This window comes from Homalodisca vitripennis, chromosome 1 (assembly GCF_021130785.1).
Source record: "Homalodisca vitripennis isolate AUS2020 chromosome 1, UT_GWSS_2.1, whole genome shotgun sequence".
Classification (NCBI taxonomy): Eukaryota; Metazoa; Arthropoda; class Insecta; order Hemiptera; family Cicadellidae; genus Homalodisca; species Homalodisca vitripennis.
In genome coordinates, this window is record NC_060207.1 from 120,168,446 (window position 1) to 120,240,534 (window position 72,089).

Sequence of the window (72,089 nt, forward strand, 5' to 3'; positions counted from 1 at the left end):
ATGAAATATCCTTGTATTCATATGTAACACATTAAGTTTATCATTGTATGCCATAAAACAGATTTATTTTGATAAAAATTATTACAAAACAATAAATATAAACCATTTGGTAATTGTGAGATTAATAAATCTACTGTTTGTAGGGAATAAAACATCCAAGATCCACACTAAGATCAAAGTCGATTTAAAGAGTTGTGTATTGAAACTTCTACATAAACGTAATGTTGAGGGATAATATAAAAAGAGCCAGAGCTATGGGAATACCAGTTCTTACAGATACAGTATCATCTAAACCGTTGTGTAACATTTGATCCTGTTCATGATATTAATAATTGTAAGAAACCTACGATGCCCCCCTAAATGCGTACTAGGAGGTGGTGACCACCCTGAAACTTACAAAGGATGCTCTGTGTATTAGAAATTAATCTCTTTCACCTCTAGAAACTGCTGTATTTTATTCTATAAGTCTTAACTTTAGTAATATTTTTTTATAAATTACTATAATATTGTAGAATAAATTACCCCATTAATATATTTTAAAATATACATTTTTTTAACCTACGGCACTTTTTTCACTGATGGTCCCACGAAGTTTCTGTAACTTTTCCATAATAATTAAAAAGTTACAGAAACTTTTGGCTGTATTACCTGTAACTTACTTACATATACTTCGCTCACAATAATCAAATTAATATCTGGAAATAAGGATCATCTCCATTTCTGAATATATTTTGATCCTTGATAGCTAATAATATGCAGATAACATTTTATCACTAACTCAAGTTCCACTTACACTAAGAAATCATTTCCTAGTTACTTATTGGAAAACTTATAAACTCAGTTACAAACGGATTTTTTCCTTTATCAGTAGTGGCTCAAGGGGCCCAATTTTTAGTCAGGCTGGAAAGTTTTCACCATTTTTCTCACATTAATTTTCTCACAACACAGGCTAAACATTATAAGTGATTTTATATATGGTGTACTGGTTTGTTTATTTAAAAAACCTTTTGTGTTTAACATTAATACCAAATTAGATGCATTGTCCTAAATATGCCTCAAAGGTTATCTAAATATTTTTAATGAAATTACAAATGTATTATTTAATTTTTACTACCTATTAAGTTCCATGTATATATTTTGTATTTTTATATTTAAAACAGGTTTGTTTTGGGTAAAGTTTTCATTAACTTTTTTACGGCGATTCAGTAATCCAGCACATACGTTCTCACATTGTCCCCGACCAACAACAACCAGCAGCTTTAGATATTTAATATTTATTTATAATATCACAGTTTCGATGTAAACAAATATTTACATTATCAGGTACCTTACACCTTCCTGTACCTATATAGTTTTTGTTATCTCTATGACTTGGCCACGCTAGATTGAACAATAAACGGCTCGTCATAAAATTAATATGTAAATAACTTTTGTAATATTTTACTGGGTTACTTTCAGGTGTTAGTTGACTCAAACCCTACAATCCAATAACAGAGAACACTCCACTTAAAGAACTACCTTAACTATATTATCTTGTTTAAACAACAAAGACACACACATACTACCATAGATCTATACCATACTATTTTAAAGATTTCAAAATACCTATATCTTTGTATTTTCGTCAGGTATATAAACCAAACACTCTTTGTTTTTTTTTTTTTCAGGTAAAAGCAAAAGGTCACACTATCACTACTTTTGGAAACAATATTTCTCTGTTTGCTAACTGATCGGTTTTCGTTATACTAACTTATGTCCATCTACGAGGAAACTGCATTGAAAAACAAAAACTATAAAATCAGAAAAAGAAGGCAGAATGAACACTATTGTTCGTAACATCTGGGAAATCCTGTATCTTTGAGGGAAGAAATCGCTTGTTCTAGGAAAGGTTGAATTGGCAGTGTGTTAATAATAATAACAGTAATTTCTAACAGTCAGATAAATCATAATAGTTCCATAACGCCAACAAGTTAAAGAGACAGAAAGTAACCACGCTTAGCCAAATATTTGGTAGGTCCAAAAGTTTTAATTTCCAACTGAATATCAATTACCTGTAACGATTGAAATATGTCATTGGAAATAAATACTGATATCAAAATAAAATTATGAATTGTTCTTTCAGTTACATCAATTTATGAATTGTTTTTATCAATTATTAAATCAATATATTTTATTGTTGATATAAAGTAAAACATGCATTGAAAGTTTAGGTATGTTGCAAAATTAGTAACCTAATCAAAGATTCCGTATGTACCTTTGATGCTAGGTAATAGTGACTGATCAGTAGTCCACTATAGTGATGAAAGGTACGTTCATACTCTAATATTGTTTTTGTATTTCTTTAGTTTCAACTATAAAATAAAATTCTTCTTTCGATGCATTTGTTGCCTCCAAATAGATCAAGTGTATGGCCAAGATGTGCGTTAATTTTCATATAACTCATTCATAATCCTTTTCTAAACAAGTAGTGCTATTCATAATATTTGACGAATGTAATGTTGCACTAATAAATTTGTATATGTACTTAGTGTATATAGTTAAATTTAATCTAGTCATACTATTTATAACCACAAATTCTTTACATACTAGTAATTTTATTTTTATATATGACTTTATCATAAAACAATAAGGGTTGAAAGTTCCTGAACGACCTTAATGTGTAAGCTTATCCGTCACGTGACAAGTGTATCTTATTTTCTAGTCTCGCGGTTAATAAAGCGTCAACACATTGATAGTACAAATTCAATGTTAATAAAGAGTATTACTGAAAAAGTTTTGTCAGACAGGCTCATAGCTAATGAAGAAGACGCATTGAAGAAAGAACTAGACGAGCTTAATCTCATACCGGATAACATATCATAAGCTATAAACACATTGATGGTCTCAGTTCAACTCTTCTGAATCTGTTGGATATTTCTACTCTATAACCCTATTACTTGTGAATTTTATCTTCATCTCCTCATTGTACTCGCATGTTCTACACATACAGTACATCCAATTACTGTAATCATATAACTATATTGTAAATTTATCTATATGATATCAGCAACGATGACAACAATTGGACATTAATCTATCCACTTAAAACTAAAATATATTTCATTTTTAACATTAATAGTTAACACTGACCTGAATAACCAATTTTTGTATTCTAAATTTTTTTACAGTCTAATAATAATGAATTAAACATTTTATTCAGTGGAGATTATTTGATATCCTTATAAACTTCGCATAATAAACATTAATATTTAAAGCCTAAGAAAGAGAGATGGGTAGTGAGAATCGAAATAGGTCTAACTGCCAGGAATGGAGCGGACAGCGCGTTGTGCATGGTACTCTCATATGGGAGCCTGTATTTGGATTATTACTGATTTAAGTAAAGAAACATCTAAATAGAAATAGAGATTTAAAAAAAAAAAAAAAAAAAAACAATACCACACTACGACTTTTGATTGCAGATAACATTTATTTAAACGTGTATATGACACAGCTTATATTATTACAGTCTTGAAATATTGCAGGTTCCCTGTGGAGATCCATCTCCAGTCAACAAACGGTACACCGAAACGCGGTTAACATCTGTTGGCTTCCACAGTGAAGTCAAAATATTTCGAGAGTGTAATTTTGTAAGCAATGTTTCTATATGGTGTGAACCAGAATACGTGGATGTTTGTTCAGAAAGCCTATAAAATAAGTATTCGGAGTATTTTAGGGAACTTTTAGGACACTTTATCTCCAAGTAAGCATAAATGTGGTAAATAAATTAAACACGTAACAAACTTCTGTCTACATTGGTTTAAACTTACTGGGTTTTTACGACATTATCTCTCTTGGCTCGAGCACAGAAGACAATGTATCTTCGAGTGTCTGGCAACTTGACCAACACTCTTTCGAGTTCTAGTTTCCCTAACTTGTATCTTGTTATGTGACATGTTCTGTCTCCTCCTAGGTTTATCTGACATGTAATGAATTATCTCATTTGCTTACCATATAAATCCTAATAATATTACAAATGCTAAACTGTCTTTGTTTGTTTGTTTTTTCTTTCACGCGTAAACTGTGCAAAACATTTGTACTGAAAATTTACATGGACATTCTTACGATCCCTGGGGTGAATATAGGCCTATTCATATTTCGAAAGTCTCTCCTGGCTTTGCCCCACTGGTTTTTAAATTAGTGAAGAATCCTTCATGGTCCCTAAAATTATGATTTATTAAATGAAAGAGCCTGTCAAATGTAATCAATTGTTATGTTTAAATATTGTTTTGTGACAGCACAACCGTATGTTTAATTAATTTAACCGCTATTTTAAATTTGTTTATATTTTAAAATTCAAATTCAAATATTTTTACTCACATAGACAAAACAATAACATATTCAGTACACTTCTATAATTTCAATGAATAATTCCCCATATAGACAATAGGTCAGTGTAAGGGGAAGAGTCCATAAATCAGTCTTTTCTTGGATTTACATTTGTGTAGTATAGTTTTACATTCAAATTTACAAAATATTGGCTTAATATTGTACAAAATACATTATTTTAAAAACTATATAAACATACATACATACATATATGATACTCATACATATGTATACATACATACATACACACATATATACATATACCCAACCAACTCTATACTTTTTAGGCACCGCTCAACCACCATATTACTATTAGATGGATGAAAACAATCCAATAGCACCACCAAACCATATCTCACAATAATAATTCTTACTTTCACAATATTCCCAAATAATTTGCTGTTAACAGGCTTCTACATAATTTATTGCTAACGCGAACGAACCAGTGCTTCTGCAGCAGCATCACCCAGGTTGAGCAACCATCGACCCACGCTACTCTTGTACTCGCTACACTTCCACCCTCTGCCTCCAATATGTGCTCTGGTAGATTTATATAAAGCACATGAGCTATGTAAAAAGAGTTAAATTTTTCTATGGAACGATTTGGTCTTGGTGTCTGATATCCAATCTGTATTCTATTTCTGGTAGTGTAGTTGTGGTGAAGCGCTATGAAGATCAAATCTTTGTATTTTTGTATATGCAGTAAAAGAGATTTTATATATAATTGCCTTACACTTAAAACTGGAAACTCATTATATAACAGATTAAAAGGATATCTGCGGCTTCTCCTCAAAATGATCCTTATTATTCTTCTCTGTGTGACCGCAAGTGGTTTCAGTACAGCAGACGACACTCCTCCCCACGCGAGAATACCATACTGCGGAACCAACTGCACGTAGGCAAAATAAACTGACCTAAAGCGATCCCCACTCAATACCCCACTGAGCTAATTAAATGCAAATAACAATTTTCTAACTTTTTTCTTGACGTACTGGATATGAGGTACCCAATTCAATTTACTGTCAAAAATTACTCCCAAATAGTTGTATTGGTCCACACGACCAATGATACCACAACCGCAGGACTCAGAATAAGGATCACCGCAGGAGTGCAGTCTGAGGCATCTCTGACCCGGATTAAAATGTATTCTAGAAAAAAATGGTAAATAAATATTTCGTTTTTGTTAAGTGAATTTAACAAATTTTGTAACTTTAATTTAAAGAGTGTGTAAAATCTCTAATGAGGATCCATTAAGTTTTTTTTTTTATGCCAACGATTAGGTATGTACTCTGTCCACTTGATAAAACGTAGTATGGTAAGAATTTGACTCCGAGGCCTCTCTTTGAAGCAGTCGGCGAGGACAAAGCTACATGAAAGTTCACTGGACTGTGCTTTTGAAGTAATGTACCAACTCCAGCTGAAAATGTTATAAAATATAAAAAATATTTTCCAGTTTATAAAGCAACAAAAAATTAAATAGTGTAATCTTTATTGTACTTTTAACTGTATATTTTTAGCAAATATTAGGTATATATCAAAGACAAAGTTACTAACTAAATATTACTGTAAATATTTGTTAGTAACTTAGTTGTCTTTTGAAAGAAGTAGGCTTCATATATATATATTTTTTTATTTTTATTTTTTTTATTTTATTTTTAGGTTTATTTTATTCTGTGTTATTATTGTGTACTTGAAAAAGTTGTTAATACAACGAAATATTGTACAAGATAATTGTAGTTTTCTTTTGAACTGCTTAAGAGACTATATATATATATATATATATATATATATATATATATATATATATATATATATATATATATATATAAAGTACTCGTACAGGTTGCACTACGAAATTGCTTGCGAAGCCACGGGTAACTGCTAGTAAAAATTATTATTTTCACAACTATGTACCACAAATCAATCCAATTCTTTATCTCTACTTTCAATCTTCCACCGTTTTTCAATTTCACTGATCTATCATTACCTTTACACTTTGAACAATTTATATTATCTTGAATCGTTTGTAATTTTCATCTTATTCACCTTTTCCAGTCACATCTACACAAAATAAGTACTACAGTACGTACAAAAGGAGCTGTGTATAACAATATTGCTAAACTGGTGACCTCAGAGAGCGCTTCTAGTGCTAGCACAGCTGCAGGAGGATATATGTGTATATCCTTGTACTTAGTAACGACTATAACACTTTTGTATAATTATTTATAAATTTTGTAGTAAGTCATAACTTTTAGATAAACCAAGAATCTTTTTAAAATGTATACAATAACAGTGCTTACAAATACGTATTGTACTAATGACGATCAGAAAGTTGCTGATGCCATTGTTGTTTTTAATGAAAAGAAGTTTTATGACTTCATAAGACACAAAATATGACTTACAGATATGCAAAATATGAAAGATCCAGACCCTCATGGGATTTGCTAACGCTCTGCCAATAAAGAGGAGGGATTTAAAATAATTTATTACATAGTTACATATATCAATTCATATGTAAATTAATATTGATATTGATACATATAAGTGAAACGTAATAATTACCTTTGCAAATTGATTAAAAAATAATATTTTATTAGGTACTAGCTGTTACCCACGGTTTTGCTATAAATTTCCTGTTAATAACAAAGATGTCTAAGTTGTATTTTTTCTAAATGGCATAACAAGACCATCTGAGATAGCTGAAGATATTCCTATCTCCTAATCCACTTTATAATAATTATACTTCAAGATTATATTGCAGTAATCGGAGTCTTGAAGGAGAATGAATTAGGTATATAGCATCAATGAAATAACTTGAACTGCTATGTAATAATCAATGTTATTTTATTGAATACCACCAAAAATGTAGTAGCATTTAGCCACTGGTGAATACCATTATCTGAGAGTCCGTAGCTTTCCTAGTGAGAGCACTTATGATTTATTATGATGAAACATGAACGTTACGATTACTTAGAAAGCTTGTAATGAGCATTTAAATTACATATTTCAGTGTATAAACACAATCACATTTAGTGGTTGAGAATTATTTAATTATGTTGATTCATATCCTAAACTGTGTTTTAAGCTGATATTTTTGAACAGTTAGAAATAGACAAAAATTACTAAAATTACAAACAATTTGTTTAGAGGAGATATTTAATGAAATGTCATTTATTATAAGTTTCTAGTTACAACAGTTCTAGTTTTATACTTCAAAGTATTTCTTAGGATCGTGTATTTTTCAAATTTTAAAACAAAATTAAAATTTCACATTCTACTTCCTGAAAGAATACCTCTGAGAAAGCTCAGAAAAATTGATGTGTCTCCCATATTATAGCAAGAGCAACAGAATACTTAATTGAAAAGGTCTTAAGTGTTGCATCACACAATTGATGATTACATTTTAAAATGTTTCAAAATTTTCAGCCAGTTTAAGGCATTATGTAATTTTGAAACTAATGTTATTGAGTTCCCAGGGTCGTATTATCGATATAAAGAAAAGAGTATTACAGTTATTTATTTTGGCATGATCCAAGTAGCTGGGAGCTTGCAGATACCAAATCACAGATCCTGGGATCTTTTGACCACAAGTTTGAAGTTCCAATAAAGTGAAGGCTAGCGAGGGTGGCTTAAAGAGGTTTAATGGTATCAGATCTATATTATAAGTGAGATTGTCCAGAGCAGAGATCAAGGATAGAAGTAAACAATATATGAGGTTAACAGGTTTCCGTAAAATTACCATCCTTATGTTATTAATCCTGAGCCCAGTGGTTTTGTATTACTCACTTAATTTTTTTGGTTCAACAAAGTTGAATTATAAAGGTAACAGGTTTTTCAAACATTTACCATCATTCGGCTGTACACAAAATCAGTAAAACTACGTTTCACTGATACATGTAGCAATCTATATTAAAATAATATTAACCGTACCATAGCGTTGTGATACGAATTGCCACGGACCACAATAAATGTGTTGTTTGTTCTTTACTCTATTATTATTATTATTATTATTTTACTCTATTTTATAATAATATGTTTAATAATTACTTACTTTAAAAAACAAGGCAAATTAATATCAGAAAAATACATTATTCTATACGATGGGAAGAAAGTACTGATGAGTGTGATACAATAAAGCAATTTTCACTATAATTTTCCGTGACTTTTCATTTCTATTTGGTTATTTGTTATTCGTGTGTTGAAAATTACTATCAGCCATCTTCATGAAGTCCAGACACTTTATACTGAGTGTGGTAGTTGTGAATGTGTTTACATAGCTCTTATGTAGATAAGCAAATAAATAAAGAAAATAATAGAAAATGCATGAAAGGAACCGGCCAACGCACACTCATTCACCTAAATACACACTTACGTAGCGTATAGACTACGGTATAATACTCCGTAATTACCAGAGACCTATGTCAAAAGGGGTGTTTGTGATACATGTGCAAACTTGGTGACCCAAATGCCTTTTAATGTGTGAAATGCTTTGTCCACTTCGCTACTCGTGCTTTGTACTGCACCTTAAAACTCGGCCACAACATAGTCTGTGTATATTAGAACATTGCCGGTAACCGATATAGCTTTCACTGTTGATTAATACAGTACATAGGCGTATTGTGTTGTACAACAATATTGTAAACAATACAATATTTGTATATATTTACCAAAGCCTGGAATGGTATAATTACACTACTAAAGAAACTTATATTAACGAAATGAGTCCGAGTAACTGTAATTACATAAACTATTATTGTGTGTATAGATTTATTCTAAAGGCTGTTACTGATCCTATGTACTGTTTGTATCTATTTGTATCTGATATGCCAACCAGATGTTAAATGATTATACTAGTAGTAATGTATTCTTCACGTAGATCTCAAACACGTGTAGAAGAATTACAGTGAGAGTGCGATCCGTCTTCAACCCTCCGCCAACAAAAACCCATGTTCTCGAGGGAGTGACTGTCCTTTAAGAAGTAGATAATCGTCCATGAGGTGAGAGCTAAATGTCATTGAATAAGTACACCATTGGGTTTTTATTCAGATCGATAAAGAAATTTTCCCTAAGTAAGAAATCTACTGTCAGCCACGCTAATCTTGGTGAAAACCGAATTGAGAGTGTATAAAAATTGTTAAAATCACTAAATGATATTTTCACAGATCATATTTTTTATCTCGACTCAAGACCAACCGCTAGAGTCCAAATAAATGTTAAATCAGCTTCAGATAACTGTATTACACGGACTTGTAAAATGGTGACATTCAGTCTATTAATCTGGTTTTCTGAAGATAATACTTTTATTTTTGTGTTTAACGTTACATTTTAAGTTAATGTGGTAAAAAATATATAATCTGAGAATATACTTCTCAGCCTTTTGTACACTCCAATTTTGGCTCCTACCAAAATAGACGTGGCTGACGATCGTTTCCTTTCTTTGAAAAATTCCACTAAGAAAACCCAGGTAATGTGCTTATTGGCTCTCGACTCCCAGGACTGCAGATGTCCCATTTCTCACTTGCAGTCTATTTACCAATAAATTTTCCAGATAAAGGAAATCTTTAGGGTCATAAAGAAACAGTCTGTAACTAAGATCGGTGAAATCTATTCAAGAAATGAGATATTTAATCAAAGCCTTTGATTAATTTTTTATGGCATGCACTTTTTTTCAAACAAAAATGATTATGTAATAAATATTTGTTGTTTTAGGGTAGGAATTTTTGAATTTTAACTCTTACTTGAATAACCTATAAAAAAGATTGTTTTAATAAGAAAAAGTTATAAGAATACATGCTTCATATAACGGAGCTATGGTAGGAAGAATTGATTCAATCTGAATGTTGAGTTTAGCTCTAGTTCATCTTCCTTGTATTGCAGCCTCTGTTATATGACGCTGTCTCAGACTTGATTCCTGGAATCTGGAGACATGTTCGTCTGAAATGAAAGTCGGCGGCGAAGAAGCTCAAAACGAACATTTACATCGTTTCAACCTTAGAGACACCTATACATATAAGTATATATATATATATATATATATATATATATATATATATATATAAGTGTATAAATGCATATATAAGTCTCAGACAAAGTCAAATACCAGACCCTGCAATAGAAGAGAGGTGAACTGGAGCTAAACTCTATATCCAGAATGATATGTGCTTATTAACTTTATTAAATTACACAAACAATGCTTAATGTGTATTACATGAGTCGCGAGTATTAACTAAAATACTAAACTAATTTTAGTTTGCTATCTCATTGACTTGTGTTTAGATACGACGTAATGTGCACAATATTGCATTGACAATGACGTTTCGAAGCATCGAAGGAAAAAAACACATAATTACAGTATGTAAAAAATTATGTCACTTTATTCATAAATAAATATATAATTCATTTTATACAGTGCAAAATACATATTACACGTAAGCAGTCAATATGCAGTTAAACTAAGAATTGTGTTACAGATTAAAAAATACTTAATAAAATATTGCAAAAATGTATATAAATGTAACAGATCTTCTGTAATCCACTAAATGGTTATTTTACGAAATGGCAATTACACGAAATATTAAAGTGTATTTTTGAAGGTAATGGGGGAAAAATTAAGTAAGGAAGTAATATACAATAAAATTCTAATTTCATAATAACATAGTTATAAGATAAATGATGGCCATGAATACAAATTTTAAAAAATACAACAAATTTATAGTATAAAAGGAAACATGACAGATTAAATGGCAAGTATAATTAATTTCGTGTCCATTTATACAGTTACAAAAATCGTAAATGAGACAGTAAACTTAGTAAACCTATCCATAGGTCGATAGGCGTATGTCACGCTTAGAATATTAAATACTATATTCGAACAACTAATAATTGTATCCATTTTGTTAAACAATAAAACACCTACATCACAGCCAACACTAAAAACGCAAAGGAAACTTATAAAACTTTAAAACATTACTACAATCGAATATCGATATTTACATATAAAACAGCAGTATCGAAATTTATCTTGACAAGTTAAACTTGCTGAATGTGATTCTGGCATCACTTATGATCAAAAACATTTAATGCCATAGGTCCAATAACTTCCCAAATACGAAGTACCACAGCTTTAAAAAATATCACCGAATATATATGCAATATAATCGACTTATAGATATGGAATATAACCACTACGTAAATATGACATGTCAACGAAGAAACACATAATTATACTTTATATGTTTACAAACAAAATTGCAAAATTCCACAACGTAGAACTGGCCATTAGTATCCAAGATCCCTAAATAGAGAATAATGACCAACATTTAGGCAGTAACTACTCGTATATCGTTCTGTGGTAGGAATTTTTGAAGGGTTCAACCGAGGGCCAGGGCTCAGATGTGGTCAGCAAAGCCGCAGTAGAAGGCTAAAATAATTACTATTAGCCTTGTTATATTGTGGCAGGCTGAATCTCAGGTAAATGAGGGTTCTCAGCTGAGTGCTTGTGGTTCGAGGATGATGGCTGCGGAAAACGAAACATCACCGAGGTGGGCTGTGACTAGACAGCCGTTTCAAACTGTGGCAGGCCGACTTACAGGGAGTAAAGGATTACCAGCTGAGTGCCTGTGGTGTAAGGATGGTGGACGATAACTACATAACATCGCCGATGTGGTATGTGAGTAGTCAGCTGTATAAAACTGTGGCAGGCCGACTTACAGGGAGTTAAGGATTATCAGCTGAGTGCCTGTGGTGTAAGGATGGTGGACGATAACATCGCCGATGTGGTATGTGGGTAGTCAGCTGTATCAGACTGTGGCAGGCCGACATACAGGGAGTTAAGGATTATCAGCTGAGTGCCTGTGATGTAAGGATGGTGGACGATAACATCGCCGATGTGGTATGTGGGTATTCAGCTGTATCAGACTGTGGCAGGCCGACATACAGGGAGTTAAGGATTATCAGCTGAGTGCCTGTGATGTAAGGATGGTGGACGATAACTACATAACATCGCCGATGTGGTATGTGAGTAGTCAGCTGTATCAAACTGTGGCAGGCCGACTCACAGGTAGTTGAGTGTTCTCAGCTGAGTGCCTGTGGTGTAAGGATGGTGGACGATAACTACATAACGTCGCCAGATGTGATATGTGAGTAGTCAGCTGTATAAAACTGTGGCAGGCCGACTTACAGGGAGTTAAGGATTATCAGCTGAGTGCCTGTGGTGTAAGGATGGTGGACGATAACTACATAACATCGCCGATGTGGTATGTGGGTATTCAGCCGTATCAGACTGTGGCAGGCCGACATACAGGGAGTTAAGGATTATCAGCTGAGTGCCTGTGATGTAAGGATGGTGGACGATAACTACATAACATCGCCGATGTGGTATGTGAGTAGTCAGCTGTATAAAACTGTGGCAGGCCGACTTACAGGGAGTTAAGGATTACCAGCTGAGTGCCTGTGGTGTAAGGATGGTGGACGATAACATCGCCGATGTGGTATGTGGGTATTCAGCTGTATCAGACTGTGGCAGGCCGACATACAGGGAGTTAAGGATTATCAGCTGAGTGCCTGTGATGTAAGGATGGTGGACGATAACTACATAACATCGCCGATGTGGTATGTGGGTATTCAGCTGTATCAGACTGTGGCAGGCCGACATACAGGGAGTTAAGGATTATCAGCTGAGTGCCTGTGATGTAAGGATGGTGGACGATAACTACATAACATCGCCGATGTGGTATGTGAGTAGTCAGCTGTATAAAACTGTGGCAGGCCGACTTACAGGGAGTTAAGGATTATCAGCTGAGTGCCTGTGGTGTAAGGATGGTGGACGATAACATCGCCGATGTGGTATGTGGGTATTCAGCTGTATCAGACTGTGGCAGGCCGACATACAGGGAGTTAAGGATTATCAGCTGAGTGCCTGTGATGTAAGGATGGTGGACGATAACTACATAACATCGCCGATGTGGTATGTGGGTATTCAGCTGTATCAGACTGTGGCAGGCCGACATACAGGGAGTTAAGGATTATCAGCTGAGTGCCTGTGATGTAAGGATGGTGGACGATAACATCGCCGATGTGGTATGTGGGTATTCAGCTGTATCAGACTGTGGCAGGCCGACATACAGGGAGTTAAGGATTATCAGCTGAGTGCCTGTGATGTAAGGATGGTGGACGATAACTACATAACATCGCCGATGTGGTATGTGGGTATTCAGCTGTATCAGACTGTGGCAGGCCGACTTACAGGGAGTTAAGGATTATCAGCTGAGTGCCTGTGGTGTAAGGATGGTGGACGATAACTACATAACATCGCCGATGTGGTATGTGGGTATTCAGCTGTATCAGACTGTGGCAGGCCGACATTCAGGGAGTTAAGGATTATCAGCTGAGTGCCTGTGATGTAAGGATGGTGGACGATAACTACATAACATCGCCGATGTGGTATGTGAGTAGTCAGCTGTATCAAACTGTGGCAGGCCGACTCACAGGTAGTTGAGGGTTCTCAGCTGAGTGCCTGTGGTGCGAGGATGGTGGCTGCTGACTACGTAACATCGCCGATGTGGGCTGTGGTAAGAAGCGTATCCACTCGACGACGTGGCGCTGCGAATCTGAAACCGGAACAAACAAAAAGAGGAACAGAAAGATATAAGATGGGTTATAAATCACTTACTTTTCCTACAAGTCACTCTAGATTTTCTTTATCATCCTTGTTTTCACTTTTCATACAATTTGCTTCTATAATTTATATTTAGTACCGGTAGTAATTGAAATTTAGGGTAATATTCGTCATTGCCTAAACGTCCTTCGTAGTAATATAAATTATTAATAGTTGGTGGGTTCACGTAGGTTTGCATTGTCTTGGCTCACCTAAATCATCCAGTGAAAATTTGGCCTTTAATTGACCGCTTGGAAATTTCAGTTTTTAGTACAGTCCATTAAGAATTCTAAAAAAAATTATTTTGTATTAATAAATCATAATTTCAGTGTAGTTAGAAAATAACTTACGCTAGAGAAATGCTGCATGCTTATTTAGCTTATGAGACAAACTAAAAAATAAAATAATTAAATTCAGGTATATAATATTTAAGTTTTTCTATTGCTAGACAACATTGGAGGCAACACACACTTTTTTGTACTATCCACTTTGTTATGAATTTATTATGAATTTAAAACTACCCTTCCGACTTTCACCTACACAGCCTTAACTGAAAAGAATTTATTGTTAATTATATTTTGTTTTTCTGTACTACAGATATTTTATTTTGCGAAGTGAACAGCTTTAACGCAAGTGATGTGTCATGGCCTGTAGCAAATAGTTGGATAAATGGTGTAATTCGTATTATGGTTGAAATATTTTCTAATTATTGATGCCCAATAAATACACTAACCTATTCTACATGGTGAGGTATTCACATATACTAGCTCGCCTATAGCACAAATGCTAACAGCATCCATTCGTCAGATATATTTTTTTGATATCAGATAATATTTATTTGTCAGACACGCAGAAACAACGTGTTAACCAATTCCGTTGTATGTCATATATCATTATCTGAATTAATAAGGTAAAAATCAAGTTTGAATGCTATCACACGTAACTGTATAGTAATAAATACCATCTGTCTTGATCAGTTTACTGTACAAGAAAATGTATTTAGAGATTGGATTGTCTAAGCTTCTCAGATTGTTCTCAGAATAGCTGGATTTAATGACGTCACTGGTAGTGAATAATGGAAGCCAAGGTATGACCGGAAGTAGGTCGCGAACAATACACGAAGTGGTTAGATTCCGGAGCCATTAGTGACTGATTATTCCACTGGAGAGCTCTGATGCTTGAATATAACGATCAGGCGTTCACGATCTTTACCTGATCGGTGGAACAGGCAAATATTTGAAGTTTAAAGCGCGCAATTTAAATATGTTTGGTTAAATATTTTTTTTCATCAAGCGGGGAAACCCTTCATTTAGTAATAACCCCATACAACAAAAACATATTATGTTATTTTTCAGAAAACCAATTAGAGCCTTTTTAGCGTTTAACGTTGAATTGGTGTAGAAATACCTCCAGTAAAAAAGTTATCTCACCTTCACTTTTCTCTAAGTATTAAATTATAAAAAAAACTTCTAGGGCCTTTTTTAACTCCAAAAAATACTAGTTAATACTTAATAAAGATTTTTTTTATCACACCCTTACAAACCTTATTTAGCGACATGTCTAAATAGTTTTATCTTAAAAATCCCTGTGAACGTCAAAGAAATGTGTGCCTGATAATGGATTTCTCCATAATAAATGTTTTGAGTTAAAATATACGTAATGCAACAAGGCACTTTGAAAAAATCATTTGTTGCACTTTACTGACATTTAATAAAGTTATTTTTATAATACTCCAAGTATACAACAGTATAGCGTAGTTACTCAACTTTAATTTTGTTCAAATATATAAAGTAAAAAATTAAAGCTCATTTTTTCGATAACTTTATAACTAATACTCTATATAGCAATAACATTGTTCTTAAAATTTTAAATATTAAGAAACTATGATTGGGCATTATTTTTTGTGAAACTAATCAAAACTGCCTTTTTTAGAAGATTATTTCTGTATAATTCACCACTTAAGCCATAAATACAATTGTAGTTTTGCAGATACAATAGAAATAAAAGTTTTGATAAGTATGGTGAAATTCAAACTGAGTATCGTATATAACAGAGTCTTCAATGTTGTAGGCCTCGTCGTTTTTTTATGAATTTACTATGCTTTAACAATCATTTAAGCGATAAAATTTGAAACAATAACAAAAATAAGTAATTATAATAACTTATTAAATAATGAATTTATATAATTAGTTTATTGAACAACAAAATAATGCACATCTCAAGACTCTGATATACCATATCTCATAATAAAATAGTTCCAATAAACTAAATAAAACACTAATAGAACGTTCGCACTTGGCAACCACAGAACCAATAAATCAGGACCCGCAGGAAAGGTACGGACAGTTTACAACGTTCCGCTAAACATTTTGTACGGCACGTAAACAGTTTTATGTGCGTGTCTGTTCAATATCTTGGTTATTGGTCTGTAAAGCGTTTATTGCTTAGTTACACCATTAGCCTAGCCTCGTCATTGTACCCGCCTTCTCAGTAGTGGGTGTAAAGAGACTATAAAAATGTAGTTGCTATGTATACTGATTCTTTTGTTAGTTAACTAACAGAAATGCTTAAGTTTTTAACTTAAGAAGTGTATCATTATCCTCTTAACTTTTTTAACCACCACTGTAACTAAAATTCTCTAATCATAATTCTTATTCCCCATTTATATAGTACAATAAATGTGAAAAACTTTCCGTACACGTAACGAATACTCAAGCTATACCCAAGCAAAGAATTTCCCAGCCATGCCTTCGTTATTGGAATAGATATAGAGGAGACGCTGAACCCTAGACGGTAAAAGACCGGTGTTGGGGCTTACTTTGACTCGCTGTCGCAGCCGGGGACGAGCGATGCCCGTGTGGCAGACGAAGCTCCGGACTGACCGCCTGAAGTTACGGGTCATGAAGCAGTAGAGGAGAGGGTTGATGGCAGAGTTGGCATGGCCCAGAAGCAGGGTGAAAGGAAACAGCGTCATCAGCATCTCCTGCAACATCACCTAACCGTAGTCACTCTCTTCGACATTAGTGCGTAATCTTTGCTTTAATTAAATCTATAGTCCTAAACTTTTATTTTTCAAAGAATGGAATATTTACGTTATGTCACTTATAATTAGCTTTTTGTGCTATATTCCTTCTAAGGCAATTATGACAGCATTATATTCCACGAAAATTTATAGTGTTTATGCTAACTGATTTGTAAGGTTATTATATCCAATCACAAACTAGCATCTTTACGTATGCTTTCTTCTCTTTGAGAAACCGGCATTATACACCATCTAAGATTAGTGTTTCCACGCTATTCCCTCTGAAATTAGTATAATTCCGACAATATTACGTCCTTCCTAATATCAACAATGAACTCTATTTTTTTATTATTTTTTTTATAGTTCAAACATTTTGGTAATACAAAAGAACTGCCACATATGATTTGCGGATCTGGAAGTTGAGTAAACTCTGAAATGTAATTATTTTTTCTTTTTAGTCCCATAATTGTAAAAATTGCTTTAAAGCAGAAACTGTATAGAGCCCATTAACTGAGTTAAGCTCCAAACTCAATGATTCGTTGCTACAGCAACGGAAATACTGTTAGTGCTAGTACAACTGAACAAAGTTAAATTCTTATGACTCAATTTCGTGATAAGATGGTTTATATTGTGTCATATAATTTTAAGGTTAATTACCTTGAGGTTAAAATTTAAGGTTAATTTTAAGGTAATTTAGTAAAGGTTTTCAAAGCCTATACCAAATTTATAAATTCTACAAATTTATAATGATTATTTTAATTCAAATTCTTGTGTATCCCGTACAACTTTTAATATAAAACAGTTTCAAACGTGAGGAATTCGTCATTAAACATATACTAAGACAATATAATTATTTAACTTAGTTTAAAATATTCTACTTTAATCTATTATATAATTATTTTATTCTATAAAAACTAACTCTATGATTATTAACAACAGCAGTTACACGTTTGAAAGTGTAATTGAAATCTTTAGTATTTATAATATTATCGTTCACTGTGTAAATAAATTTTATCAACCAACATATTTTATACATCTCCTGTTTAGGCATCCAAGATGTCTACGATTGTGTAACTTACAGACTAAATAAAAAACTACCAACGTTACAGTACTGAACTTTACAAAGCTCTACGACTTATTAATATACGCAGTTACGTTCAGCTGTACAGAAAGATTTATTTGCAGAACAAATAACGTACCAAACGGCGTGGCACATAATAACAAATTTTAATATATACAAGCAATATTAACTATGCAAATTATAATATATGCCTCCTGTGTTAGATTTAAGGACTTAATCTACCTGATGCATGCCGATGTTAGGCAGTGACACGTCCAGATCTAGTAGCAAGGAGAGGACATTGTATGGTAGCCAGCAGAGGGCAAACAGGACTGCCAACAGCAGGAGTATCCTGGCTATCCTTCGCCTTTCTCTCACCAACCTCACCTGCAACATTAGTAAATTGATTAAATTGACTTCCGTTTGCAATAACCAATTTGAAGTATACGTGTCAAAAATATTAGTTTCATGGTCCTCCCTAACTCTTTTATTTTTTCAAAATTTGTAATGTATACACCATATACACGATAGATTAACTAATGTTTAGGAAAGCTTATAAATGAAAGAGCTGGTAAAATCTCTCCTCTTTCTTTCTGTCTATCTGAATGCACAATATCTAGATAACGACATGAACTATAGAATTAACATGTAATTGAATATTTTGCTTAAAAATTCATTTCTGAAACATCCCATTGGTTGAAGGTTCATAAAAAAACATCGAGTTTAATGGTGCGTGCCCCTCAATGGAATTGTTAGCTAAACCAGACTTTACAAAAACTATGATAGTTTATTGTACGTATGATGGTTTATTGTACGTTTATTGTACATAGCTCAATTAACTACAAGAGTAAATTGAGCTATGGATATTTGGTTTTGCATATTTTACTATCACTTATGGATGGTATCAAAATAAACTTTTGTCTGTTTGTCTGTCTGTCTGTCCTTATGACAACATAACTCGAGATCTAATTGAAATTTGGCATTTAACTTCAACATAGGCAATTAGTAGTTTGATTATGGTGCATGTATCTTCATGGGACTTGGCTGTAAATTACTAAAGCTTATAGTTTAAGAGAATATCTCCACATTAAACTGAGTTTTTAAATTGAAATTTTATATGATTTTGCCAATACTTAGGGGGTTCATAAAATTCTGTTTTAGCCTGTCTATCTGCCAGTTTTTACAGGACTTTCCTAGAAGAATATGAGTTATAGTCTCAAAATGTTTCAGTTTTTCATAACTGAATATAGTTGAAACATTTTTTAACTATTTCAACATAGACATATTTATAGCTTTATTAGTAGTTCTCGAAATATTTGTAGCTGGTAAATTGACATTTAGGTCTTCTTACATAGCAGGTTGTGAGTACGGTTGTTAGTTTTAAAATGTGATGTTATCGACATTTGAGGATTGATTAAATTAAATTCTGGACATCTATTTCAGTTACATATTGCAACTTAACTTTGTGGTTAATATATTTGTGTATTAATTTACATAATGTCAGCGTTAAATACAAAATGAAAAGTTTCTAGATACAATGGCTTAATTTTATATAAAGGATAAATATAATATTTTTAATTAGGGCAAACATCAGTTGTACTGTGACAACACCTGTTTCTACTGCAGTATACCTGTTGAGTGCTGGCACTTCCTTCGTCCTTGTCGAAGGGTGGTCTCACGACCCAAAGGCGACGGCCCATTAGAGAGTACGCCAGGATCACCACACAGCCCGGAGTAAAATACACCAGCACAAAACACAGCACTCCTGCAATCCGAGGATTTAATTAGAGTTGTCAGTTTCTTATCAGAGTATATTTATTGCGCTCTCGGTCTTGTCTAATTGTAAAGGTCATGTGCAGACCAGAGTACCATATTTAATTTGCACAAGCTATATTGGCTATTACTTTTTTGATCCTTTTTCCAATATTTTTCCAAAAACACAACAAATCTGCTATTACTTAAACGTTTAAGACCAGTATACTCTCTTATAAGTAGTTTTAATCGACAACACACACAAAAGCACAAACTTAGGTACACTTCCAATAAACATCTCAGAAACGTATGTATCTGGTAACTTTGATAATAAATGGTCGAGTATTGCGATATGTCCTTATAGAAATTTATCGTGTATGACCATGCATTGTGATATTGATACATTCCTACATTTTAACATCACTTCCAAATATCTTGTTCATCGCATTGAACTCTCTCACGTCGGCAGTTTGAAGAGGGAGTGCTAAACGCATGGTCCGGTGAAGCTAAATTGGATAATGCTCATTTTATGATACAGTGTAAACGTGCTTTGCAATCAGGATTTACCATATTTTATTTTGAAATTAGTAGTACACAATTTCTAATTATTTACTGGCACAAAACTAATGAAAACTATGTCAAAACATCATGCATATTTGCAAAATATTAATCCACAATATAATATAGTCTACATCTTTTTTACTATTTCTAAATCTTTAATTTAATATCCATAACATCTGCGATTAATGTAATAAGCAAAATATAGTTATTACAGCCATGCAGTCAAGTTATTCAGACACCGCTCTATTGTTAATAATTAATACAATAATGTATTCTGTTAAATATTCATTCAATTTAATTTACTTCTCACGTCATTCAAAAGTGATGTTTTTTAAGGAGTAAGTAAACAATATACGAGTGCAGTCTTTAATCACTAAATGCTATTTTACAAATAAGAAATTTATTTGCATTCAAATAAAGTATTCAAAATAACCCGATATGACTACATACATATATTTTATATATTAAAATTTGTAAAGCAAAATGTATCAATTATTATACTTTCAAGCATACATCTTTTCAATTGTTCTTATTTAACTGGTTTAACACCAACTTTTTAAACTTCGGTGTAAGATTTGAAAGAGTAAATACGTCAAAACGGAGGAAGCTAGTTCATTCCTTTCAGTGGTGACTGCCGATGCTGGAAGTGCCTGCTATTACTATAGATAATGAGAATCTTACCGTAGATGTGTCGAGAGCGATGAGGCCAGTCCTCGATGCACCATGTGAGGCCGTACCTCTGCACGGCCGCTGAGAGCAGAGGATCATCTCCCAGGTCCACCAGCTCCGTCTGCCTGACCCACAACACTGGCGCGAAGATGGTCAGGGAAACTAGCCACAAGAACAGGATAACCTGCGACATTAACATTCGCTTGGTTATATTCAAAAAGCGGTTGAGGGATTTACAAGGTTAATATATCGTGGCGCGTAAAGGTTAAAGGTAAACAGTAAATAAGCGCGACCTATCATCAGTAACACATCTGAAGTAGACAAAAAACTTAAACACGAAGTAAAAAACTTAATTTAAGAAACATAACCGTGATCTCTAAAATTTGCTTAAAGAAATAATATTTAAATTCACCCACAATAATTACAATGTTTTAATACAAGAATTGTAATTATATTGTACAGAATATAATTGTATATTAAAATTAAACATTAGTGAAAATATAATAATTAAATATTTTCATTGTGTAAAAGTAAAATTTTATTATTGCAAAACACATATTATATATATATATATATATATATATATATATATATATTTGTGTTGATTGTGATAATGAACGACTTGTTAGCCATATTGTTGAAAATATTATATATGAATCCATAAATAAGAACATATCGCAAAAAATGTTTGTTAAATTATAATAGAACGGATGCAATGAAAGCTTCAATGCAAAGGGTGATATGCACAGTAAATAGAACCATTAATTATTTTACGCAGAACAGTAGAATAGTTCGTTAAGCTCCCATACCAGGTACTTCAAGCTCTCTGCTGGACTTGGTAATTTCAACCGATAAACTTGTTGATGGGTTTTTCGTCAGAAGTGTGTTCCATCAGCATACTGAATGAAAATGAACTGTTTATTTATAAACTTTGTTACCGATACGTTACCAAGAATTTATCTATAAAACTGTTATGAATAAATCTATTTTGGGAATTTAATTTTACTTAATCTACCTAATTTAACACTTGTTACTTAACAGTAATAATATGATTTGATACAGGATTTACTAAGTTTTAAACTCCATTTATTGGAAAGTTGATTATATTTACACTTAACAATCTATAACATACTTTGAAAATTGCTACAATATATTTTTTCTCCCCGCCCTTACTTTTAGGACGGATCAGTATGAGTTTTATCCAAAAACATTTTTATGGTAATTTTATGAAATTTTTAAAGAGCAAATTTACTTTAGTCTGTATGTTTTACATACGCTTTAAAACTAAAAAAAATCATGATACTTACGAATATCGTAGACTTCCGGTTAAAGACCTTCCGGAAAGCCATGGAGTGGCGGATAGCGAGATAGCGGTCTATGCTCATGGCTGTTATAGTGAACACACTTGCTCCCACACTCACCCCTGTGAAAATTAGAATGTGTAGGGGAACATACTGACTCAATTATATTCCAAACTATATAACGGTCTATATAAGATTAAAAGTTGTATGCCGTTGTTGTATGCGGTCTATGCTCATGGCTGTTATAGTGAACACACTTGCTCCCACACTCACCCCTGTGAAAATTAGAATGTTTAGAGCAACATACTGACACAATTATATTCCAAACTATATAACGGTCTATATAAGATAAAAAGTTGTATGCCGTTGTTGTATGCGGTCTATGCTCATGGCTGTTATAGTGAACACACTTGCTCCCACACACACCCCTGTGAAAATTAGAATGTTTAGAGCAACATACTGACACAATTATATTCCAAACTATATAACGGTCTATATAAGATTAAAATTTGTATGCGGTCTATGCTCATGGCTGTTATAGTGAACACACTTGCTCCCACACACACCCCTGTGAAAATTAGAATGTTTAGAGCAACATACTGACACAATTATATTCCAAACTATATAACGGTCTATATAAGATTAAAATTTGTATGCCGTTGTTGTATGCGGTCTATGCTCATGGCTGTTATAGTGAACACACTTGCTCCCACACACACACCCCTGTGAAAATTAGAATGTTTAGAGCAACATACTGACACAATTATATTCCAAACTAAATAACGGTCTATATAAGATTAAAATTTGTATGCCGTTGTTGTATGCGGTCTATGCTCATGGCTGTTATAGTGAACACACTTGCTCCCACACTCACCCCTGTGAAAATTAGAATGTTTAGAGCAACATACTGACACAATTATATTCCAAACTATATAACGGTCTATATAAGATTAAAAGTTGTATGCCGTTGTTGTATGCGGTCTATGCTCATGGCTGTTATAGTGAACACACTTGCTCCCACACACACCCCTGTGAAAATTAGAATGTTTAGAGCAACATACTGACACAATTATATTCCAAACTATATAACGGTCTATATAAGATTAAAAGTTGTATGCCGTTGTTGTATGCGGTCTATGCTCATGGCTGTTATAGTGAACACACTTGCTCCCACACACACACCCCTGTGAAAATTAGAATGTTTAGAGCAACATACTGACACAATTATATTCCAAACTATATAACGGTCTATATAAGATTAAAATTTGTATGCCGTTGTTGTATGCGGTCTATGCTCATGGCTGTTATAGTGAACACACTTGCTCCCACACTCACCCCTGTGAAAATTAGAATGTTTAGAGCAACATACTGACACAATTATATTCCAAACTATATAACGGTCTATATAAGATTAAAAGTTGTATGCCGTTGTTGTATGCGGTCTATGCTCATGGCTGTTATAGTGAACACACTTGCTCCCACACACACCCCTGTGAAAATTAGAATGTTTAGAGCAACATACTGACACAATTATATTCCAAACTATATAACGGTCTATATAAGATTAAAAGTTGTATGCCGTTGTTGTATGCGGTCTATGCTCATGGCTGTTATAGTGAACACACTTGCTCCCACACTCACCCCTGTGAAAATTAGAATGTTTAGAGCAACATACTGACACAATTATATTCCAAACTATATAACGGTCTATATAAGATTAAAAGTTGTATGCCGTTGTTGTATGCGGTCTATGCTCATGGCTGTTATAGTGAACACACTTGCTCCCACACACACCCCTGTGAAAATTAGAATGTTTAGAGCAACATACTGACACAATTATATTCCAAACTATATAACGGTCTATATAAGATTAAAATTTGTATGCCGTTGTTGTATGCGGTCTATGCTCATGGCTGTTATAGTGAACACACTTGCTCCCACACTCACCCCTGTGAAAATTAGAATGTTTAGAGCAACATACTGACACAATTATATTCCAAACTATATAACGGTCTATATAAGATTAAAAGTTGTATGCCGTTGTTGTATGCGGTCTATGCTCATGGCTGTTATAGTGAACACACTTGCTCCCACACACACCCCTGTGAAAATTAGAATGTTTAGAGCAACATACTGACACAATTATATTCCAAACTATATAACGGTCTATATAAGATTAAAAGTTGTATGCCGTTGTTGTATGCGGTCTATGCTCATGGCTGTTATAGTGAACACACTTGCTCCCACACTCACCCCTGAGAAAATTAGAATGTTTAGAGCAACATACTGACACAATTATATTCCAAACTATATAACGGTCTATATAAGATTAAAAGTTGTATGCCTAAAAAAGAATCGTTAGCGTAACTCACTCTACTAAAAAACAAATTTTAAAATTTAGGCATTTCGCATCAGTGCAAAAGTTTGTATCCAATATATATATATATATATATATATATATATATATATATATATATATATATATATATATATATATACGATACAGACCAAATTTCTCAACAGAGGGACTTGGTTGTTATATTCATTTCTAGAGTGTTTTCTTGAACTCGACATCAGTTTATTTCAACTGGACATTTACATCCTGTTGCAATATGAAAGTTTGTAATGGTCTGCACGTGATTTAAGTGCGCTTCTGTTTCTGAACTAATGACTGGAAAAATATGAATTTATGTTCATTGCAAAACTTTGTATTACTTAGTATAATGTGTACAGACTAGAAAGAATTTGATTTGAATTTTATAATAGAGTTGAATCTTATTTACTTAATTCGATTCAAAGATATTCTAAAAATTTCATTGAAATGCTAATAAAGTCATGAGTAACTGCCATTACTTATTAACTTAGACCCAATTTTTTAAAATTAACAATATATCCTCCCAAAATGAGTTATGACACACTCAATATATTCAAATTTAAGAAATTTTGTGTTTATGCTGTTAAGTATATTCCTCTAATTTATCAGAGTAAAAGTTTATACATTTAAAGTATAATACTCCATAATGTATTAGATTAATTAATCTATTAATACATTATGATTACAACTTAAGAGTAAACTACATCTCGAGTTTAAATATATCCTGCAGTAGAGATCAGTTGACTCCTGTATGTAATAAAAATTATCAGTTTTACCAGTGCTGCATATATAATATTATTTTGAAAGGAATGGGGAAGATTTTATGTGTTCTAAAGACACAAAACAATAGAATTTTTGATCAAATAAAATACGATTTATTGTTTAGTTCAAAATATAAAATATCAGGACTTTTTCAAGATTATAAAATATAAATAGGTATAAAAACTAAAATACGAAGTAATTAATTTGTTCACGAAAGGTAACGACTATGTCGTGTTAGTAGTGGTAGCTTCCCGCCCGGCAAGTGAGAGATCCGGATTCCAGTCCCGGCGTAACAACTACTTTTTTTTAAATCAATCTTTATATATACATAAAGATTGATATATCTTTATATGTATATTTATATATATATATATATATATATATATATATATATATATATATATAATAAAAACTGATAAACTAACAAATAAAGAAATATCAATAATCGTATCTTACCCTGGAGATAAGAAGAGAGTTTGCACATAGCTTCCCCGTAGAGCCAGAGTCCTGATACCGACTGGCCGACAGCCATGGGCATACAGATAAATGTCACTAGGAGATCTGCTACGCTGAGGTTCACCAGGAAGTAGTTGGTAACACTGCACAGGGCATACAGATAAATGTCACTAGGAGATCTGCTACGCTGAGGTTCACCAGGAAGTAGTTGGTAACACTGCATAGGGCATACAGATAAATGTCACTACCTGGTCTGCTACGCTGAGGTTTACCAGGAAGTAGTTGGTAACACTGCACAGGGCATACAGATAAATGTCACTAGAAGGTATGCTACGCTGAGGTTTACCAGTAAGTAGTTGGTAACACTGCACAGGGCATACAGATAAATGTCACTAGGAGGTCTGCTACGCTGAGATTCACCAGAAAGTAGTTGGTACCACTGCACAGTGCATACAGATAAATGTCACTAGGAGGTCTGCTACGCTAAGATTCGCCAGAAATTATTAAGTAAAACTGCACAGAGCATACCTATAATTCATTAGGAGTCCTCCAACGCTGAGGAATACCAGGAATACTAAAAATGCCACACAATTAACGTCACTATGATCTCTTAATAAACTTAGTTCAACATAATAAACACAAACACATGCATAACACCATGTTGCATGTGTCTTTTTATGTTGGCTGTATGTAAACTCATTGTACATAGCGCCTAAAAAAGGCATAGATTTCCTATCTAAATTATGATGTGATACATTAACCCAGTATAAGGATTTACGTTTAAATTATGGACATCTTTAGAATTTGCGAATATATTTTCTTGCCTTTTTAAGAGAAACTTAACAAACTTTCAAGGCTTATTATATTAAAACATTTTAGCTCTAGAAACACATACGTTGAATTTTGAATTGATGAATATGGATTGTGGAATTCAAATTTGTTTAATTCATCTCCAAACTTGTAACTATCACACGTCTCCTATCTTCGTAGAAATAATTTCGTAGGATTTAGAATAACTGTTTGCGTTCAACAACGCAATCTTGCTAACAGTTCTGAGATGAGATATCAATCATTTAAATAATAACATTTCATATATCTTGCTTTAATGTTACTTACTACAGTCAAAACTCTATCCAGTAAGAGAAAATTGGTTTTGTATACAAAATTTTAAATATGTATTTAGTATCTTGTTAAATGTACAAGAGAGTAATTTCCTCGCTGAGCTTAATTTTTCAAGCGTTAAGAGTAAATATTTTTCTAAGATAAACATTAAATTAGAAAAGTAATGATGTCACACACTGATTTATTATAATATCCTCGTAAACTTATTATACGTTAGGTGATCTTTTCTAAATGAGTTTGAAATGAAACAGTGTTGAAAGATGTATCGTACTTCGTAATGTGTCTGGCCTAAAGATAATAATTTGTAACTCTCTGTTAGTGATGATGCACTGTGAATGAGCGGCTGGTTGTTTAAGCTTGTAACATAATGGGTTCTGCTTGATACATCCCACACATGCGGCGTCCCATCCATCTCCTTTGCTGCCTAGCGTGGGCGATTTTCATTGTTTATATAATGCTTAACAGGTATTACGTTAACAATACAACTCGTTAATTTTGTATGTTACCTTCTATTTCAGCCCTTAACACTCTCACTAAACTTAATGATAATGATGAACTTCCATGCACTTTTGAAATTTTTCACGTATGCAATATTTGAGAATATTGGAAAAGAATCGTCATGCTATTAAAAAAGGTTATTCATACCAGTCCCAGTCAATGGATTGAAGCAGAATTTTTTGTAAGAAAAGATTTTTCTGTACAAGATATCCAGATAATTTACTAGGACGTTTTAAAAATATGATAATATCCAGCAGATTCCAATTTTTATCTTTTGAACCCATTGTAAAACTTATGGCTGATTTGGTATTTTACTATTTCGGAAGTTTTAGTTCTAATTACAAAACTACAATAAATTTAAAGTAAGTTTAGAGTTTGTATCAGTTATCAAGAAGTAAAAATATAAAATAAAGTACTTTTTACAATAGTGGTGATGTTCGTGCATTCAGTAATTTTAAGGATTCACTAAGAACTGCACAAAATGTAAATGAATCCACATCAATCACTTTCAAAGACAGACTAACACTTTCTATTCATCCTATTCACACAGATTGTTACAATAACTTGCTTTGTACCTGCGCATGTAGTGGTACTTGATGACAACTACAATGATGAGAGTGTTGGCGGCGGCGGCAACGACGAAGAGCGGCACGTAGCAAGCTATGAGCACGATGTGACGGGGCTCACGGTATCTCAACTGTGCCTCAGAGAAATCACTTATCAGCTGATCGATCACGTGATCCGTCTCATTCAGATCGTACACGTCGGCCAAAGCCTCCCTGGAACTGGTGCTAGAGTTCATCATGTCTAACTGTCCTCGGTCATTTCTAGGTCTTGAACACTGTCAGGAGCATATTCCACGTCATTTATGGTCATCCCCACACACCTAACAGGTAGTGTCTTGTGGGAGTATCACCTGGCAGTCATACTGTGAGACCTACTTTACACTAAAATTTTCCACTTACTTCAGATATTACAGTCTAATTGAAAATGTTAAGCACTGAAATGTATATTTAAAGATAGATTTGTAGTATTTTCTTTGTAGTGTCAATTTAAAAACTCATTCTCCTTAGAAACGGTATGAAGATCTTCACATTCTTCCTATCGACATAGCATTCCTGCAACAAACTATTCATTATATTGCAACTGTGCATTATTTATCACAGTGAGAGGTGAGGAACTCTGACAAGTTAATAAAAATACCTCATTTATAAATACTGTAAATATTTCAAATGTTCAAGTGTAGCAATTGTTTGCCGCTCAGTGATCATCCTCTTACAATCCATTTAATCTAAAACCGTTCCGTTTTCACGAACCACTGACTGTTTATTGTAATGAGGAGCTACTTTATAGCATATTTTATTTAGAATGAAAATATTCATCCTCTTTTTCTATTGTGAATATTGTATTGAGAACAAAATATTACTATACTGTTCCCTCAATAATGTTCATCTCGTAGATGCTGTTTTGTGTTCTTTTTGTACAGTTTGATTGGGATATTTAAAATAGAAGAGTTTTTCAAGAAAAATTTATAGCGGTGAAATTATTAGGATGCTTATTTTGTACTCTGTTACCTGCTCATGACATGTGTTACAATATTGACTGCTAGGTGCTAAGAAACCATCTTAACCGCCTCCCGCAAATGACTGTACACCTGTCCAGGAGTTAGAATTCTAAGATATGATTTTAATTTTAATTTACAATCTTACCTTTGGTATATAAAACTTCACCCGCGTGTTGCCAAGTGGAGTTGCAACAAAATCTCTTTGGGACTTAAGGTACATTTAGGGTTAAAGAGAAGAAAGCCCTTAGTAACAACTAGTAACATATTAATTGAGCTGATACTTATTCATGTATTTTTTCAAGATTTTTCCTCTAAAAAAGAAATAAAATAAATATATATAAGTATATATATGAAACAATTCCAGTTGAGAATGATGAGGAAGGAATATTAATGATATCATCATATGCACTTATGTGTTGCACGTGCAACACGATGTAATATAATGTATGTACCTCTTGTATGACACGTAATTGCGCATAAATTGTAGTGGGTGTCACCGCTAGTAACCTTAGGAAGATATAATCCCTTCCTACATCAGCTAGAAAATTATTAAAGTGTTTTTACACTTTGTAAGTATAATGCTTTGGCATGATTATTATTAATATGATTTTAAATGGATCTTTGCGGCAGTGTCAAGTTTATATAAGAGGGTAAACACGGATATAACTCTCCAAGTAGGGCGGTATAGATTAGAGTATATGTAAATCGTTTTGAATCACCGTAAAAAAATAACTTGACTGACATTAAAAGACCCACAAAAACAATCAATTAAAAAGAGAACTAGTCCAATATGAATGATTTCATTACGCAATAATTACAAAAGACATAAAGTGTTTTCTGTATATTATAAATAAATAGAAACGAGAAAACTGATATAGACAAAATTAATAAAATATCCTGAAAATCGTACAGCTTCCTTATTTTAGCATTAAAATGTACATGTAAATAGTATATTATAGTTCCCCAATTATTTGTGTGACGTAATATATTTTTTACTTTGTTTATTTGTAACTCCAAACCTATGGTTCATGAATCAACACTATATATTTTGTTTATTTCCATAGTACGTAATTTACGGAAATATGTAACTGATTATTTCACTTACAGTTTTATATTATTACTTAATAATTTACATCTTATTGTATTCTATATAATATAGCTTGGTTATGTGAATCTTCTGTCATAGAATTGCTATTATATTCTTTCTATTCACTTTATTATATTAAACAATTTAAGTAGATCCAAGAAATATTCCAGAAACTCGTCTCGTTCGTGTGCAAGATCACAGGTTTTCCTTCATTGTTAGTGAGGAGGATTTGTTAAACGATGTGAACCATAATATTTTTGCAACGACAAAGGAACTTTATGTTACCACATAACGAATGGATTTCCACCGGATGTTTGTTCTGTTAACGTTTCACTCTATACGTAAACAAATCTCAACGTAAAACTGGATTGTGAATATATTTTTATCAATAAGTCCTGTCTTTCCTTTGAAGCCTGAACACTGTCACTCCCATGTGTACAATATTTATACGCACAGATGTTCTTGGCCAGTACGTATTTATATATGTTAGGCATACTCACTGTTGACTATTAAAATTTCATTAACATTTCTGTAGGTCCAAAAGTGCCTTAATGCTTTTTTCATTAGTATGAAAATACTTAGTAGTATGTAAATAAGTGAGCTGGTGTGCATACAGGCAATTTTATAATGTTTTGACAAATAATACACAATGGTCTGCATAAAATGTTATGTTTAGGTGGTTCTAAATAAAATCCTTCGAAAATAGGTAATATATCTACTTTCATTTTTATATTCACAACAATGTTTTGGTGAACTTATAATTTTATAACTTTTGCACTGAATTTTGTGCCGTGAAAAAGTCCAACTACATTGTTTGAGGTATCCTTTACACGTTGTTTTAACTTGGGGGATTTTCTTTATGCCTCCTTCCTACCAGCACTAGCAGCCGATAGGTATAGTCAAAGGAGCACATGCCCCAATTTTCTGTAGAAACACCTTCTTATCTAGCAATGTTACTGTGTTTAAAAGGTAGACAGAGAACAATATTTCATCTAAAAGAAACAAAGTTTCAAAACATTACTCTTGCGAAGACAATGAACATTAACTGTGTTTGTTAATAGTTTAGATGTTATTTTAATATTAGTGCAAGTGATAACTAGTCTAAATGAAGTACAATATGGTGCCAGCTGGCCCGACACACCAATGTGAGATTTATGTATTGTATTCTGCAAAAAATTAAGGTAAGTTTACAGGGTCTTTTATAGTAACAAAATTGATCGTTTTTCGTACACTCTTTGTTGTCAGAAATAATACCTTTCGTTTTGTCCTTCCATACCTGTATTTCAACGTGTTGTTTATCTTGCAATTAAAAAAAATTTAATTTTTTTTATTTTGTGAAGGGTAGGTTTCTAAAATATAAACTATAAGAGTAAGTTTATATAATAAGTTTGTCACTCATTATATAAGCTAGTTGTACTCTGGTATAGAATTTACCAGTGTACAGTGTACACACTACATCTAAAAGTGGTTCAGCAAGTTCCATGAGAGAGTATTTTGAGGAGTACTCATTCTTAGCAATATTACCTCTCCAGAACACAACTTTAAACGCCTTATATAACCCTTAATACACAGTTTATATAGATTAAGGCCATAATTATGTAGCTTACTGGTGACGCATTATGGTTTCGCAAATAATAGCTCTTCGTCTGGATTAATTCAATTTTAAAATTTCTTGTTCAATGGTTCAATTAGTAGTACCCTAAATCTATAAGATCTATCCCTCTTGATGTCATTCTATGTTACAAAGATTAATCTTAGCACTTCGGTTTGTATATAAAGGATTGGAAGACAAAATTCTGTCTAGTTCTGGTTCTCTGTCAAGTGCCATCTATATAATTATGCTTTTAAATTTCAACAACTTATCCTTAGCCCGATACTCTAAGCGTTGTGTTTGATTTTCGTGTAAATTTTCTTGTTTACTACACTGTTCAGCGTATCTATTTGTCTCCTCTATCAGCAAAGATAGGATGTCGTCATCTAAAAAGGATGCATTAACAGTCATACTGTACTAATTCGCGAACTTGCTAGCGAGCAGTCGCACAACGTTTGTCCTCTTTGTAACTTCGATCTTTAACTTTAACTAATTTATTAGCAGAGTGCGCTCTAAAACTGACTTGTCCCAGAACCTGAAACTTTTTTATATTGTTAGCGATGGTAACTATTGAAACTAAACAAGTGATTAAGAGATTATGAAGAAAATCGAACGATCGCTCGATTGTACATTTCAGTCGATTGTTCCATCAGTTGTTATTCTTTCTTTATAGATGGTAACACTGCGTCACAACCAGGCTTTCATTGATATGTCTCATACTATAATAGTAAAGCGCAATAAAGTACACAGCAAAGAAGCATGAAGGATAATTTGAGGAAAGGACTTTATACTATCGTAATATTTACTGTTCTAATGATTTAAACAATTGTTTTTCATCAATCAATAATTTTTATAGTAGCCTTACAAAACTAAATGGCAAGATTTACCACCCAACAAACATTGCAGAAACACCTCCAAGGCTGCCTATACCGATCGGATAAAAATCCGTCCCATGATCCAAAGCTATTTAAAGGACATTTGAATAGTATTTTAAATAGTTATTGCAATTACAATTTTTTATTACATAATTAATACCAAAGTTTAGCTACAATTTGAGACGTCTTGGTCAAATACATCAAATGGATTCAGAAATACATTCTTCTTCTCTTTCAACTTTGGCATGATAAATTCCTTAAATAAACGACACCTCTGGCTTCAAAGGGAATCTTAGTTTCTGAAGCGGACATATATACAAGAGATTAATGAGGTCGTCTTGGCAGCGTCTACTTGCACTTTACAGTTTAATCTTGCTATCCTTTGAAGGTAGGTAAGGAAACATTTATTGCTATATTACTGATCGATACTAAATCTCTTCTCATAATATGCACATTTCACCTATATTTCGTATATTTTGTTTCTTATTTATATTTGCTTAAGAGAAAATCAATATCTTTAACGTACACAGCCTCGTAAGTAACACAAACTTTGGAATGCTATAATTTGGAGAATCACAGAAAATGTACTTTTAGTTATTTTCAACCCTTACCAACCTTCTAGCCGCTATATTGTAGTAGGATCGTATCTATGACCTAGATTGTGAATGTATTTACATAGCCGGCAACTTAAACATATCCTGTACGCCTAAATGTTGCTTATTCAGAAATATTAACGTCACTGCATAAATCGACCCATGCTCCAGCAAATATAATCAGTGGTCACCTGTTGTGAAGAAACTCAACGTTTTTCATTATTCGATTTCCTCTCAGGACAAATTCTTTAGGATAGGAAATAAATGGGAGATTTCGTATTTTTTTAATAGGTTTTCGATTTATTTAGAACAATTATAGGATAGTAACACGTATATTCATCCTGTTTATACCAGCACTGCTAATAAACACATTTTTATTTATATCTTAGAAAATTAAATGTATATCATGGACATATGCGGGGTCCTATTAGGTTAGAAACTTTCTGTACCACATGAACATAACACAAATATTGAGAACCCTGCCAATAGTTGTCTCATTGGAGATAACACACTTCCACCTGCAACACATTTCACAGTGAATAGACACATATTGATATCGGTTGACATCTATCATGCTACTGACAGACGTGTCTCACGTTTTGAGGGAACGTTGCCTAATCTGCGTAGCTCTCAAATATCTTTAACATAATCATGCTGCAATGCACCCAGTCCTTAAAAACTAACTTTGATGAAACGCGTGTATTACTTTATGTTACCGAATTTGAGGTAAACAATTTTTACCTAAGATAACTAAGGTTCCAAGAGTAGTTAAACAAGCGGAGTACTCGTCATAACATATCTCTTTAGGTACAGAACTTTATTATACCCACTCGTATTTTGTAATATACATATGTACTTGTGTTATATATTAGTAAGTATAAACTACTAGTAGTTAACCATTGTTTTGCACACAATAACAAGTACACAAAGTCATGTACTTTTAAAGGTGTTAATAAACACTCCTGAATATAAGTTATAGTCACCAGAAGATATTTCGGTCTCCCAACTTCACTTAAGTTTAAAGAGCACTATTTCGGGGTCCTAAATGTTTAGAGTGAAACGGTTTTTATTGTAGTTTATCTCATTGCCAATGAAATTCACAAATTTACTTGCAACATTCCATAACATTATGAGAGATTGAAAAAATGGACGAATTAAGTCTGTCGTAGTAATTTTGGTGAAATGACTTATGATGTAATGTAATGGAGTCCTATAAAAGTGTTTAATCAAAAGTATACATCTTTATACTAATACGCACTATTTCGGCGTTCATTATTAAATGATTCAAAAGCTATACGCAATTACCACTGGCTCTTATTTTAAGTTCAAAGAGCAGAAAGGCATATATTTTTAATATAAATAACAATTATACGCCATACTTGAGTTTACCTCGTTGCCACCCTAAATAAATATATACATACTCGGGGTGAAAAGACAACTTTAAATAAAAAGTGATTCATACTTATGGTCATGGTAATCTTTTTCCGCTATACGTTATTCCCGGTGACCTAGTAGTGTAGCATTTACATTGCTATCTCGATATACACATAACTATATACTCATACCATGGTCTTGCTGCCACTCATTGCAATTATTTACTTCCTGTCTAAGATAGTTTAAGGTATTGTAGCATTTGCGTTGTTGCCCTGATATACACAAAAATACACATACATAGTTCTAAAAAGTTGTATTTGGTCTAAAAGTGTTAATTTCCATTCATGGTAATCTACTTCCGGTCTAAGGCATTTGAGACGCCGTAGTAGCATTTGCCTTACCTTTATGATCAAGAATGTATTATACGTAAATATGTAGGTCTGAAAAGTCTACTTTCTTCCATAGGTGACTACTTCCGCCCATTGTATTCTAACTACGATGCAAGATATTTCCGGTGCCGTGGTAGCGTTTATGTTGGCCTGATAAAATAAATTGAACTGAACAGTTTAACTTGGTAAAACTTGATTATTTCCGTTACTTTTAATTACTTACTTCCTGCAAAAGTTATTTTTGGTGCCGTAGTAGCATTTTTTTGTTGCTCTGGGAAATAAATATACACATATATTGGTCTATAAGTCTTCTTTGTTTAAAAACCGTACATTTAGCATTTATAGTAATCTGTAAGGTATTTCAGACCTCTTAGTAGCGTCTTTCCTGTTGAAATAAATAAAGTATATACGTTAGTTGGTCTGAAAAGTCCATTTTTATACAGAATCGAATAAAGCATGTGTATATCTAATGTCATCCCCGTTCAGTGATTGATCTTCATAAAAATCTCTAAATTCTGTTGAGGGCATAAGACATGATTACGCGCTCGTGTCTGTGTGTGGGAGTAAATTTGATCTTTCTACGACGTCGAGAAGATGAAAAGATAATATAGACCGTATGAGGGTAGCAAATCCATTTTTACCCCTAAGGATGTTTGTTTGATCTTTATGAAAATACTTCAGTTTTTTTTTTATTTCAGTAAAAATATATGTGATAGTTAAAAGGAACTTTTATTCTAATGTTGGTTTTATAGGCTCCATTATCTCCCCTAAGCATAAAGTAGCTCTGCACAGGCAGTGGCCAAGTGAACATTCACGTCAACATCACAAACAACAATAATAGGTATTAGGTTATTGGATTAGCATTAACAAACCCTTTCATACGAGGGACTGGAAAAATTTCATTTATGTCTGTCTGACTGTCCATCGGTCCCCACAATATCTCGATATTGAACATACTTATACACTTTGCAAGAAGCTTGATTTATAGAATATTCTATTGTTGTGCATGTCACTCCATGGGATTTTACTGGGCATTAGCGAAGAGTGTTACATTGATCTTATGGGTGGCCAAAAATTAAACAGACTGTGCTTTATTATTTAATTATTTGATATTTATGATTTTTAAAGGATAACAGGATTTCGAACCTTTCCACCCTTGTGTTACATAATGTATAACACAACGTTTCTATTCTATTCATCACGAGGAAATAAAGAACAGAAAGAAGAAAAGAAGAAAAAAAGAAGGGTTCAGATATACCTAAAAACTTCTTAGAGTCTACACAAGGCGTTTCCACTGCATAGAATGCAAGTGCCGAGTAAGAGTATCACAATCAAACATCACACCATTACAGGCGAAAGTGGGCTACTAGAATTAATATCGATGTCGGATCTTTCCTCAGATACCCTCAGTCATGATTCTCTTCACCAACCAAACTCATGAAGAATTCCATACTTGGAGACTGCAACCTACTAGACTAAACGATCGTCATATAAACACATTATTGCTGGCCTCAAAATGTTACTTTTAAATCAGAGCCGGTCTTATTTTATCTAGAAACTTCTTGAACTTGATTGCTAAAGGTCTTATTAAATTACATCGACCTTACAGCATTGCTTCCTTGACCATTGTCGAATCTATGTTGTTCTTACAGTCCATTGCGTTACTCTATCAACTTAGGTAGCAATGAAAGTTTAAATTGTTTTATAAAACCCACACAGTTTAAATTACTTTGAATAGTTATTGATCTCCTTTTTTATAATAGATTTAAAATAAGATTTTTTTGCTAGTCGTTCCTATTTTAAAATCTTGATTTACCCCCAAAGTACCTCATTTTGAGGGACAGTCAATGATTTTCATACGTCAAAAGACTACTTATTTGGTTATACAAACATTCCCTAAAGTAAATCACTCCATCTCTATACATAAGAAAGTTAATGGGGGGAGGTCTTTTAAGGCACTCGGTGTGTCTTGTTGTTCCCGCTCCACTTCTTTCAGCAAGAAAATACTTTTAATCGAATACCTGTATTTTTTATTATTAACTGTGTGCGTTTTCACTGTTTTTCGTCTGTACTTTATCCTTTTGACCCTTAAAACCAAAAGCATATACATGATATTTCCCACTTTTAATTCTTCACAGACATACGTAAATGGTTAAGAATAGTTTAACTTCATTGAGCCAGTTCATGTGGTTCTTGCTTATCAAACATATACTACGCCAAAACGAGTTACGCCCTTGAATATAATATTTATTTGAAAAATATGGTCGGTGTTAAAATTTAGTCACCTGTTTCATCATAATACACAAGTTTCAAATTCAAAGTATCCAGTTTTACGGGATGTAGAAAACATATGCAGTATGTTGGTAGCATACGTATTATATCGTTGTATTGTGACGTTTAGTTACTTGGTTAAATAGAAATCACTCATACTCACAAAGCGCTAAAAATGTTGACAACCTTGAACTCGGTGTATTTCATTCTAAAATAAGAAAAAGTTTGCGGTTTAGTATTTATATCTCCCTAAGTGATCAGACGTTAGACTGTTCAGTGTTAAAGTCTGAGAGTCAAACGTCACTATAACGATCCATTATTCACTGGCCTCCTGGAACTGCTATTCTATTATTAGGCAGTCGCTGGAAATAACTTCTACTGCTAAAAGTTTTATGAATGCTCGGTTACTTTTCTATCATGAACAAACTGGATATAATAAATAACTTAATAGATTATATGTATTTATAATAGTTAAGGATGGGGTATTTAAAGTATATACCATGAATATTTCTTACCATTTAAATCCCAATATTTCTTTCCCAAAATTTTTATTTAATTTAAGTTTTAATTTTAAACAAATAAACCAACGTAGCTTTAAAAACGCTACAAAAGTAAACAGGTTTTTTACATATGGGTGAGTATCTCCTTATTATGTTTACATATATTTTCATTTTTCTACGTTTTTAATACAGTTTAGATTTACCCTTGCTACCATGCACTATTGTTTTAAATATATAGTGTAAACTGCTTCACTAAACAAAAACAGTAATTAGTTGTGCAAAAAGTATGGTTTTATACTTCAAACAACAATCCAATATTTGGGAAATCATACGAGTTATAAACTCTACCATTATACAACTTTTTTAACAGGAAACATGGTATATTTTTTCCACGATACTTTAGAAATATAAACTTTCGATAGAAACCTTGTTACTTCATTTCTACTTCAAGGCTGACCAGCAAATCTTCTAACAACATCCAATATTTGGGAAAACATACGAGTTTTAAACTATACCATTATACAACTTTTTTAACAGGAAACATGCTTTATTTTTTCCACGATACTTTAGAAATATAAACTTTCCATAGAAATCATGTTACTTCATTTCTACTTCAAGGCTGACCAGCAAATCCGATCTTCTTTGACTCATGCAAGACATATTTGGTTATTGTGCAAACACTGTATTAAATTGCTGCCGAGTAACTATTAAACTCCCTCAGGTGTAATGCGTTAAGGAAAACTAGAGTACAACTGAGTTGGTTGTGTGATAAAACTTGTTTTTTAATTCCTGCCTGCAAGTAAACGCTTTAATCACATTACAATTGTATTGGAGAGATATTGTAATATGGTTTGTTATATAGTTAAATGAATACACCCGTGTTCGTATAGTTTAATCAACTTATTGGGTAATATATGGTTTTATCTATTACGTCGTAGTTTATTGTACTGTATATCATCTGAGTTCTGCGAAAGTGTTGTGTTTGATACGTAAAAATGTAAAACTGTAAAGGCTGCAAGGGTAAAGAGCTGGGAAGGTCAACATGTAGTTATTTCAATAAACGTGTTACAAGATCAATGAATACTAACATTGTTATGTTTAATTTAGTTCTTTTCTGATAGTTCTTTTAGAAGGCTGAAATTTGAATTTAAACTATAAATATCACACATTTTTTATTCATGTTAGGTAGATTTAATAGAAATCAGACATGTGTGTGTGTGTGTGTGTGTGTGTGTGTGTGTGTGTGTGTGTGTGTGTGTGTGTGTGTGTGTGTGTGTGTGTGTGTGTGTGTGTGTGTGTGTGTGTGTGTGTGTGTGTGTGTGTGTGTGTGTGTGTGTGTGTGTGTGTGTGTGTGTGTGTGTGTGTGTGTGTGTGTGTGTGTGTGTGTGTGTGTGTGTGTGTGTGTGTGTGTGTGTGTGTGTGTGTGTGTGTGTGTGTGTGTGTGTGTGTGTGTGTGTGTGTGTGTGTGTGTGTGTGTGTGTGTGTGTGTGTGTGTGTGTGTGTGTGTGTGTGTGTGTGTGTGTGTGTGTGTGTGTGTGTGTGTGTGTGTGTGTGTGTGTGTGTGTGTGTTTGACCTTATACAATATGACGTGAACTTATAAACGCGATAACTGCCGTAATCTTTAATAGATCAAGTCTAAACTTGGTACCGAGGCAGTATTTCCATCTTGCTTGGATGAGTTTCTTAAGCAAATGTAACTAATAAAACGTTCCAAAACGGTGGCCATTCACATTTTTGCAAGACTTGCAACTCGGCTAATTCCTAATATGTGCAAAAAAAATAGTTTTTTAATGTATTTTTGGTAATTATAAACCACTTTTTAACAATTATTTAAGGTTTTAAGATGGTGGCCGTTCGAATTTTGTAATAAGAATAGTTATACATGCGTTATTATGCATCGTACAGCAAAACAAAAACATAATTCGTAAGTCTTTACAAAACCTTTTGTTGTTGTTACGTGTTTTCTTATATCATTAAGATCTCCTGATAGCGATCACACATAACTTCAAGTAGTACAAATTGTGGTAATACATGTGAAGGTGTAACTACCGTAATTCTTAATAGATTCGTACTGAGCTTGGTACGAAGACAGCACATACCTTGAGATTACTTAGTGAGCTAATATTAACCAAGTAATCGTTTCAAGATGACGGACCTTCACATTTGCACAACATTATTATTTCGTAGCATGTATCAAAATCGAAAATTTCCATACATTGTTTCAGAAATTACCAAGCAAAACTTATTTTTACTTATATTTCTATCATTCGTAAGCTTTCAAGATTGTGGCCATTCACATATTTTAGAATAATTGTACAAATGAATTTTGAATACGTGAATACGTTTACTGACATAATTTCAGGTTAATTGTAACTAAATAAATTCAACGGTTTTATAAAGAAATGTATATGCTTAGAACGTTTTTCTTTCAAGATTACGAAGTTTCAAAATACTTTACAGTTTTGCAATTATATTAACATTTAGAGTTGTTGTCCCATCAATTATGTTGCAAATTAAACATATAAACTAAGAATGCATCTTCAGTTTGTCATTTTGAGATCACGTCCTTATGTAATATCTACCTTTCTTCCGACTGAACCAGAAGGAATATATTTTACTAATTAACTTTTCTGCGGACATATATTAAAAACTCATATGGGTAATATTTTCAAACTGTTCTTTACATGTTGGGACTATATTTTACCGAGATAACAACAGCATTTGGTGGTGAAGCGTTTGAATAAATCATAATTTTAAATATTAAAGAAACAGCCATGTTGTAGTGGTTCAACCATTTGAGGAGAAATTTGTAGCAAATTGACGTTTTGCAAATGGGTTTTTAATTTGATATACAACTTTACCCATGCTTATAACATATGTCTCAAAAATCTCTCCCTCCTTTTACCTTTTGAATGATTGCTAACATTTCTCAACCCCCTCTCTTTTCTTTCCCTCTTTTGGCAAATAATTCACATCATTTGGGGATGCTTTTAATAAATTTCAAAATTTCTACCACTTTCACAAAAAAGATGGTTTTTTTGTCAACTAAAATGTTTTGAACATGGTAATCCATCAATTCATACCTCATATTGAAGGTCTTGATGAGACAAAACATACGATAACAGAAAACAAATTTATGATAACTTCATCCCTAATTAGTTCCATCTAAACAAAAGTAAGATTCAAATTGCGTACTGCGTTACATGCAATGAACTGAAATACCTGCAATTTTTATCACTTGTCTTTTTCTACAGATGTTTAAAACGAGGTGCCACGCAATATGGTTGCTGTTACAAATGTTTTACTCATGTAGTACCTCCAGTGTCTTGGGGAATGGTAAATGGAGGATACATACAGGATACAACCGCATACAGGATATTGTTAGTTTAATATATGTAAAACTATATATATAAGGATAACATCTTTTTTATGTGTCATGAATTTTAACTTGTGCAAGGTTTTTGTTTGATGTCTGTCATACTCTGTATAACGTTAAACCCGAATAACAGTGAGTGTAACTACGCCAAGAGCTCACGAGAGTACCGGAGATCGATATACAGAAGATAGCTTTGGTGAGTGTCTGCTCGCACTCGATCCAACCAAAGCTTTGTCACCAAAAGCAAAGGGTTTATTTTCAGAAATTCCTTGTCAACCAGTGCCAGCCTTAGGAAAAATGTAATTTTTCTTCAAGGAGATCCTTTACCTTTACCTCCTTTTTTCCGTAGTAATTCTTTATTTTTGAAAGAGTAATATTTTTGATAAAGTAACAGAACACATACTGAGTACACAGTTACTTATGTACTGTCTTTCGCTGATAATGGCAAGCTCATTTTTAATTACACTTATAAATTATACGAGTATCTTTATATCATAGCACTTTATTAAATTTGGATTGTACATTCAAGTAAGTTTCTGGTCATATATTATTCCTTAAATTTAGTGAAACTACTAACTTGTTTCTATATTTCCACAACACAAATGCAGGAACTAAAGTGGGTGTTTGATATCTAAGTCATTGCAAAATTCCACATAAAATAATTAATGAAAATTATAAATCAATTTTTGTTTATTCCTAGGGGCGTTATTTCAAAACAGAAGTGGTCTAGTGTAATAATCTGCAAACACATTTCTAGTTCAGCTCAACTTTTGGCATAGTCAGTACTTCTGAATGAAACGGGCCAACGTTTAGATGGTTCTAAGAATAACCCTTGTAATATGTGAAATTAGATATCCACAAGGCTAGGTTTACTTTGATCAATCAAGTGTTTAAACTCAGATGAAGATCATGTGCAAGGATGCACGATGTTGTGCAATAAAATCAGTTTACACGTTAAGTTTTATTATTTGAATACTGTAAAAAGCTAATAACTGTCGGATTTATTTCTTCTCATACTCTTTTATATTATGACCTAATGTTTTTACAGTATATAACACTGAAAATTAACTGCTGGAGACTATACAGTTTTGGTAACTCAAGTGTAATTGACAGGACGATGACGTAAAGGTAGGAAACGAATGAAATGAAAGTAATGGCTTTCGTATTCATAAAACCCCACTTTCACTTCACTCGTCCCGTACACGTGGGACATGATAAGTACTGACCACTACTAATTACATACCTGCCCACATACTCATTAAGTACTTGACCAAGTGTTAACTTCATAACTGACTGCATAGTTGGCCACGTACTAACCACTTACCTGAACACCCACTATAACTGACCATATTGTGCTATCAAGGTATTAGGTTGATATATTTAATAATCTAACCTTAGTAATTCTTCAAATAATTAATTTAGGTTCCTATTTATGAATTATTTCCTATTTTCTTTTATTGTTTTATTAAAGTTTGATTATTTCTTTCTTATTAGTTTATTAAATTGATTATATGAATATTTATTTAATTATTTCTTTTTCAAGACCTCTGCAGATCATAAGATCCATGTGATCGAAAACAGAGCCGAAGAATGTGTAGCGCAAGCGTTAAATACATGTGATTAATTAGTCATGTTAAACTTTAAAACAGTTTTTGGTTTCACGATACTTTGGGATTATAACATATAATTAATAGCCTAGAAATTTGTTTCAAAATTTACACATTGTTAAATTAGTTTGCGATACTCGTTTACATGCAACTACTATGTTGTCAATACTAAATCTAATATAACGTATAAGTTAAATATGGAACACAAGAAATCAAGAGAATCTGGAACTAAGAATGCTCGCTCAAATTAGTAATGTGAAGATTTACTGTGCCTTGAAATACAGAGTTAGGATTTGTACTATGAGATAAGAAAAAGTTGTTGAAAACAACCAACTTATGGAAATGTCCTTTTTTGGTTGTAGTTCTTCGAATCATTACTACACCACAACTTAAAAGGTCTACTGCGCGGGTACTCTTCACTTAAACAAGCAATATCATTACGAAAGGAGGAAGTGTTACTAATGGTAAAAACAACAAAAGTAGGAATTTCTTGTAGCAGTTATAGGCCAATGACCTTGAGACCATTGTAATCCTTATAATCTAAAATAACTATATCGATTGACCTGTTAACTTGGTACTTTGGTATTTCAACGTTCCTAAAGATATATTATTCATATTTAAATAAAGATTTCCTGTACTTAATTTAACTTATTATGGTCCAATATAATTAATAATAAAATTAACTCTCAGTTTTTTATGTAACGTAATAAATATTAAGGCTTAAAGATATAAAACACTGTTGCCACGAAATGACGATAAATGTGAGTATTAACGTTATCCCTTGAGAGATTGGATTGTTCAAATAATCTAAAGTTCCGAACATTTAGTGTGAGGATTCACATGGGAGTCTACACTGGTGATATAGTAAATCCACATTCCATTCTAGTCAAGTATTATTTCTCCTACCTCGCTATTATAATAGTAGTGTGTACTTTATATTATTTTTTTAATATTGTTTCAATGGACAATGACACGAGATTATGATGTAAAATTCATTAGCACAAATCCACCATCTAAGAATTAGCATTCACATTACTAGACGAAACCTTTTGAGGAATTTATACAGTGAAATTTGTCCTGATAATTTCGTTGGAAATAAATATGGTTACAATATTTAACTGCTATGCAAGGTATTTTAATCTTATTTCTTCTTAATTAACCAACTATATCATATGAAAACTGTTGTTAGATGGATGAAGTACATGATTAGTAGCAGAAGAGCACAGGCATATCTGTGTGGAGTCACAAGAGAGGTCAAAACGCAGCGAGGATGTCTACAAACTGGTGTACTGTGACCAAGCCTGTGGAACATAGTTGTGGATGACTTTCTCTGGACTCTGAATGAACAGGGCTATGCAGACATGTTGTGATACTCCATTAAGGACAATCATATAGTCACGTGCTTGGAAGTGCTGTGGAGTGTCCATTGTGAAGCGATGGTGTAATGAAGAAGGACTAACGGTGAATCCTTCGAAGACCATCATGGTATTATTTACATATAGGAAAAAACTGGAGATTATACAGCCAGTCATATGTGAGGGGCAGATACAGGTAACTTAAGTGGGGAGTTCAAAAGGTGATTGCCGCATAAAAACCTGTGGAAGATTCAGGCACGCAGTTATAATTTTTGGAGACAATGGGCAACATGAAAGGAACACCAACCGCTGCGATGGAATTAGTATTAATCCCCCCACCTCTTCACATATTTGTCATAGGATAGACTAGGATGGCTGCATATACAGGCTGGAGTGCAATGGAAACTGGCATCATCGCCATACTAGCAAGCACTCCAAGGTCTCTGACATTCTCAAACTGGACATTCTAAAGATGATGTTTGACAGAATGTCAAATGTTACGGACAGGGAAAAACCATTTCAAGTCAACATTGATGAAAGAGAGGAATGGTCAAACGGAGAGCCTGTCTACATGAAGAAGGCTCTAACCTGGTACATAGGCGGGTCGAATACTGAAGGGTACTGGGGCCAGTGTCTGGGGCCAGACCTAAAACTAGCTTTAGCTATAGCCTAGGCAAACTGGCAACTGCCTTTCAGGCTGAAGTTACAGCCTTTGCCGAATGCGCGAGAATTAATGTAGGAAGAGGTTACACGTTCAAAACCATCTACTTTAACTCGGACAGTAGGGCTGCTCTGCAGGTCTTGGCCAACCATGACTGTATTTTAAAGACAGTATAAGAATGCCATAAGGTCATGAAATTACTAACGAAAATAAATAAATTCACTTATTCTAACAGGGATGCCTGGGCATAGAGGAATAACATTAGAACGGAGATCGGTTGCCAAGTGGGTGTTTTAAAAAAACCGACAACACTGGAGGAGAACTGAGGGGAACGTACAGGCAAAGTGGTTGCTCGATGAACCATAAAGGAACATATCAGCAGATGTCTTTACAATGACTAGAACGGAGATCCGTAAGATGGCTGGTTTTATTACGGGTCATTGGATATTTCGAAGCCACGTATACAGAATAGGTATTCCGGTTCAGGAAACACTGTGCAGAAAATGCGGAGAGGCTAATGAAACGGCTGAGCATGACGTATTTGAATGTCCGGCATTATAGAGCAAACGCTCAAGACCCGTAGGTTTTCTAAGGCATACTGAAGAGGGATGGGAACAGGCAAGCATTGTTCAGAAGATCTCATGGTTTTTTTAAAGGCCTGGGATTTGACACAGCTTAATCCTGGAAGAGGGTGCACAATAAGCCGGCTCTCTGTTTTAACACAAAACACTATATTAAATGTTTCTGAAACATTCGTACATACTGACATTACATCTTTAAAATTAAAATATTAAATTACTCTCCAGTTTTAATAAGTGCGTATTAGAATATTATTGCTTAAATAACGGTACGAGTATATAATTATTTAAATGTTGTTATTATGTGTACATTAAATACTTTATGGTGCTGGTAAAGAATTTCCCTTGTTAAACACATCAGTTTTTATATCTAGATCAAACCATTACATGAAGAATGAACTTAGTAAATAATATGGTTATGCAATAAGAAACTGCATTACAAGATAAGTGTAATGTTATTGTTGTGAGTTAATAACATCTCCAATACAAATTTGTTGGTTATAGTTATAAAGTTGACAATTTTACAAATAAACATTAATCAGTTAAAACAAAACATTTAATAATGTTTTAACTAACTATTTTTTTATTTTATGAAGTATCATTATTTACATCAATCGACGTTTTGTATAAATCTTACATAAAAAGAATTTCTTGACAACAGTGTTTAAATCGCCATTAAGTATTAAAATGTTAAAAAACATTAGTTTCTTTATAACACAGATTACTTGCCCATATTATTTAGTGTCTTATTAGGTACACTACAATATGTAACTCTATTACTACTACAGCAATTTAATATAGAATAATATAATGAGGCTTATAGGGAATGTGGCAGTAAAAAGTTAATGTGTCTCGATACAAGAGTTATATTTATACATGCAATTGTAAAATGAGGAAATTAGAATTTTTTGTGATGTCATAATAAATAAACCTTTTGATATTTAAATTCTAACATTTAAAATCTTTAACACTTAAAAAAATATACTAAATATACGTAACGAAATGTGCAGTGCCTTAGATGGGCTAGGTATGTGAGCACGAGACGAGCGAGGTTCACCCGCAACCAGACAGGGGTATCCCCTAGACAGTTTTAATTGTAGATATAAGTTTATTACAATTTGGGTTTATTTCTCACACGTTTTAACCGAATAAAATGTTTTATCGTAATAAGAATATTTAAGTATCAAGAAATTATGTATTTAAAGAAGTAGTAGGAGGAGATTCATATGTCTATTCTTGAATCCCATTTTGCTCCTTATAACTTTGAAACGTGGGAGATAGCATAATGGAATCCAAGAAGTTTTAAGCTATCAATATGGATTACGCGTTAACGTAAGCTTTTCCTCAGAAAAGGTAAACAACAACACGAAGCAGCTGCTTCTATTTTAAGCCATTACAAAACTTGTCTGTTGTTCCATTCAACATCTTCAGGCGTTGGAAACATCATATTTATTTTAATATATAATGAACATATGGGGATATAACTAATATAAACGGTAAATGACTTGTACCTTTTTACTTCAAAAAATCTATCGCTTGTTATTTAGATTTTTTTTAATAATACTCTGTAACGGGGTATATACAGACTGACCGGACAGACAGTTGAGACCTGGGCTCGATTATCCCACACAGAAAGCAAAGATTCTTAGAACCGATGGGGGTTTTTAATAATTGTCCGACACGTAACAGTATTATAAACATAGACATTCATTATTTTCCAGTAACAAAATACATAACAAACTACATCTCCAACAAAAACCAACGCAATGAATTGATTATTATTATTACAAAATAATAATTACTCTCTTCAAGAAACAAACTAATCTAAACTAGCAATGCAATTTTGTCATAACAATCTGTGATAAATTTATATAACAAAGATTTGTAAATTGATACGTAATTTAATTACTAGCAGAATATAGGTGGTTAGACAATATCGCTGTTAACCGAGTTGTCCAACATAGCCCTAGGTCATGTGTTACTGATTGCATACCATGATTAGGCATCCGGGTGTTAGACAATAAGTATGAAACGAAATTAATGAGTACACTCAAACATTTCCAGGCAACAACTCTTTCCATTTTTTGTTTGGTCTTCGTGTACACAATAGAAATCAGAAGACCAAAAGATCATTGCAATAAGCTGCAAACATTCTCAAAATCCAATCTTCAAACTAATAGTTACTTGACTACGTCACCGCCTTATGTTTTCTTAGGACACAGTAAGGAAACCCTCATTCCATATAGCCTAAAAGTACCTTTGCGCTGCTTTCGAACTGACAGGATATTCCGTATCGGTGAAGTTAGGAATAGGAGACGCCTCCAGTCGAGGTCCGGTGAGGAGGGAGGTATAAAGGCATTGCCTCAGTCTCACCTAGGAAGAAAGTGAGGCTAGCTCCCTATTCCAGCGTCTTTCTACCAAATGGGAACTGATAACACTCTGTACCGGATAAGTAGTGGATTACATTCCGTTTAGGTTTGATAAGCATTTATCATTAAGGAACCCCACCCATTTGAACAGTCACTCTCCGCAACAAACCAGGCCTATCGACCAGCCCCGATATCTCAAAATTTCCGTTGCAGTTAGTGATGTGCCAGTTCCTGAAAACTGGTTGTTCTGATTTAAGTAAATCATAAGTTTTTACTGTGCCCAGTATAAATTCTATTGGCAGGTACAAACAAGATATTTTAATATTTAATATGAATACATTGTAACTAGGTCATGTGTTGCTGATTACATTCCATGAACAGCATGGTACGTTCTTGCCACATATCTACAGTCAGATGAAGTGCGGATGTTATTGAGTGCAACATGTGTCTGTCAGATAGGGTGAAGGCTCGAGGCCAAACCAAACACATCATGTAGCCTTTTACATATCTCAGATTGTATCTGTTCCCCACTCCATATGAGTAATTCATTGATGGACCCGTCAGGTGTTTATTTACTCTTGGCTACTAGTCTGGTTGTGAAGGGATGATTAATTGATTGTGATGCCAGGCACTGCGATAAACCTTTTAGTATCGTATTTTATGGATATCTTTCATAGCATTGTTTGGAGGTTTGCAACCTTATTCTACATTAAATTTATAACAAACTATATTTAATTTTGATATAAATTCAATCTTTGTTCAATCAAATAAGAGGAAGTTTGTATTCTTAGTAAATTTTCTTAAGAAAAATTATTATGGGATCGCTTATTGGCATCTTGAGCGATAAGGTTGGAACATTTTATTTCTGTAATTCCATTTATCTGTCTGTTCACATGATAAAATATATTTTTTAAATTAAATAACCTATAAACTTGAAAGTTTGAAGCCTGATGTCTATATAAGTAACACTGAATTCGATGATAGAGCATGTCAATCCATAGAATATAGATGAGTGCTATGAAGTTAGAGAATATTTTTACATTGGTCTTATAGTTAACTATGATGGCAATAAGAAAATAAAGGAACAACTAAATTTCTAATAAATCAGTATAATTATATAATATATTATATCATGTAACAGTTTCTTTCAAAGTTTACAACGAAAAAATAACGAAGTTGTAAGTCAATGTTAAAAGTCAGTGAAAACATTTATTTCAGAGTACTCTTGCATTTTAGTACCTTGCCCAGTTCACCGGAACTTTTATTATCTGAACACTGCTATTACCTAGCTTAGTAAATAAAAAGCGAATTTATCATGAAACCATTAAAATAATCTGTTCTACGATTGTGCAGGACCAACCATAGAATTAGAATAAACTTAATTTGTCAGTCAATTTATTTTCTGTCTGTCTGCCCATAGTACATGTCGAGAATGGAATGAGTTGTATATCTGATACTTTGCATGCAACCCCAGCGAAGCCTGTTACGTTACACGTAGTGAGGCGTACTCCTACCCTAATCTCGGAGTTGGATATGTGCACAGATGTATAACTTATATATTTATATTTCGTTTAATTTCAAAATCTGTAAATGTAAATATGAAATAGGTGGATACAACGGAGTATCGAAGGATGCGTCAGAACGTAACGAATCGCTTTACCGCGCTGGCTGTGTAACTGACTGAATTTAATCCCCCTCAACATTTTATCCCATTCATACATACATACATTTAAACTCACATAAATAAATACACCACCAGTTTATCCATATAATGGTAATAAAAATGACAAAGGTAATGCCTTTGAACTTTATATTAATAAATCAGTGGCGCTCCTTTTTGGACCAACACAGCTGTGTACCAAATGTTAAGTCTCCAGTATATTTCTATCGATCAGACATGCAATAAGACTATCCTAAGAAGGACCTCTCGGATCCTTTATAATGGATATAAATTTGGATAAATACGAATAAAATATGTGCACGTGTCACAAAACTTTCTTATACTTCAAAACTATAGACGAACATATTTCCGAACTGTCAATAAATATATGAGACCAGGAACCGAGACACAATTTGCATTTTATGAGGTCACAAAGTGGTTTACCTTGAAGGTGATATATAAATTTCCCCGAAGAACCATCATAAATCATCAACACCAGTAGTATTGATCGAGATCAAAATTAGAAGTTATGAAAAGCGTTAAAATATAAAGTTATTTTTTTTCCAAAGTATACAATTCTTAGCTTGGCACACTTAAACTAACCGTCAGATGCATTACATCAGCGTCAGCTACAAATATAGAGATCATTAAAATGGCGAGTGATTACTTTCTGAAGACAATCAGGTTGTGTGGTTATACAATGCAAATTGGCTGTCTAAAAATGTTTAAGGGTATTTCTATGACTTTGTTAACAAAAAAGCTGTTCTCTTTACAATATAGTTCCCTTAAAAGCTAATGACATAAATAATAACTCGTAGGCCCTAAAACGTCCATCTAGTTTAATTGGAATATAAAAATCGTAATTGAATTAAACTGGAAAAAGCATTTGTCTCCAAAACAGGTCGTCTGTACGGTCTGGAGGGGTAAGTATGTACAGATTAACTAGTTCCTTACAGATAATGATCTTTCAAAATAGCACCAAATAAGATATTTCAAGCTATATGTTTAAAACTTCACTCCAAACTATGTGATCTCTTCTGTATGTATGGAGTAACTTTACAATATTGGGTGTACACAAAATAATTAAGCAACTTTGTATACTATTCTAACAAAAACTACGTATCCGACATGGCAGTGGTTGGTATCAATGGGTTGGAAAACACCGCAAGATTTGTTCACACAGCTGACTGCTGTCAACAATACCAACAATGTAGCAAAGGTACGTTGTTTAGTAATTTGGTTTGGTATGACAGGTTTTTGGCGACGATTCAACGTTTCCCATTAGTGGTTAAGTACGCAAACTAAATGTAAGAATTTGTGAGACCGAAAATCCTCGAGCGTCTATTGATCATGAGAGAGATTCACGTAAGCTAAACGTGTTTTGTGCTATATCAAAGAAGAAGGTCCATTTCATTTTCAAGAGGCAACTGTAAAAGGAATTGTTTACTTAGATATGTTGAATGAATGGCTAATGCCTCAACTCGAGGAAGACAGTGATAACATTTTTGGGTGCAAGATGGTGCACATCCACGCTGGCTGAAAGGTGTAAGAGACTACCTTGACGAGAGTCTAGCACAGCGCTGGATCGGCCGTGCTGCTAACGACAATATGCCACTCTTACGTTAGCCTTCAAGAAGCACGGACTTAAATCTGTGCGACTTTTTGTGCGGTTATGAGAAAGCCGTTGAATCCTTTGCAGTGAGTACTTGGAGCTCATGCATTGCACTACTGCTGCAGTACAAAGTGTTGATGAGGCCACTCTTCAAAAAGTTTAGTCACAATTTGATTTTAGAATAGATGTCTGCAAAGCAAGCCGAGGTTCATATACGGTATATATAAAGAAACTTGAGGTTTTTATCTTTCTAATGACGTATGTTACTCTTTATAAGTTAGTAAACCTTCGCTGTAATTTTTAAACAAAGTTGTTTACTTCTTTGTGTACATCCCGTAATACTTTAATGTAATCACACTGGTACGTTTGTTTTTTCGGCTTTTTATAACAAATAGTTCAGATTAGATAATTATAAACGTAGATAATGCCGTGTGTATGACCAATCTATCTTTAACATTTAGTTTCAAACAAACACAATAACTTTTAGAATATTGCGAATTCTCTTACAAACAAATACAAGATATTGTGGTAGATGGTACGTTATTTATTGTTTAAATCTAAAGATGAACATAGACAGGTTCAACTGAGTCTCACAATGAAACTACCACTACGAAACATAACTAAATTCTAATGTTAGTGCTACTTCAGTGACCACCTCAACGTTGAATTTCCTATGAACATTAAGTGAAACATTGTAATGCGAGTTACAGAAACTTTGAGTACTACAAGTTCTAGTATGTACTCTAAAGTTTAACACTAGGTTAACTTTTTATTGTGTAAATGCATTGTTTTAACGATGCTTTTTGTCAGATTTTCATTGCTTTCTGTCAAAACTGAAAAAGAATTCTTCACTTATTCGTCTATGCATGTGAAGGTACCCATTTTTAATTCTCAAAGAGTAAATAAATCATAAAGTATTTCTGATTTTCTTACATAGTAGTAGATGGCTGTATCTGGTTTTCTTACTTAAAACAGATAATGATATAATGTACTACATTTTCGCCTGGGCTGGTGTCACGTGTGATAGTGCTCGTGACGAGCTCGTGACAACGGGCCCGAAGCGGTTCTCGAGTACCTAAGTTTAACCTGTACTATTATATTTCTAATATTGTAATCTTCCATCAATGGATAAGACAAGATGACTGATATCAAAACGTTTTATTTATTGTTGCAATCTCAAAACATTACAGTGACGTATAACAATATACTCCATCGAACTTGTTAACAGAGGATCACATTGCTCGTCATAAACTAACGATAGCATAGGATTGGCTGCACCAGTGACACGAGGGAATGATCTTGTATAGGGATGAGACCAGCCACAATTGAACATTCAAACTCCACAATAGCCAGGAGCTCAATAGTCTATTGATCCTGGTTGAGGATCCTTTAAGCTCACTTGACTAAATCCTGGCTTTAGATCCTCTGAGTTGCTGTAAAAGGATGGCTTACTGGATTTCAAAAACAATTTATAGGAGAAATATTTGTTGCAACTAATGAACGCCCACGGAATGTGTTCAAGATTGGTCATATTATATAAGTTTTGTCAGTAGTATTAATGCGATATTGATTAAATGACTTCGTTTATAGACAATACAACATTAAAACCGTCATGAATCGAAATACACGACTACTTAAACAACTGAAGGAAAATTTCAGGAATTACTTTAGTGTGTCTCATAAATTTAAAGAGTACGTAAAAGTCAGAAAATGCTCTCTTGTTTTGTGAATTTTTACGTCTCGGATTTCCTCAAGGTGCGTTCACTATTAAATCAGTAGAAAATCCGAAATGGATTCATAATTCAGTCAATTACAGTAATATTTAGATATCATACTGTACAATAATTTAATATAGGAATGTTTTAAAATGTTGTTCGGCCATATTATTGTGTATAAGATATAAGTAAAAGAGATCAAAATTACTCCCGCCTCCCTCAATTCTAGTTAAGATATTTTTAGAAACCTATATTATTAATGAGAGAATATTAAATTATTTAACTGATGAAACATTAACTGATTCATACATTCCTCCTGATGTTGTTTGTGATGTATCTAAACATTGTGTATAACCTATGAAACGAGAGCTAAAATGCCATTTTTCTTGAAGTTATTAAGGTTGAATTATATTATAATGAACGAATAAAAGAATCCAGAATCAGAGAGCAAACGAAATTATGCTTTTCTGTGATTTTCCAAATCAAGTATAACAGAGAGAAATATAGGTTATTTTTAAAACAATAACTAAACGTAGTATCCTGTTTTCTCAAATGTTATCCATGATAATATTAATAAAGTGTAATTAACCTTAACGCAAATATCTTTAATTAAATACTTTTGTAGATGTATGGTGTTTTGTAAAATGTGAGGTAATTTTATTTAACTAATACAAACTAAAGAACTCGTATTACACGTCTTCTTACTTGTTTGCTGTGTGATAAAATTTTAAACATAGCTTAAATTACGACCTTTCACTTTCCTATTTCTATGCAAAGATTACATACACATTGAACATTTTTAATTAGTATTAAGAAAATATATGTTTATGTATGCCTCTAAGGTAATGTTTAAGGTATGCACTTGCAAGTCATTAGTAAGCAATTAAAAATTTAAAAAATATATAATTCTTGAACAGGAACATTTATCAATTTAGTCTTTGTTTTATATCGGCTTCTAGAATGACAAAATACAGGACGTTTGGGGAGATCAATTTACTTGCTTTTGAGTCAACATAGGACAGCCAACATCGGAGGGAAGATAGCTGTACACTCTCTGCCTCTACCATACCATACTGGCAGAGGGAAGGCTATCACTGTTGAGGTCTCTATTAATCGAACCAGAGCGTAACCTCATCATATCTATACATCCTAACAGTCTTCTACACTGCTAAAGCACCGCCCGTTCCAACTGTCATATTGCGCAGTGAACAGTCTATCGACCAAGTTATAGTCTTAATCTCTTCTCTGTATTATTATATAACATTATTTTATTATTACATTGTTATATAATGATTGAATTTACATTATTATGTTATCTGTAACTGGGGAGTTATGACACAGCTTGGATTAATATACCGCTCCTGAACATTCATTGTGCTGAGCATACATAGTAACAAATGTGTTTTTCTAATCCTATTTAAGTTCATTCGTAACAGATGTAAACCACTTACAAGTGAATTATTCTTGCGTTGCCCTATTTTGACAGTGGTTGGACTGTGATGCGGGCCGTTTGTTCGGCATTGGCAGTGAATGCTTTAAGCCTTATGTGGCCTACAGAATAGATGAGAGTCTATATTAGTGATTCTCAAGACTGAATAAATAGTTTGTATTTTGCGTTATTCCATTCTGTTTGCCACGATTGTTATCAGGTATTGTACGTAACACAGTGGTTGGACTGTGATACGGGATCGTTTGTTCGGCATATAGCATAGGATTATCTCTACACCTATTTGCGGCAATCACAGAGAAGGTATTGCGGTTGCCATATTCCAATAGAAAATATCGATTCACCCCACTGAGTAATACTAGGACTGGTTAATAGGATTTGCTAAAGTTGCACTATATCCAGTAAATGGTGATTTCTAGGTCTGAGTAAACAGGATTCCAATATTTTATGTTTCTTTGTTTTGTTAATTTTATTGACAATTGCACACAAATTATTTGGGGGAAAACTCAGTTTCTTTCTTCGAATTTCTTTAAATCTCAAAACAACATATTATTGCGTATAGTTTTCCAATAATTTATGGCTTCCATCCATAGTGTAGAGAATTGTTGATAATATTGTGAATTAAAAGTTGTAAAACAATGGGAACAAATACTTTTCTGGTAAAGTTTATAAAGTAAAGGATATTTAAAGTTTCTATTCCCTCGTGCCTAGAAGAAAAGCACCGCTGTCTTGAGACGAAACTGTAAAGATTCTGTTTCTGTCTCTTGAATTCTGAGAATTCACGTCGTATCACGCTCGCTTTTAGAAACTTGGAACTAAAATAATTATATAGCCTATTCCTAAAAAAAATTAACTATGGTAGTTTTGCGTAATGAATAATTCATTATGCCTTATTGTTGAGAACTTATAATGATACCAATTCTATTTTTACACACATATTAATTTCAACAGTAGTAAATAATACACAAATATCTCTAAACCTTGTAAACACCCCTGTGTAGTGTGTGTTTTTGTGTGCGTTTATTTAAGCATAGGCCGTAAAGAATTTGCCTTGAAATTTTAGTTTGTAATATTTAATTTGGTATTTCATACAGTTACAATGTCTAGATACGTTTAAATGTTTACAATATAACCAATTAGTAGTTAGGAGTTCCACAGCTGAATCCCCACAAAGTTCCATGTTTTTACAAACTTGAAATGTAATTTAAATAGGTTTAGACATTTGGAATGGGTATTTTGTTTTAAGGTTTTTGGCAAGGAGATCAATTAGATGTCAGTCAAATCAAAAAATATATTTTATATTAGTTTTATATTAGTAAAGCAATATATATATATATATATATATATAAGCATATATATTGCTTTACTTTCAATAATCTGTTTAACTAAGCAAGGCGTATTGTTGAAATTTGTTCTCACACACAACATTTTAAAATACATGTGTGAATAGTTTTCAAACAATAAAAAAGGTCATATTCTATTATATTACACAATTAATTTTTAAAATAGTTTGAAACTTTAGATAATTACATTTCAAAATTGAATTAATTAGTTTTAATTAGTCTTTGTTCTAATTTTAGACAGTAATTTGTTTTTATTTGAATTTGATTTCATTTGATCAAATATAAAATATAGAATTCTTATATAATATAAGTGGTATAGATTACAAACATTAAAAATGATATTTAAACAGATACACTTTTTCTTGAAATAATTCAATAAAAACATGAAAATGATAGTAATAAACATTTTTGAGCACTCAGTTCCAAATTCTGGTCTAATTACATGTTTGCAACATAATATTCCATTACAATTAACTCATTATTATATCCGTTTATCAAACGTTTTCACTTTAACACAAATTATTTGAATTTATTATTATTGAATTATTGAATCAATTATTGAATTGATAATGATCTTGATTTAAATATATTCAAATTAAAACTTACACTAGTATAATTATATGGCTCGTATTTATTTATTCAGATTTTTAGTAGTGATGATGTATATTTTCTATGCATGTATTAATAAGGGTGCAATACCTTATTAATATATTAAACGCCATCCTATGTTTATCATAGTAAACTGATTTACTTTGCATCCTGTTGTGATACTCGGAATTGTTTCACATACTTTTCAAAGGTTACGCATTTTTGTTTTTAATGTTGATAGCATTACGAGCTGTTATTCTTCGCCAGTCTGTATCAAAGTATTTCTTTTAGCTTTTTAAATCAGAAAAAGGTTACATTTTATGGGAGTTTGGTGGAAGTTAAATTTAATCACGTATATTGTTCAAGCAGTACCATACTACAATATGATAATAATTTATTTAATCTAGGAGAATAATGAAATATGCAAATGTATAGTATTAGTACTGTAAAAATACAGTACTCTAAATTTGGATGCAAAAAGAAGTTTGTTAGTTCCTACAAAGAAGTAAGCAGTTGTAAAAATCAACATCTAAATCATCGTAAGTTCATTTCCTCAGGCTTCTTGGAGATTTATTATTAGTTCATCTCCAAGGCTAGTTTCAGACTGTAAAGAGAAACCCTTAATGACCTATGCAGGTCGAGTTACAATGGTCGGACAAAGTTGATAACCTTAAGTGCGTTCTCTAACGAAGCAGCGTGGTGACGTAAATGCCTGACGCAGTGGGCGGGGTGTTTCCTATAAAAGCATAGCAACGGTTTTCAAGTTTGAAAAATTCATAATTTTGGTCATTATTGTCTTTGTGTTTCTACATAAAATTTTTGCAATAGATTGTCTTATAATTCAATAACACTTATTTACATATGTATTGTTGTTTAAGTTATAATTTAGAATTCAAATTTAAAACTCAAGCATTAAGTTCCATTTTGAACATAACTCATTGTGTTCCAATAGAAACGTGTGCTGAGATATATAAGGTTGTCTGCATGAAAAATCTTAAATGAAAATAGCTACCGGTAGACTCTATAAATACCATCAAAATGTTTGCTATGATCCTCAGGTTTGCGTACGATAAATCTCTTATATTTTAATTACACTAGATTCCAATCATATTTTAAAGTAAGATACCCGTTCATAAAATATACCTTTTTTCTCAAAATAATTTATTCTTATATTTGTAAAATAGTTCAATAATAGTTTCATTGTGTTGTTTTAAATCGTTATTTCAGCATTGTATTTCGTTTCCATTTACAATTTACATGTTACTAGAAAAATACTACTTTTTAAATATCTTGAATCACATTTTTTTCATTTATTTTTTAATTTAAACGATATTTGCATATTATTTTCATATTACAATCGTTTTTAAGGAGAACGTCTTAACTTACCGGTATTTGTGTTGACCTCCAGAGAATTGAATCCTTAAATGTTTGCACATGTTTTTAATACAGTGCCATTTGTTTTAAATAAAGCTAAAATAAAAAACGTTAAACAAATCTATTCTACAAATATACGTTCGTCCATATGTTCTTAAAATATGTAGATCTGCTAACAGTAGTGTCGCTTTGAATGGAGATATTTTGTAATAATATGTCATTACAAGGTTAGTTTTTACAAAATATAATTACAAAACAAACTGTTGGTCTATGTTTTGAAATGTCAAGCTAACTTTTCTCAAGTATCAAATAAAGGTAATCGACAAATTTAAGAACAATTTTTGACAAAACGTAAATAAAAATGATTTTGCTCGCATTTGTTTTTAAAGTCCCTACAGGAGCTACTACAACTTGTACCTGATACTCGATATGGAAGATGAGTGTAGCAGAGAGGTTCCAGCACAATGCTCACACTCGCGGAGAGCCGGCCGGGCAAACACTGAGCGTCGCGGCGTCACTTGGCGCGCAGGCGTCGCGTCACCTCACTCTCTCAAGCGCTTCTAACGTCGGGCAGCACCGGCCATTAGCGTGACCTTCTACATGGGAGATGAAGGGACCTCACCACAGTAATGTTGTTTACTTAAACAATATGTGTTAGCGCATCGGGGTAAATTCGGAGATCTTTCAAATACATTTAACAAAATACTATGATAGAAGTGTAATCTTGATTATCACGCTAATTCTTCATCATTCCACCAGTTTCCCAAAATATGAACTTTCAGGAGAAAAGGGACATTATCTTTCATTTATCAATATAGGTTATTGGTATACCCGAAACCGCCATACTGTAGTTTGAAAAAGTTGACTGTTTTTGTTACCTGACGCAAGGGAGAGGTACCCGTGGTGTTTCAATCTTTTTAAGACATAATGCTGATTTGTATTATCCGTTCAAATACTCTGAGTTTATGGAAATATTAATTTTTAATATTAGGAAAGAACGTTTTGTTATATCGCACGTTTTACATGTGAAAGCACATCAGTCTAAATTAACTATTAAATTCCCCTCAGGGGCGGTCTTACTTTCAAGGCCGTACGGGTAGTGGCGACCCGAGGTACCCTAGCTAATGCTCCAGATCCCTTCTCTTCTTGTTCTGGAGGCCTATGGCTGGCCACACTTCTCTATGTGTCAGCCTATCTCTCTTCTTCACTCTCTTTCTATCTGAGGTAAAGTTCCTCAACTCTTCGATCTAGTTTCCCTTTCATTTCTCCCACTAGGGGCCAAGCCACGGTGGAACAGCGTAGGCCAGGGCTGAAATGGGCTGGTGCAAACCAGTCTATACTATGCGGACTCTGGACACCGGCGACCCTCCAGTTTAAAAAAAGCAGCTTACCCAGGCCATGCGGGGCTCTGTCTGGGCGGACCTTCCATTCCCTAGCTTCTCGTGGGAACAACATGGAAAGAAACAAACACAAAAAACAAAACAAACCAACCCTTGAAACAGCTCCTGAAGCTGTTTCTAACCTACCTCTTCCTGCTGAGGTAGCTCCCGAAGCTACCTCGCACATACCACCACCTGGCAACACAAAACTCAAGAGGTTGTTATGCCAACATCCCTACCTTCTCCTCAACAAAGTGCCTTAGGAAACACAGGAGGTTCCATTGCACACTGAAGCTCCCATACATGGCAAGGCTTTATCTGAGGAAGGCCAGTACAAGCGCTGAGGAAGTAAAATCCCTTCAAGATATAGAAGATCAGCTCCTCAACAGCCCAAGCACTCCCATGTCTACAGGTACGCTGGATGATGCCACAGAGCAACTCGGCAACCTCAGAATGAAGAGGCCCAATCTCACCACTGCTCAAAGAAGAGAAGCACTAAAGGCTAAACTTCTTGAAAAGGGTGAAGCTTTTGACCCTTCCAAGTGGAGGAGGGGGAAAAAGAAGAAGAAAAAGAATCCCCGAACGGCAGGAGGTCTCAACTCCGGGCCCAAACTGCGGGTACCAAGGCGTGGGTGGGGTCGGCCAAACGCCCCAGAGGCACCTTGGTCACCCGCCCTCCGCTGAGGGACCCGCAAAGAAGGCTAGGAGGGAAACCCAAAAGCCCGAAGCCCACGATCCCGAGGCCTCTGGTAGCACACCCAAGGCTACCTACAGAGAGGTCGCAGCGATTAAAATGGCCATAGCCCTCGAAGGCTACCGGAAGCGAAGCTTAGTGCAGAGCAAGGAGAAGCCATCGAGGACGCAATTATGGAAGAAATCCAAACCCCTGGGAGGATGGTTCCGTTCCATCGTTTGCGGGCACCTACCTAGAGAAAGGTGTTTTAATTGCTTCCTGCATCAACGAACACACCAAACGTTGGCTTGGAAGAAGTTATCCAAAGAATAAAACCTCTGGGAGATGATATCTCTCTGAGAGTGGGTCTGCGTAAGGACATCTTGAGGTCCACCAGGGTGTTTTTCAGAGCTCACCCGAAGCTTCTGAAGAAGACACCTGAAAAGGTACTTGAGATGTTCAATAAGCAGAACCCCAACCTGAATGTAAACGAGTGGAAAATTCCTTCCATCCAAGCCAGACCCGAAAGGTTACGGATTCGTCTGCTTCCTGGACGAGGTCTGCTACAGGCTGTGAAGGCTTCCAACTGTAGAGCCAAACTTAGGACTCTGGCAGGTCTCAATTGTCTCCTCGACAGTCAAGGACAATGCCACGAGTTCTACAAATCAACCTCCAGCACAGTAGGGCTGCCTCGGCAGCCTTCTGCCAGTTCTTCCTCCAGGAGGGATTTGATCTGGCACTGATTCAAGAACCATGGCTTCACCAAGGGAGAGTGGCGGGCCTAAATGAAACCAAAGGTAAGTTTAATTTACTGTACCTCTCTAAGGAATGTCAGAACCTGCATCCTGTTGAGGAGAGGCTTGGATTTTCTAACCCTCAACGAATTCTGCTCCAGAGATTCTCACTGTGGGCACACTGACCTGGAAGAATGGAGGTATAGTGCAGAGCACAATTGTAGGCTCCGTATACTTGCCATATGATGCCAGGGAAACTCCCCTCCATCAAGAGACCTAGAGCTCCATGGTGGGAAGAAGCACAAGCCAGACGTCAACAACTTCTTCTAGGTTGTGACGCCAACGCCAATCACTCTGCTGGATTGGGGCAGCACCAACACTAACCCTAGAGGTGAGGCACTTTTACAATTTCTTCTAAGTAGGGACCTATTTATATGTAATAAAGGTAACCGCCCTACGTTCGCAACACGAATTAGACAAGAAGTTATTGACATAACAATCTGCACACAAGGAATACTTGGAATGGTTGATAAGTGGCACGTAAGCGAAGAGGCCTCATTATCGGATCACAGGTATATCCTCTTTTAACTTGCAAGATGAGGCCTGCAGAGGTCCTCTATCGTAATCCCAGGAGGACTGACTGGTTGGGATATAAGTCTGACCTTCAGTCACAGTTGGGATCGGTAGGCGGAAGGGTGCGATGCTTCACAGACATAGATCAGATAGCTTCTGACCTGCAGAATGCTATATTCAATAGCTTCCATGACAATTGCCCATTGCGACGGGGGAAGAGTCGAACCAATAGTAAGTGGTGGACTGCAGACCTCGCTCGCAAAAGGGCTAATGTCAGGAAGCTGTACAATCAATGCAAAAGGAGCCGTATCTGGGAGTCCTATCATAGAGCTCTAACAGAATACAGCCTAGCAATTAAAAAAGCAAAAACAAAGTTCCTGGAGGCAGTTTACACAGAAGGTAAATGAGTTAAGCGCGGCAGCTAGACTGCAACGCTTGCTAGCCTCAAGTCCAACCGGTCACTTGGGATCTTTAAGGTCCCAGGGAGGTCAACACACTTCCGGGGTCTAGTGATAGCCTCAAACTTCTCCTTGAGACTCACTTCCTGATTGTATCTTTGAGAATGACGACACTGGAACGTCTGGTAATCACGAGGCAGGCTCACGGCCAAGAGCTTGTCGTGGTAGCTGGGCCATTGCCAGAAGGATTGTCACTCTCTCTAAAGCCAAATGGGCAATTTCTAAATTTGCCCCTTTCAAATCTGCAGGAGGGGATGGAATCCTTTCCGGCCCTGCTTCAACAAGGGCCGGAGAATCTCCTTACCCTTCTATGTGAACTATTCAGGGCGAGCCTAGCCTATGGGTACATACCACAAGTCTGGCGTCTCAACAGGGTGGTCTTCATCCCTAAAAAAGGGAGGGAGAGCGGACTACTCTGTCCCTAAATCTTTTCGTCCATCAGTTTATCTTCGTTTCTACTGAAAACATTAGAAAGACTGGTGGAGAGGCACCTGAGAAGGGGAGTTCTCTCAGACACTCCCCTTCATCGCAACCAACATGCATACCAGCAAGGCAAATCCTGTGAATCAGCACTGCACCAATTAGTCAGTAGGATTGAGGATAGCCTGTCCGCCAAGGAATTGGCATTGTGCACCTTCATAGACATTGAAGGAGCTTTCGACAATGCCAAATTCACTGCAAATGGTAAGTGGAGCACAGCGACGTGGGCCTCGAGCCAGCTCTGTGCCGGTGGCTTAGGGCCATGCTGTGCTCCAGACGGATCAGGGCCGATCTCAATGAAGTATCGCTTGTGATCGCACCCACAAGGGGATGTCCTCAAGGAGGCATCCTGTCACCTCTACTGTGGAATCTAGTAGTAGATGGTCTACTTGAGGACCTTACTAACAAACGGAATCTATGGTCCAAGGATATGCAGACGACATAGTCTTATGGTACAGGGAAAATACACAAATGTTGTTGTTGATATCATGAATACCAACCTTCAACATGTACACAAACTGGTGTCAGGGAGAGGGACTGAAAGTAAATCCCTCTAAGACAGTAGTTGTACCATTCACTAGAAAAAAGAACCTTGAGTCTCTTTCTAGGCTGAAACTCGCATCCACTCAGCTGGAGTGGTCAAAGACAGTCAAATATTTAGGACTGACTCTAGACCATAAGCTTACGTGGAATGATCATCTTAATAATATCCTGCACAAAGCAAAGTGGGCGCTCATGACGTCCAGGAGACTTGCAGGAATCTCATGGGGCGTAAAACCCCATTATAGCACTATGGCTTTACAAAGCAGTTGTAAGGCCTCAAATCACTTATGGTTCATTAGTCTGGTGGACAAAGGTGAATCAGGTAACTGCCAAAGCCAAGCTTTGAAAGCTTACAAAGGCTTGGCACAATCTTTGTAACCGGAGCATTCAGGAGCAGTCCCTCAGCGACCCTCGAGGTGGCTTTAGGACTTCTACCTCTTGATGTTCATATAAAAGCTGAAGCGCGTAAGTCAGCTTATCGGCTGATGGTTGCTGGCTTGTGGAGGAATGGCGCGTCTAACGCGAGCCATGGCGCCATCACTGAAGCTGTAATCCCAAGCGCTATTCTCGAAATGGTCTCCGACACAATGAGAACGGAGTTCGTATTCAATAAGCCATTCTCTGTTGACTTCTACTCCAGAGATGAGTGGAAATCGCAAGATAACATCCCAACAATAAGAAAGAGCTTTGTCTGGTACAAGGATGGCTCGCTTATTAAGGGTAGAACTGGATATGGAGTGTTTAGTCAATCCCCTAGAACTGCCCTTAGCGGCAGTTTGGGTCGGAACTGCTCCATATTTCAAGCCGAAATCTATGGTATCCTAGCCTGTGCCAACCTAGGCCTCACCAGAAGGTACCAGGAAATGAACATCTGTATAATGTCAGACAGTCAGGCAGCTCTTAAAGCTCTTGACTCCAACAGCATTTCATCCAAGCTTGTGTGGGAGTGCTTTAACACTCTCTGCAAGCTTGGATCACGCAACTGTGTGCGTCTTGGTTTGGGGTACCGGGCCACACAGGAATAGGTGGCAACGAATGCGCCGACAGGCTTGCCAAAAGCGGAGCAAGCATGCCATACACCGGTCCAGAACCGAGTTGTGGTATAAGCAAGTCAGGCCGCTTATCAAAGTATAAACAAATGGTCCAGGAAGACACACCGCTTGCGGTGGCAGAGTCACCAAGGACAAGCACTCGGCAAAAGACTGCTTGCCGATCGATTCTAGCTCCGGATTCACCAGATGGCTGATGGGGCTGGGAGGGATCGGGTTAAGCAAGTGATTGCCTTGATCACTGGACACGGCCACTTCAGGAAACACCTAAACACTCTAGGTTTACGAAATGAGGACTCGGAGTGTAGACTCTGCAATAAGTCTGAAGAGACTGCAAAACACATAATACTGGACTGTGAGAGACTGGGAGCAAGGAGGAGAAGGGCTCTTTTCGGTGATAAACAACCAGGCGACGAACCAGATGCTAGTATCGGGGAAAAAGCTTCTTAGCCTAATTAAGGGCACGAAGATAGGCTTACCCTCTAACATCAAAGGGGCACACAATAAGCTCAGGTTGACGTGTGAGGATCTAGGAATCCACCCCAATATCCCAAAAGGAAAAAAAAAAAAAAAAAAAACTATTAAATTATTTGTATATGAAATAGAGTTTTATATTCTAAGCATAGCCTTAGAAAAGTGTTTTAAATTCAAATATTATTTCGTTAATATTTAATGAATTATTCGAACTAAAATGTGGAACTTTTACAGTTTCTTTCCTACATTTTCTAGCTTAAAATGTGCATCTAAATTAAATCAATATTTTGGAGTTTTATTTAATTATTCTTAAAACAATTTTCAATATAATACAAATTCATTCAAGTAAATGTTGAAATATATGTGTTCAATGTATTAGATAGAAACTGTACGGTCACGAATACAAAATGGGATGAAAAGGTCAAGTTAGTGTGATTAAATTTGGTATTCATGTATCTTGTCGTTAATATATCCTTGATAACTTACTAGAATAAAGATGTCACAGTTCCCTGTACCTTCTAATTCCCTGCGTAATTTCACGTTGTACCGATGAAAATTATCCGGTGATGTACTAATCCTATCAAAATTTATGGCAGTGCTGCCTCAGGTTACAGTTTTATTGATAAGCGCTTGTTAGATTATTTCTGTGTGAATTTAGTTAATTTCCTAAAATAATAATAAAATGTATTGAGGCTGAACAAAATCTATCTTGGCATCTGATGAAAAATATGCTAAGAATTCGTCTGTGCTGTGGAATGCTTTTACAATCAACGCAGCTTACCGATGGGTTTTGAATGCCTTGAGCAATAGAGCACTTTTGATTGAATTTGGCAAATGTTTTACAAATTTAACTTCTATCTGAGATGGCAAGTGTTCATCAGCTACCGTTCTGTGTCTCCCAGTTCGGTAGCTCTCCTTGCATAAAAGTGTATGTCTCTACATACTGTATCTATGACATATGTATGTCTAGTGTATTTTTTGCATTTCGACTTGAAAAAGAGACATGTTTCAAATAGAGACAGGTTAGTGTCAGCAGTCTCAAATTATTGAACGCCTGCTCTCGTTTGAGCAACCTCCCCAAAAATCCAATCCATAGTAGAGGTGTGGGTAGATTACTCCGTAGTACACCGTCACCAGTACCTGAATTGGGCAATACTCGGACAATATCCACAAAAACACAAATGCCTGAGGATAACTTAGAACAAATACTGCCTACGTGACAATCCCAAGTCAATCCTAGGTGTATTCCAAGGAATTTCGTCGAGAAGTCTTCTTCAATCTCAGTTTCATTCAAGAAGACTGTAGGACGAAAATTTCAATCAGTCGCAAACGAAATTGAATGAATGTTGATTTTTCTGGATTTGCTTTGAGGTTCAGTTCATTGAAATGCTGAATTGCATTGTTGAGTTCAATGAATGTAACCTCTTTGAGTTTCACCTTGAAGCAGAGAGTCGTGTTACCGATTTGTCAATGGTTTACTTATGGACTAACATCGTTAACGAGATCAAGAAGAATAGAGGGCCTAATGTGAAACCCAGGGGAACACTATAACGCAGTCCTCTCTCCTCAGATCGAACGTCTGAAATGACTCCATTGGTCTATTACTAAGATACGATTTAAACCAATAGAGTGACATCCTTCGTATCGCGTAATGTCCTAGTTTGTGAATGAGGGTGTGATGGTCAACATAGTCATAGGCTTTTGATAAGTCGAGAAATACACTCTAAGTGTCCCTACGAATTTCGATTCCTTTTACTATCATGTCGTACAGTAAAATGCCTTTTTATCTATTATGGTTTTATTTATTACTTTATTTACTTGGGTATTTTCAAAAATGTAACTTTTTGTTTATGTGGGTACCCAAAACTTCCCCTACGCTGCAAATTAATGTTTTGTGAACTGTATTACTTTCTAGTGCTAGACATTGTGAGTACTCTGTGAGCACCATTTCATTGGGAGGCGGAAACCCTAGTGCTCCGGTGAGTTTGACAGTCCTATAATATGTGCATTTTTAATCTTTCTCCTTTAACCTTATCCCATCCAACCCACAAATCGTCTTTAGTCTTTTTCATATAATTGTGTCAAGTGCAGTTCCGGTGTGTCAGTTAACTATATCTTTTTACCTCTTTATAATTCACTGGTAGTAAATTGGAACTTGTTTGTGGAGAAAAACTATAAATTATTTAGTATCTGTTTTAATATTGTTATAAAATAAATGCATCTGTCGTTCTACTTAGGATAGGTTTATGTTAAATAAATAACCTTTTATTATGATCGTCATTTGTAATTATTTTAACTATGTATTTCATACATTAATAATAAAATGTATTGGGCTCCAATTGTTGATGAAGTCATCAATCACAAATAACTTTATTGCTCTTATAGTAGTTGTAAATTTAATTTAATCATACATGTACACATATTTCTTTGTATACTTTGCACATATATACATAGAATTTAATCCGCTCCAGTATATAAAATAACTATTAATATTGATAACTGAAGTAGAGTAGATCTGTATTTCAATACTGTTGTCCTTATTATATTATCTCCTTGTAAAGCAAAGGAGGCCATTCGCCTCAACCAGATGATTGAAAGATAATGAAATCCTTCCCAATCTAACAGTATTAACTTACAGTGGAATTTAAGCTTTCAGTGGAAACTCCATGTTATAACTTTCATTAGAAACCAGACTATTCGTTTTCTGCTGTCTATAAAATTATCCTTCGGGTAAGTTAATCAAGAAAATCAAACACAAAATTCCAAATTATATTTCAAACATTAAGTAACTTTACTTACAACAGGTGTGTAAAATGTTGGAACAAATTTTTATTTCTTTAAATCATATTAGGTAAAGTCTTCAAACTTTTTAAAATTGCATACGGCTATCTTAACTACTTTTTATGCAATTTAGGGAGAGTAATTGAAATCTTAAATGCAAGCCTCGTTCAACATGCACATAATTTTAAAGGCTCCCATTATTATTACAAAATGTATCAATTCTCACTTCTCAAGATTTATTCACTACAATATGATTGCTACGGAAATAAGATCAATATTGGACCTAAAAAGGCTGCCATATTTATAACATACGCGTTTTAGGAGTCAATGTATCAGAAAATAGAGAAATTTACTGTTAAAAGTATTGAATTTCGTAAAAGTATTGAAGTATTGGAGTATGGGATTTCGGTTATTAAAAAGAATATTTGTGTGTAAGTTCCAGATATTTTACAACTGGTATAAAAATGTTGATGTCTTCGTTGGGCTCTCACCGCACAAGTATCTAAACGTCTATAAAAAGATATAGTTCAGACTGTTTTGAAAACCATAATCTGTATGAATACATTAAACTTAAGTTAATAAGAAAAATAACAAATATAATGCTAATAAATAATACAAATAATATTATTTTAATAAAATTACATAACTTAAGATTTTATTTGTATTGTAAGTCAACATTAGTATAAATTTAAAATAACATTTTGTACTTTTAAACACCATTGTGAATACTGTGCTTGTTTATTTCAGATCCCCTGTAAGTCCAATTCAACCGTAGTAATAACGAATTACGGAATGACCTTAATGCTTTATTTAAGTTTGTAGCAGTAGGGGTTTGGTATTCGTGATCAAAATAAAGTTTATGGTAAAGTGCATTAGTAAAACACCAAATTCCTTTCATGTATGCTTTGTTAAATATAAAGAATAGGACAATAATGTTGCTGCAGAGTAATAACAGAGTTACTGCTCCATTGAATATACTCTTATTAACTTAACGTCAGTGGGTTCCATTCAATAAATGTAGATTTAAAATTATTATAGAATTAATATTCGTTATTGAATATTTAATAATTTGAATTATGTATTGACATTTTTCAGTTTATAACATATGTCCATAGTGTAGAAGTATAATACTCGTGTGTCATAGCCAAGTATTCGGACACATTGAATCAGCCCATCCCACCCGATTGCTCCACCGTGCTTTGGGATCGTGTCTACAACACTGAAGTGTATTCAATTATTCACCTAATGAGATTATTAGAATAGCAATTTGCCTATATTATACTATATTTTGTATTTAGTTATCTCTGATGTCAAATCAATGTAAATAGTTTGTTTTGAGCTTCTTCATCGCCAACTTTTATTTTAATCTCTACAGACGAACATGACTCTGAACATGAGTCAATTCAAGGACAAGCCTGTGACAGCGCCAGCTTTCAGACGCTGTATTAGGAGAAAAATGAACTAGAGCAACTCAACTTTCACATTCTATCAACACTTCCTACCTACCATAGCTACGTTATGTGTAGAAACCTCTTCAGATAAACATGACTCTAGATTCCAGGAGTCAAGTCTGTGACAGCGTCAGATTCCAGACGCTGCATTAGGAGGAATGTGATTATGGAGCTAAAGCCATTGGTTCAATGATTTAACCCTTCCCACCATAGCTATGCTGTGTGTAGCATTAATTGGCTATACATTTTTTTTAAATATTTGATGTATGCCACTCTAGTTTATCCTACTGTTCCCTAATTTATCCTAGTTTATCCTACTGTTTATCCTAATCTTAGATTCTTTACTGATGTTAGCCCTTTTTATATAGTTTATTTACTGTTTTTCCTTATAGTATTTAATTAATTGTTGTTATTTCTTATTTAAATAGCTCTCATTAGACTCTATGTTCTATGTCCTATTGCTATACAGTGTTTACTAGCCTTACAATTTCCAGTCTTGTACAGTTGTTACCTGTGTTGTTTGCTGGTCATGCCTCCTTGTTGTATGTTACTATTTACTCTCTGTCTTATTAGCTCCTAAGAAAACTTTTGTACATCTTGTCCATAATTATTTTTTGTTACTTTTGTATAAAATTGGGGATTGCCGTTGAAATAAGTAAATAAATAAATCCCCTACAACTTTTAGCCACTCAAGGTCAACATATTTTAAAAGTGGTCTCTCACTTAAAACGAGGATGAAGAAACTTTTCATAAAATTGTTTTACTGGATTGAGATTTTATTTGAGATTATGAACGATTTCATGTTTAATTATGCCAATCAGGTTTAAAATTTAATATAATTAAAACATTTTTAACCAATGTACAAGTTTTAAACCAATGTACAAGTTAATTAGATTTAATGAATATCCTTTACTCTATTAATGTTTAAATATCACGTGAGATTAGATTGAATATAAAATGAAAATAGTCTGAAAATCAATAATTTTTACATTTGAATTGATGGTCACAAATAAGAAAAAAAGTGTTTTCACATGTTTGTTTTGTTGAAGTCACCAAGCATACTGATCTGTAAATATATGAGCTTTATTTAAAAAAAAATGCTGCGTAATGCTTTTAAACGATGGAGATATGCAAAGATAATATAGATTACAATCAATTCTAAGTTAAATTTAGCTCTCGTGTGAGGTATGTTTAACAGAGTGGCAAGCTAAAAGCATTGCAAACAATATTAACGGAAAGCTTGTGATAGGGAATCCCACTGTTTTCCCAATTATGTACTACAAACTTCTATCTCTTGGAGAGTGCTTGAGACATGAAAATTTAATCATCCTTATGACATCATAAAACGTTAAGATATTTTAAATCTTTTAAATAGTAAGTAAAGTTTCTAGAGACTAACACTGTTTGCAATGATCCGAAATGAATTGTGTAGATATTATTACAATGAGTATCAACAATGATCCGTCTCGTAAGAGGCTTAAGTGAATGGGCTGGACTCGCATATTTTTTCTTAACTAAAAAGATTAATTATATTTAAACGAATTAAGCTACAAAGCTACAATAACTTTATAATGGGACAGATAAACTGACTAAACTACGTTATGCACTGGACACAATATTAAATTAAAACAAATTATGAGTAGTAGAGGTATACAAATGGAGAGTGGTTAAAGAGTTATAATAGTAAAGGACTGTCAAACTCATCGAAGATGTTTTTAACTGCCACACAGCACTGCACAAAAATAGGTTCACCTCCTTACGAATTAATTGACACAGAGTCTTCACACCATCTGGACACTTTGTGATAGTCAGAAATCGAATATTAGTCATATTGCAGCGATCTTAAGAGTCACTTGGCAGTTTAGAGGGAAGAGAGTGGAAAAATAGAAACACATAACTAAATTAGTGCAAGTAAACGCGGGACCAGAGATTCCCATCTCGGGAGGGATGCGAGCAAAGATAAAAACTTAGAGTAAGGAAACTGAGGTCTGATCCGTAAAAAAAGAGGCCAGGAGAAGTTTGGAGCTAGACACAACTTCAAAAGGAACTCAATAGTTTTGTGATGCGCTAAATTGTGTCCTCGGTTTAACTGCAGATGCCCATATCCTTGAGCATAAAACTGCCCTTGATGGCGTGACATTTGACTGAAGCCGAGGATGTTAAAGCAGTACCTGAGAAGGAGGTTGGCGCAAGAGCGGAGGAAGTTAGGGTAAGCGTATATAGACCAAACGCGCTGTAGCAATGGCTTGTAATACTAGTGGCACTTTGTCTTGTTGAGACTGGTCAAATCAGAATCGGTTGAGTGTACTGCAGAAAGCCATCTCGTGTGACAGTTGTTCGCTGTTTCCGGTGTTTTGGTGTGGGTCACTAGCAAGGGCCTTGTATAAGCCCTGACATAAGAAAAAGATAATGTGTGTTCCAGCAGAGTGGAGGTATAGGTCACTTAAAGAAGGAATACAAGCACTGTTAACTCTACAAAGATAATAATGTGAGGCCTGCTAAACACAAGCATCTACCAGGGACTGAAGGTTGCTCTGTTTTCAAATAGGTTCTGGCGCATGCAAAAACGAAACAAAACAATGATGCACATCTACAGGTAAATCTTCTCAGAAGTCGAGTAGTTGATGCTGTTACATATCAAACTAGGTTAGAAAAACACACAGACCTTCTGATCATCAGCGAGCAGTATCAAAATAAGGATGATCCAGGGTGGTTTAGGATGCCCTCGGAACAGCATCCATTGGACTCCACATACAAGAGGTAGGTTGCTTTTTGACAGGCAATGCACTGGAAGGGGATTCGTTTGGTTGAGTTGTGCGGATTTAACTTTGGTGAGATGCGACTCACTCTCAACGAGAGTATCGTAGACATCAAGACAAAGATTGACAATTTCTAGGACACCCTAAGAACGTTTTATGGTAATGAATGTCGTGGTTATCGGTGACTTTAATGTGAAAGCTTTGGTGTGTGGTTTGACCCGTACAGATGCCAAGGAACATACATTCTTGAGATGGTAGCAAGAACAGGACTAGCTGTGATTGAAGAGGGGAGTGTATCCAATTTCGCAGGCCGGGTTATACATTGACAATCGGATGTTTCTTTTTCATCGGAAACATTTGCACGTAATATTGTAGGTTGGAGGGTAAGTGGGGACTGTAAGTTCAGCTTGCGGTTCGGCCGAAACAATGATCTCTTCCAGCCTTATGTGTGCTCATCATCCGGTTTTTGAAATGTGAGGACAATTAATAAAGAAGTACCGTCGAAGGTACTCGAAACAGATGAGAATGAGGTACTGGATGGGGTATGCACAGCCAAAGACCTGGTGCAAGCATGGCCTTATTACGGAGAGCCTGCAGCGCCTCCATGCCTAAGAAGTCGAAAAAGCGTACTGGTGGACAGACAGACGGACGCAGGTCTACAGAGACGATGTCTGCATCGGCGTAGGTTCCTTACTAGGGTGAAAAAGAGATCAGGACGTTTTATATGACGCTCTCTTGGAATATAGGAGTGCAAGAAATAAGAGGAAGCGCCGCAAGTGGGAAGAGCTAAGACATGGCGTTAACGCTGACCCCTGGGGTCTAGGATAATGCGTAAGCTGGGCTTGAGAACGTCGTCTACTCTCTCTTTCCAACTCATCCTATGAGATATTTAGAGGTGTATGTGGTACCGATTTATGGCATGCTGCTGTTTACAGATGAAGTATTAAAGAATGCAGCAAGAATACTGCAAAAAAGGCTCCAAGGCCAGATGGAATGCCCGATGAAGTGCTGAAGTCCTGTGTGGAGGAGTGCCCGGAAGTGCTCCTGAGGATGTACATCCGCTGTTTGCAGGGTTGCGATTTCCCAAAAATCTAGAAAAGCCAACGACTAGTCATGACCAGCAAAGGTATGGGGGATCTAGGTTCCCCATCAGCGTATAGGGGTGATCTGTAGACTCGATGTTGCAGAGAAGCTGTTGCACAAACTCC

General features: G+C 34.5%; 1 protein-coding gene across 1 annotated transcript; it reads right to left on the bottom strand.

Annotated features, from left to right (window-relative positions):
* Positions 1-10,730: 10,730 nt before the first annotated feature.
* On the bottom strand, positions 10,731-58,064 carry LOC124370590 (orexin receptor type 2-like). Its single transcript, XM_046828887.1, has 9 exons — positions 57,945-58,064; positions 28,173-28,715; positions 25,978-26,120; positions 22,392-22,507; positions 21,097-21,268; positions 19,734-19,867; positions 18,346-18,489; positions 16,839-17,003; positions 10,731-13,973 (listed from the first exon to the last, which is right to left on the bottom strand). Exons 2-9 carry the CDS (start codon positions 28,400-28,402, stop codon positions 13,848-13,850), a joined length of 1,230 nt encoding a protein of 409 aa, XP_046684843.1. The 5' UTR covers positions 28,403-28,715; positions 57,945-58,064; the 3' UTR covers positions 10,731-13,847.
* Between the last annotated feature and the right edge of the window lie 14,025 nt (positions 58,065-72,089).

Excerpts from the sequence above, each read along its gene's own strand:
- LOC124370590 (XM_046828887.1), bottom strand. The coding sequence starts at position 28,402 with ATGATGAACTCTAGCACCAGTTCCAGGGAGGCTTTGGCCGACGTGTAC. Across the intron at positions 21,269-22,391 it reads ACCGGAAGTCTACGATATTC|GTTATCCTGTTCTTGTGGCT; the intron begins GTAAGTATCATG and ends TTAATGTCGCAG. Across the intron at positions 13,974-16,838 it reads GGCTGCGACAGCGAGTCAAA|ATTCGCAGCGCCACGTCGTC; the intron begins GTAAGCCCCAAC and ends TTCCGGTTTCAG.